The sequence below is a fragment of the Oncorhynchus mykiss genome, chromosome 31, assembly GCF_013265735.2.
Source record: "Oncorhynchus mykiss isolate Arlee chromosome 31, USDA_OmykA_1.1, whole genome shotgun sequence".
Lineage (NCBI taxonomy): Eukaryota > Metazoa > Chordata > Actinopteri > Salmoniformes > Salmonidae > Oncorhynchus > Oncorhynchus mykiss.
This window is the reverse complement of record NC_050571.1, coordinates 29,015,045-29,087,133: the sequence shown is the minus strand read 5'-3', so window position 1 is coordinate 29,087,133 and position 72,089 is coordinate 29,015,045. Positions and strand designations below refer to the sequence as shown.

General features: G+C 42.0%; 2 protein-coding genes across 2 annotated transcripts; one reads left to right on the top strand and one right to left on the bottom strand.

The window, feature by feature from the left end:
• Positions 1-18,599: 18,599 nt before the first annotated feature.
• On the bottom strand, positions 18,600-23,370 carry LOC110504946 (zinc finger protein ZIC 4). The gene is made up of 2 exons (XM_021583846.2): positions 22,173-23,370; positions 18,600-19,931 (listed from the first exon to the last, which is right to left on the bottom strand). Exons 1-2 carry the CDS (start codon positions 23,128-23,130, stop codon positions 19,294-19,296), a joined length of 1,596 nt encoding a protein of 531 aa, XP_021439521.2. The 5' UTR covers positions 23,131-23,370; the 3' UTR covers positions 18,600-19,293.
• A 9,693-nt stretch (positions 23,371-33,063) lies between these two features.
• Positions 33,064-38,031, top strand: LOC110504947 (zinc finger protein ZIC 3). The gene is made up of 3 exons (XM_021583847.2): positions 33,064-34,335; positions 35,203-35,366; positions 35,746-38,031. Exons 1-3 carry the CDS (start codon positions 33,345-33,347, stop codon positions 35,929-35,931), a joined length of 1,341 nt encoding a protein of 446 aa, XP_021439522.2. The 5' UTR covers positions 33,064-33,344; the 3' UTR covers positions 35,932-38,031.
• Positions 38,032-72,089: the final 34,058 nt, after the last annotated feature.

Below are 72,089 nucleotides of genomic sequence, written 5' to 3'. Positions count from 1 at the left end.
CGGATCCAGAAGGAGGGTATACGTCACCGGTTCTAGAAGGAGGGGATACCTCACCGGTTCTAGAAGGAGGGGATACCTCATTGATTTTAGAAGGGTTCTAGAAGGGTATACCTCACCGGTTCTAGAAGGGTATACCTCACCGGTTCTAGAAGTGATACCTCACCGCTTCTAGAAGGGTATACCTCACCGGTTCTAGACGGGTATAACTCACCGGTTCTAGGAGTGTATACATCACCAGTTCTAGAATGAGGGTATCCCTCACTGGTTCTAGAAGGAGGGTATACCTCACCGGTCCTAGGAGGGTATACTTCCCCGGTCCTAGGAGGGTATACTTTACCGGTTCTAGAAGGATATACCTCACCAGTTCTAGAAGGGTATACCTCACCGGTTCTATAAGGGGGGTATACTTCACCAGTTCTAGATGGAGGGTATACCTCACTGGTTCTAGAAGGAGGGTATACCTCACCGGTTCTGGAAGGAGGGTATACCTCACCGGTTCTGGAAGGAGGGTATACCTCAACGGTTCTGGAAGGGTGTACCTCACCAGTTCTAGAAGGAGGGTATACCTCAGTTGTTCTAGAAGGAGCGTACCTCACCGGTTCTAGGAGGAGAGTATACCATAACAGTTCCAGAAGGCGTGTATACCTCACTGGTTCTAGAAGGATATACCTCACCGGTTCTAGAAGGAGGGTATACCTCGCTGGTTCTAGAAGGTTTTACCTCACGGGTTCTAGGAGTGTATACATCACCAGTTCTAGAAGGAGGGTATACCTCACCGGTTCTAGAAGGAGGGTATACCTCACCGGTTCTAGAATGAGGGTATACCTCACCAGTTCTAGAAGTGTGTATACCTCATCGGTTCTAGAAGCGTATACCTCACCGCTTCTAGAAGTAGGGAATACCTCACCGGTTATAGGAGGGTATAACTCACCATTTCGAGAAGGGTATACCTCACCAGTTCTAGAAGAGTATACCTAACCGGTTATAGAAGTGTATACCCCACTGGTTCTTGGAGTGTATACATCATTGGTCCTAGAAGCAGGATATACCTCACTAGTTCTGTAAGCAGGATATACCTCATTGGTTCTAGAAGAAAGGTGTACCTCACCGGTCCTAGAAGGAGGGTATACCTCACCGGTCCTAGAAGGAGGGTATACTTCACCGGTTCTTGAAGAATATACCTCACCAGTCCTAGAAAGAGTGTATACCTCACCGGTTCTAAAAGAGGTGTATACCTCACCGGTTCTATATGAGAGTATACCTCAACGGTTCTATAAGAAGAGTATGCCTCACTGGTTCTGTAAGCAGGATATACCTCACTGGTTCTAGAAGAAAGGTGTACCTCACTGGTCCTAGAAGGAGGGTATACTTCACCGGTTCTTGAAGAATATACCTTACCAGTCCTAGAAAGAGTGTATACCTCACCGGTTCTAAAAGAGGTGTATACCTCACCGGTTCTATATGGAGGGTATACCTCAACGGTTCTATATGAGAGTATACCGCAACGGTTCTATAAGAAGAGTATGCCTCACTGGTTCCGGAAGGAGGGTATACCTCACCGGTTCCGAAAGGAGGGTATACCTCACCGGTTCCGGAACGAGGGTATACCCCACTGGTTCCGGAACGAGGGTATACCCACTGGTTCCGGAAGGAGGGTATACCTCACCGGTTCCGGAAGGGTGTACCTCACCAGTTCTAGAAGTGTAATACATCATAGGTTCTAGAAGCGTATACCTCACCGGTCCTAGAAGCAGGGTATACCTCACTGGTTCTGTAAGCAGGATATACCTCACTGGTTCTAGATGAAAGGTGTACCTCACCGTTCCTAGAAGGAGGGTATACCTCACCGGTCCTAGAAGGAGGGTATACTTCACCTGTTCTTGAAGAATATACCTCACCAGTCTTAGAAAGAGTGTATACCTCACCGGTTCTATATGGAGGATATACCTCAACGGTTCTATATGAGGGTATACCTCAACGGTTCTATAAGAAGAGTATACCTCATTGGTTCTGGAAGGAGGGTATACCTCAACGGTTCCGGAAGGAGGGTATACCTCACCGGTTCCTGGAAGGGAGTACCTTACCGTTTTTAGAAAGGTATACCTTACCGGTTATAGACAGAGGGTATACCTCTACGGTTCTATAAGGAGGGTTTACCTCAACAGTTCTATAAGGAGGGTATACCTCAGTGGTTCAAGAAGGGTATACTTTACCGGTTCTAGAAAGGTATACCTCACTGGTTCTAGGAGAGTATACCTCACCGGTTCTAGAAGGGTATACCTTACCGGTTCAAGAAGGAGGGTATACCTCACTGGTTCTAGAAGGTTTTACCTCACGGGTTCTAGGAGTGTATACATCACCAGTTCTAGAAGGAGGGTATACCTCACCGGTTCTAGAAGGAGGGTATACCTCACCGGTTCTAGAAGGAGGGTATACCTCACCGGTTCTAGATGGAGGGTATAACTCACCGGTTCTAGAAGGATGGTATACCTCACTGGTTCTAGAATGGTATACCTCAACTGTTTTAGAAGGGTATACCTCACTGGTTCTAGAAGGCTATACCTCACCGGTTCTAGAAAGGTATACCTCACTGGTTCTAGGAGTGTATACTTCACCGGTTCAAAAGGGTATACCTCACCGGTTCTAGAAGGATGGTATACCTATCGGTTCTAGGAGTGTATACATCACCGGTTCTAGAAGGGTATACCTCACCGGTTATAGAAGGGTGTACCTCACCGGTTCTAGAAGGATGGTATACCTCACCGGTTCTAGAAGGAAGGTAATACCTCACCGGTTTTATGAGGGTATACCTCACCGGTTCTAGAAGGAAGGTAATACCTCACCGGTTTTATGAGGGTATACCTCTCCGGTTCTAGAAGGAAGGTAATACCTCACCGGTTTTATGAGGGTATACCTCACCGGTTCTAGAAGGAAGGTAATACCTCACCGGTTTTATGAGGGTATACCTCACTGGTTCTAGAAGGAGGGTAATACCTCACCGGTTTTATGAGGGTATACCTCACTGGTTCTAGAAGGAGGGTATACCTCAAATGCAACTAATAATAGTGCATCTATTGTTCCATCTTGACTTGGAATTACATATGATGTACTTTAAATATAAGATGAAATATATGAGTCAATGGGAACTCTGTGGAAAAAAAGGAGAACAAAAACCGTATGGAGAAGTAAAACAAAGCGCTAAATATGCTGACTACAGATCTAAGGAATGCAGCAGCTATTACGTAAATGATTTGGGAAGAGTAACGGCACCGAAGATGAATTAACTGAGTTTGTTTTTAAACTGACTGAAAGGAAGTATGTCCTCTCTCAAGCATGCCGGCCTAATTATTTCCAACCCTTACTTGTCAAAATAGGCTTCGTAAACAAAAGTGCCAGTGACTTGAATTGTTCAAAAGAAATCCTCAAAAAGGAAGTGGAATTATCAAAAAACGCTGTTTCATAACTCAATGGGTACTAAATCTTCAGTGTTCACACAGGCGTGATAGAGAATGTAAAACAATCAAAACACGATCGCCTGTTTCAATAATACACAGTTTAATACACAGTTTATACAGAGAGACTCATGCTTTTATTTCAAGCTGGCCTGACTACTGTTATGTTCTCCTGTCTAGTCTACCCAACAAAGCCATTGGTCAACTGCACAACATAAAGCATGCTGCAGCACAGGTACTGACTAAGACCAAACTGAGAGCACACATTACACCAGTTTTTAAATCAATCCACGATTGCGCACCCCAATACATGTTCGACACACATTTTAGTTATGTACCCAGTAGGTCCCTGAGGTCCTCTGACACTGGCCTTTTAACTATCCCAAAGCCTAGGACCAAGAGGCATGGAGAGACAGCCTTTAGTTACTATGCCCCCAGACCCTAGAATAGTCTGCTAGAGAACCTGAGGGGAGCCAAAACTGTGGGCATGTTTAACAGGGATCTTGAAAAACATACCTTTTTAGCTGTGCTTTTCATTAGGGTGATTTTTAGTCTTTCCGTTTTTATTGTTCTTGTGTTTTATCCTCTGATGTTTGTTGTGTAGTAAATATTTCAGTTTTTTTAATAGTTTTTTTTTATTTATGTTTTTTTCCTGTGAAGTGCATTGCGTTACATCCATGTCTGAAATGTGCTATATAAATAAAGTTTGATTTGATGTCAGTGGCTTCACTTTGCCTCTGGCATCATGCTCGTATGTGTGTATTAACAATGACCCACGCTGTTACACATATGTATTACTGTGTTTGCCAATTCACTGATTGATATAACTTCTCTTCAGAGAAGATGTGCAGATCATGTTGCGATGTGTCTTTAAACTAACCATAAGTACAGAAGATACAGAGCGGAGATAGCCGCGGGAAAATTATTTAAATTGATTTATTTCACCTTTATTTAACCAGGAAGGCTAGTTAAGAACGCGACCTGGCCAAGATAAAGCAAAGCAGTTCGACACATACAACACAGAGTTACACATGGAATAAACAAACGTACAGTCAATAATACAGTAGAAAAAGTCTATATACAGCGTGTGCCAATTAATAAGATAAGGGAGGTAAGGCAATAAATATGCCATGGTGGCGAAGTAATTACAATATACCAATTAAACACTGGAGTGATAGATGTGCAGAAGATGGATGTGCAAGTAGAGATACTGGGGTGCAAAGGAGCAAGATAAATAAATACAGTATGGGGACGAGGTAGTTGGATGGGCTATTTACAGATGGGCTATGTACAGGTGCAGTGATCTGTGAGCTGCTCTGACAGCTGGTGCTTAAAGCTAGTGAGGGAGATATGAGTCTCCAGCTTCAGTGATTTTTGAAGTTCGTTCCAGTCATTGGCAGCAGAGAACTGGAAGGAAAGGTGGCGATATGAGATATACCTGCTGGAGCGCGTGCTACGGGTGGGTGCTGCTATGGTGACCAGTGAGCTGAGATAAGGCGGGGCTTTACCTAGCAAAGACTTGTAGATGACCTGGAGCCAGTGGGTTTGGCAACGAGTATGAAGCGAGGGCCAGCCAACGAGAGCGTACAGGTCGCAGTGGTGGGTAGTATATGGTGCTTTGGTAACAAAAAGGATGGCAGTGTGATAGACTGCATCCAATTTGCATCCAATTTGTTGAGTTGGAGGCTATTTTGTAAATGACATAACCGAAGTCGAGGATCGGTAGGATGGTCAGTTTTACGAGGGTATGTTTGGCAACATGAGTGAAGGATGCTTTGTTGCGAAATAGGAAGCTGATGTTTGGGGAGCTGAGCCACAGAAGGTTATATGGGTCTGCTAATACAGGGCTAGTAAAGGCCCAGTGCACTACTTTAGTGATTTTTAAAGGTTTTATTATTTATATACTTTTTAAATCCAGATTTAAAAGTAGCACCACTACTTCCCACGGCTATGGAGGACAATGGTAGGATAGATTCTGTTCTGTCTGTTCTGCGGTAGGAGGTTTCTATAGAAACAATTATATTTTTGTCTTCCTCATTTGCATTATTCGTTGTGCCACAGATTTATTTTTAATGAACACGTCACAATTTACATTTACATTAGATTCGGATCTCTCACAACTTCCGTTATGTATCTTTTTCACGAAAATACAATATATACCAAACAACCCCAACCTCAAGGTTATCGTCAAGATTACCAACCACTAAACCTCCCTTCGTGTGACTTGTTAGCTAACCACAATGGGATGCGGCAGTGACTTGATACTGTATCTGTCAAACCAATGGGGATTTTGTACTTCGTCACCGTAAATAAGTTATCTTTTTTGGGGGGAACAAATGAATATTTTGAAACCCCTCCCAGTTACGCAGGCCAATTGCGTAATTCTGTCACTTACATAACAGGGAGAATAACATCTGTCATTCACAATGTCAGTAATGCAGGTTGATGGTAATGTCACAGATATGGGTGTGGAGCTGGGGATGAGTGCTAATTACCACAGCTATATCCCCCTCTAATAACGGGCTAGAGGAGCTCTATGAAATACACTCTGTTCTTCCACGGGGGAATGGATTTTTGATCCTCCACCCAATCAATATCATCTAAAACACAGTATTCCCTAGGAGTCAAGATTGAAAAAGACCAAGGCATATATTATGATTTTCTAAGTCATTGGAATGAAGGATATGGGAAAACTTTTCAGCTTTAAAAGTTGTTCATGTTCATGGAAAGTAGAATAGGGAGGAGAGATCTGTATCATACTGCCTGACTGCATGGAATTGTGATCGACCCAGAAATAGGGACACGTTACCCATAAGGACTCGTGTCACCTCATGGGAAAATGACTCGGTTTTTTGAACTGGAATGTGCTAGAGAGAACCAGCAGACACTGGAGATCTCATTACCATATCATAGCACATGTCCGATAAAAGGTTACACTACCTTATTGATCGCCCAAAAGATGAAGGGACAGTCCACTCCTTTCCCTCTCTCTCTTCTAAATCCACTAGCTACCTGGCTTCCTCAAAGGAAGACTTTTTACTGCTTACCCTCTCCCATGCCCCCTCATACTCCCTGCCCTGTGGCTACAGATATCCTAAGGCTATCTCCCAAACTTCAGAAGTGCCAAAATGGCACGAGACGACATTGCTAGTTCCGGCCCTCAGCCATTTGCTCTATGCGCGCATCATGATTTAGTGTATTATTTTTGGTGAGGAGTGGACAGATAAAACAACCAAAGGGCCTCTGAGGTTGTTCTAAAACGTCTCAACTGTGCATCCTTGGCTTCCCCTTTGAACCTCTCCGTAGGGTCAACACCAGACCAAATCCCATTCGTCCTCTCCATTAATGCAACAACCTGAAACCAACATATCATCACAGTTCCAGAAGCTTGCTCTAACTGTAATTGAAATGGCCCAACGGGAATTCCTTGGTTCTGGTTGCCCCTTCATGCCCTATTCCCCACCCTCCATCTATCACTGTATCCCTGGTGCTCTTGTAACGAGGAGGGGTTAACAGCGAGGTCGCCGCGCCCATGCGTACTTACTGCCTCCTGAACAGTGGCCCCTCAGTTCCTTTGCATGTGTACATATGACGCCAGCAGAAAACCGGCATACAGCGTCATGTCAAGTACATATTCATTTAGCTGCCAGGTGCCAAGGAGTGTTAGCTCGAGAGCATCAACAGAGATGTGCTCAGCAAATGGATGTACTTCAATGGGGATGTGATCAGAAACGCCATCCTTCCTTCAGATGTCGAGTTCACAGGTTTGATTACACAGCCCCCTCGCGACACATCCTGCTACAGATAAAATTAAACACCCGCGATTACAAACAGCTTTGAAATACCCTGGACCACGATCAATGTCATCCCTTATTTAAGCTCATCCTCAAAAGATGGAGATTTGAGGATTCATACACAAAGTATTCAAACGCTATATCGCACAGCAGCCACAAATTGTTACTAATGAAATGTGATGGTGTTAAGAGACAGCAAAGACAACAGCCGCTTAAGGTCTCCTGGTGCTGTGTTTGTCAAATCTAAGGGATTCTTCTCTTTGGGCGTTTTGATCAAAGCCTCTTTAACATTCTTTCACAAGTGCTCAACATGCATTCAGTGTAACGTAAATCATTAAGCAATGACATTAAAAAATAACATCTAAGTTCTCATAGATAATAACCAGCCATGATGAAGCGCATATACACGGAAATAGGCAAAGATTTCTGCTCCAATGTGCTGTTTTAAGCATATTCATCTGCCTCTTCACATGCATGAAAGCTGCCAGTTGCCCTTGCCAAGAAGTGGGGGACATTAAGGCAAGCGTCCTAGTTGATCTCTGATGACAAGGATCTGGATGAGAGATCATAGGCAAGGGGGCGAAAGCTGTGGTCATCCCCCTGAAAGGATGGCATTTCTCCTCGTGGGTCTTGGGCTTGCTAGATGTTGCCCCATCTTCAAACAGCACTAAAGAAAACCTTAGAGATGTGGATTTTGAAAGATACACAAAGGATTCAGTATGCTTCCCTTCGGAACACACATGCATCCTGTCATGAGAAAACCATTGTCAGCCGTATGGGCAAACTCCTGAGCTGATTGGCTCGAAAGAGACCTTTAAAGCCTTCATTGCTGCCCAGAGACTGGCTTATCAAAAAACTGTCCGAAATATCTCTTATGTAAGGCATGGATAATGAATGAAAGAAAAAAAACAGCTTTTTTTAGAACCATCCACAGGGGTTCATTGAAATGCATCAAAAGACAAAAACGCATCAGATACCGAGATGGGCGTGGTCTTTAGCTTCTCCCAGATCCATCTCTCCCATTTTTTTCCCAACGATAGCCTTTTTTGGGTAAAAGTCTTCTACAAAAAATCTGTGAGCGCTGTATGTTGGGGGGCTTGGGCTTTAGTTGACAGTGGAGCCCCAATTGCGAAGTGTGAATAGAGGGCTGTTTTAATAAGCCTGGTACCGGCTGAGCTACACAGGGGGGCTGGCACCAGAAAACTGCACTGCAGATGAAGATGAGAGAGAAATCCAAGGGATCAGTCTGGCCACATCAGAAGATCAGCGCTCATGGGGATTTCTGATTTCTGATTCTGCATTTCGCTGCGAGAAATATTACGCTTTTACACACTCGGTTGTCATCATTGCATTGTCTTACATAAGAGTCCTGCCACTGCTGGTGTGGTTCGTTTGAACGCTTGTTAATTGTCAAGTTGTCAACGGAACATAGAGGACATGAAACAGATTACCTTGTGAATGTTCTTTGAAAACACGTCCCACAACTCAATGGTACTCTCCACGAGTAACATCTTCCTCTGACACCCGTGTTTCATCCCTCTGATTGCCTACTGCACCACCTGACCTTTTAGAATCCATGTTGGGTTCGTCTTCACCATCACTCTCATCACACACTGTTAGCATCAGAGTTGCGTCTGTGCCAAGCCCCTCTGAGCCCCACGTGCTCCATTTGGAGAGAGATGAACACAACATTGAAATAAAGAAGACGGAGGCGCAGCTGCATCCAGTTTATCATGTAAAGGGCTGCAGTTTCCCGTGGCGAGAGGTAAGGACCAGAGAGAACCTCAAATGGGGGCATAGATAAGTGAAACTTCATATATGGTGGGGGGATATAGTGGAGGACACTATAGCTACCACAGGACCACACTGGCGAGTATGAAGAGATTAGGGGGCCAGTGTGAAGAAGTCATGGAGGGTAGCCAAGAGCAGAGGGAGAGAGACAGATGAGAGAGAAAGGAGAGGAGACGGCGAAAAAGGAGGGGGAGGGCAGGGATGGATGAAAAGAAACCGAGTTAGGGAGCAACAACACTACCGGCTTGACCTGGAGAAGATGGATCCAATTAAAATCACACTTGGTCGGCCTTATCACCGCCCCCTCGCCATGCTGACGCAGTGCCACACTAGTCGGCCTAGCATGGTTTCTATACCATAGCAGTGGGGAAGGGAGTGGGCACATGTGGGAGCCACACGTCCCATGCAGGTTACATAAAATGTCTTAAATGGCGGTTGACGATGACACATCTCGGCCAAAGATCCGGTGTGACAATGCGGCCCACCCTCTGGCACACTGGTGGGAATCTGGCCCTGTATATGAAAACAGAGATCGGCACAGCGGATAGGCTGAGTGTGGCGGTGATTCAACGGATTCCAAGGTGAAACCGACATATTCACAGGAATTTGAACGTTACATGGTTTCTATACCATAGCAGTGGGGAGGGGAGTGGGCACATGTGGGGGCCACACATGTGGGGGCCACACGTCCCATGCAGGTTACATAAAATGTCCTAAATGGCGGTTGGCGATGACACATCTCGGCCAAAGATCCGGTGTGACAATGCGGCCCACCCTCTGGCACACTGGTGGGAATCTGGCCCTGTATATGAAAACAGAGATCGGCACAGCGGATAGGCTGAGTGTGACGGTGATTCAACGGATTCCAAGGTGAAACCGACATATTCACAGGAATTTGAACGTTACATTAGCAGCGGAAAAAAGGGCGGCTGATTCTTGTTGCTAGGCAGAGAAGCAAAATAAAGATGGAGGACACTGAACGGCAGACTGGGAAGATAGGGTCCTATCATGCAGTACCAGTGATTAACAGGGGGAGCGGCAGGGGCAGGGGTGTGGTAGGGCTGAGTGGTTATGGAATATTGCCATTGCTTTGTCAGGGAAAATAATATAGAGCTGGATCTGTGGGAGCTTTCTGCACAGATGAATTGTTGGTATTAGGGAAAAGACATCTAATTTCAGGTTATTCAGCTCTGGCCTTCCTGTGTACACATCATCACTGCGCTTGCATAACACATCAAATGGAGAAATAGATTTCCCCATGCAAACAGAGACATTTTCTAGGGCAGTTATATGCACAATGGAATGACTGTTTTCCCCAAAATGTTTTCTGAGAGCAGATTTACTGACTTGGGAGGAAGATAAAAAATAAATCATAGTCATGACATAATGGATGTCAGATAACCTTCACAAGGATAATAGCTGAGGTTTGGATAGGATCATTTTTATGGAGGAAGGAAATATGAAATAGCCTCACTAACCTGCAACACGTCTCAGACAGACCCTAATCTGAGAACTAATATTGGCAGTATCCAATCAGACAAAGTCCTTAGACAAACATTCAATTTTTTGTGATATTTGATTGCATGGGCAACAAAAGTAAATTGAACTCAAAATTCTGATGTTGAAATATTGGATAAATTGTAAATTGTTGATGACTTTCTGCAACTTCCATCATGTTGATATGTATGTTGAAATATTGAGTTTATTAAAAAAATTGCCTGGCGGGATGTCTCTTCAATCAGACAATCTCAATAACATGAATACATACTAAAATAGTGTGTTTATTTATGACTAATGCCCAGTAATATTGTTTTATTGTTATTTCATCATACCAATGTTATTATGTTGCATCAATGTTGCTGTTTGATTTAATTGATTGAACAAAGTCATCGACATACACTGTTTAATTACATACACCGTTCAATTACATACACCGTTCAATTACATACACCGTTCAATTACATACACCGTTTAATTACATACACCGTTCAATTACATACACCGTTTAATTACATACACCGTTCAATTACATACACCGTTCAATTACATACACCGTTCAATTACATACACCGTTCAATTACATACACCGTTTAATTACATACACCGTTCAATTACATACACCGTTCAATTACATACACCGTTCAATTACATACACCGTTCAATTACATACACCGTTTAATTACATACACCATTCAATTACATACACCGTTCAATTACATACACCGTTCAATTACATACACCGTTCAATTACATACACCGTTCAATTACATACACCGTTCAATTACATACACCGTTTAATTACATACACCGTTCAATTACATACACCATTCAATTTCACCCAGGTCTTAAAGGTCCAATGCAGCCATTTTTATCTCAATATCAAATCATTTCTGGGTAACAATTCAGTACTTTACTGTGATTGTTTTCAATTAAAATTGTTTAAAAAAAGGAACAAAAATTGCTTCTCAGCAAAGGGCAATTTCTCAAGCAAAAATGTTGCTGGGACTGTAAAGGAGTGGTCTGAGTGGGGAGGGGAAAACTGAAAACTAGCTGTTGTTGGCAAAGAAGTTTGGAACTCTTTCTATTTAAGTGATAATGCCCGAGATGCCGGTGTTTGGAGGACATATTGGCACAGTGTTGTTGCAAACCGTGCCAATATATCCTCCAAACAACGGCTTTGAGCGCATTATCACTTTTATACAACGGGTTACCAACATATTCAAATAATGATTGACATATTTTAATTTAAAAAAATATTTTGATGAATTTATTCATACTATTTCATCCTTCCACAAGATATAGTCCCGACACATATTTAAGGTTACTACCCAAACCGGCTGGTCGTTTGTTCTATCGGGTCCAGAGACTGTTGTGCTGATAAAGAAGCAGTAAAACTGGCCTTCTTTAGACTAGTTGAGTATCTGGAGCATCAGCATTTATGGGTTCGATTACAGGCTCAAAATGGCCAAAAACAAAGAACTTTCTTCTGAAACTCGTCAGTCTTTTCTTGTTCTGAGAAATGAAGGCTATTCCATGTGAGAAATTGCCCTAACCAGAATATAATGAGGAGTGGGAGGCCCCGGTGCATAAATGAGCACGAGGACAAGTACATTACAGTGTCTAGTTTGAGAAACAGACACCTCACAAGTCCTCAACTAGCAGCTTCATTAAATAGTACCCGCAAAACACCCGTCTCAACGTAAATAGTGAAGAGGCGACTCCGGGATGCTGACCTTCTGATTGTATGCGTCTTTGTGTGTGGAGTAAAGGTGGTCCAGAGTTATTTTTCCTCTGGTTGCACATTTAATATGCTGATAGAAATTTGGTCAAACGGATTTAAGTTTCCCTGCATTAAAGTCCCCGGCCACTAGGAGTGCCGCCTCTGGGTGAGTGTTTTCTTGTTTGCTTATGACGGAATACAGCTCATTCAATGCTGTCTTAGTGCCAGCCTCTGACTGTGGTGGTATGTAAACAGATACAAAGAATACAGATGAAAACTCTCTCGGTAGGTAGTGTGGTCTACAGCTTATCATGAGATACTCTACCTCAGGCGAGCAATAGCTCGAGACTTCCTTGGATATCTTGCACCAGCTGTTGTTTACAAAAATACATAGACCGCTGCCCCTTGTCTTACCAGATGCCGCTGTTCTATCCTGCCGGTACATCGTATGTTGATGTTGTCGTCGTTCAGCCATGACTCCGTGAAGCATAAGATGCTACAGTTTTTAATGTCCCGTTGGTAGTTTAATTTCCTGCGTAACTCATCGATTTTACTGTCCAAAGATTGCACCTTTGCTAGCAGAATGGAGGGAAGTGGGGGTTTATTCGATCGCCTACAAATTCTCAGAAGGCAACCCGACCTTCGGCCCCTCTTTCTCCACCTCCTCTTCACGCAGATCACGGGGATCGGGGCCTGTTCTCGAGGAAGCAGTGTATCCTTCGCGTCGGGCTCGGCAGAGTTGTGAAAGGAAAAATATAATTCTGCTAGTCTGTGGTGAGTAATCGCAGTCCTGATGCCTAGAAGTTATTTTCGGTCATAAGAGACGGTAACATTATGTACAAAATAAGTTTTGAAAAAAGTTACAAGCAACAAATAAACAAACATAAAATACACAATCGGCTGGGGGCACGTAAAACGTCTGCCATCTTCTCCGGCGCCATCTTACTTATTTACACAGGAAATCACGTTTTTTACTGCACTGAGCCTTTAAACAATATGGTTTCAAGGTTTGGTTGACATCAAATTAAATTCACGTTGACAACTCAATCAAACATTAATCAAGCTGGACGTTGATCTGACGTCTTTGCATGGTGGCTGATGACTCATGAAGCAAACACACACACTAGCTGTTGATAAAGTTCATCTAAATTAAGGGAACTAGATCTAACGATCTTATGAGGTTCTGGAAGGAATAGGTAATGAGGTTCTGGAAGGAATAGGTGATGAGGTTCTGGAAGGAATAGGTGTGTCTCTCCCTTCTTTCTAATCCTCATCTTGTTTTTTGATTGCACCTCATCTCACATTGGTTGAGTGCCTTCTACTCCTCTCCAATCTGAGGTTCAGACAATTTTATCATCTCTTATTTAATATTACAGTTAATTTATGAGAGGTTTCTGAAAGAGGGCAACACAAAACATCAACAAGTTCTTGCAAATTATAGGATCCGCAATCAAATGTCTACTCTCTCAAAAAGCAAATTAATAAGGGAATCCTTGTGGTGTGACTGGCGGATGACTTCTCAGACAGATGGCTTGGGTCTCTGACCCGCTCGTTATTTATTTCCCTGGGCCGACATAGAGGGCAAACACCCAACCGTGGTCTAACTCAGTGGGATTTGCAAAATACACCATCAAAACATCCTGCCTTCTCTAAAGAGGCGTCCTCATGAATATTGTGTACGACATACACTAATACGACACACTTCAGTTTACATGAAAGCCCTAACATGCTTATCACCTTTTGCAGCATCCGGAAAAGTGCTACCTCGTGAGGAAATTGACTATGTGTGCTGAGCTGCTGTTGTTGGCGATGGGTGCTGCAGTCAAAGCAGGCAGGGAAAAAACAGTTTAGGAGGTGGAGAACTCAAATACATGATAGGACACACAGCTTGTGCAGCCGTGTCTATTGATATCAAGAGGCTGCAGGTGATGGGCCTCAATATTTTTTTGGTTACCTTTATTTAACTAGGCAAGTCAGTTAAGAAAAAAAGTATTATTTACAATGACGGCCTACCCCGGACGACACTGGGCCAAATGTGCGCCCCCTTATGGGACTCCCAATCATGGCCGGTTGTGATACAGCCTGGAATCAATCCAGGGTCTGTAGTGACACCGCTTGTACTGAGATGCAGTGCCTTAGACCCGCTGTGCCACTCAGGAGCCTGCATATAACTAAGAACAAGAACACAAAGCAGTCAGTCAGTCAGTCATTCTGAGCTGTAACCATGACATTGCTGTAGGCCATGACATCATCATTTCAAAAACATTCTGGGAGAAAGAAAATCAACAATGAACTTGTTTCAGTTTAACTTGGGAAAAAAACATGTTCCACGACATTGGTTCTCTTTCATCAGCCGAACATTACTTTAGAATAAATCTGTGAAGATATTTGTTGTGACAATAATGACAACCCTTCTGACCTATCAAACTTTCAGAATGACACAAGTATATTGTAGCCCAGCTTTGCACATCAGAGGTAGAGTATAGCATGTACGGGGAACACAAAATGGTTTGAAAACACTATTTTAGCCTCGTTCTATTTTTCCAAAATCGTATAAGGCCCTGTCAGACACTGTCCCGACTTACCACACTCCGACATATCTATGTTGCTGACTAAACTAAATCACTGCTGTCCCCTTAATACCACAGAGTGGATTCCTACAAACTGAACAGTTGTGAAGTAAAAGTATGGAATGGCAGACTCATAGTGTGGTACACCAAAATGGTCTCCTCAACCATAAACTGTCTACACAAGTTTATTTTACTGCAGTAAAACACATCCATACTTTCTTAGAAAAAAGGGTTCCAAAGGGTTCTTTGGCCGTCCTCATAGGAAAACCCTTTTTGGTTCCAGATAGAACCCTTTCGGGTTCCATGTAGGATCTAAATGGAACCAAAAAAAGGTTATTCAAAGGGTTATCCTATGTGGACAGCCGAAAGAACCCTTTTAGGTTCTTGATAGCACCTTTTTTCACATATGATCATGTTAAAGCAGCAATGAGGTCATCAGTGTGGAGTGACTTTCATCGGGTGGCATGGCTACTGTATACTGACCCCCTTTCTCCAGTCAGACAAGTGGACATGGACACTTATTGCAGGCATCCTTTTCAGCCTGTCACAAATATGTGCCTAGTTAGCTGTGCTGAATTCTGTGGCCACTGCTTTTCCAGCATCTCTCCCTTTTAACTAGACTGTAATGATTTGTGCCTGAGGCTCCATCTTTGACCGTGGGAATTGGATGTGTAAACTATGAATGAGTTATATTATAGTAATAACTGTCCAGGGATGAAATCTGCGGTTTTAACAGTACTAGACTATGAATCATTAGAGGCACTGAGTTCAGACATAGCAGAGCGGGTGGCAGGTAGCCTAGTGGTTAGAGCATTGGGCCAGTAATTAATTAAAAGGTTGCTGGATCGAATCCCCGAGCTGACAATATAAAAATCTGTTGTTCTGCCCTTGAATGAGTTCCCCTGTTCCCTAGTAGGCCATCATTGTAAATAAGAATTTGTTCTTAACTGACTTGCCCAGTTCAATAAAAAGACAGACAGGCATGATGTATGGAATAGATGGCAGTAGGCTGCTGTACTAGGATCTGTCTGTGTTACTGTAATATATCTGTCACTGTTATATCTGTACTAGGATCTCTGTTACTGTAATATCTGTACTAGGATCTGTCTGTCTTACTGTAATATCTGTGCTATGATCTCTGTGTTACTGTAATACCTGTACTATCATCTGACAGTGTTACTGTAATATCTGTACTATCATCTGTCAGTGTTACTGTAATATCTGTGCTATGATCTGTCTGTGTTACTGTAATATCTGTGCTAGGATCTGTCTGTGTTCCTGTAATATCTGTGCTAGGATCTGTCTGTGTTACTATAATATATGTGCTATGATCTGTCTGTGTTACTGTAATATCTGTGCTAGGATCTGTCTGTGTTACTGTAATATATGTGCTATGATCTCTCTGTGTTACTGTAATATCTGTACTATCATCTGTCAGTGTTACTGTAATATATGTCCTAGGATGTCTATGTTACTGTAATATCTGTACCAGGATCTGTCTGTTTTACTGTCATATCAGTAGGATCTGTCTGTTACTGTAATATATGGAATAGGATCTATCTGTATTACTGTAATACAGATAATGTAGTAGTTGTACTCAGATCTGTATGTGTAATATCTATGTCTGTGTTACTGTAATATCTGTGCTAGGATCTGTTTATGTTACTGTAAAACATGTAGTAGGCGCTGTCTGTGTTACTGTAATATCTGTGCTAGGATCTGTTTATGTTACTGTAAAACATGTAGTAGGAGCTGTCTGTTTTACAGTAATATCTCTGTGTTACTGTAATATCTGCACTAGGAGCTGTCTGTTTTACTGTAATATCTGTACTAGGATCTGTCTGTGTTACTGTAATATCTGTACTATAATCTGTATGTTTTATTTTAATATCTGTACTAGAATTAGGGATATCTAGGGCTCGCTTGCTCTATAATATCAAATAAATCATTGTTCACAAACGGATTTAACACTGACGCAATTACACTGTCGGATCAAACATCTGAACGGCTTTCTCCAAGTCTGGAATTCAGACAAAAATGCATAGCAAACACCCACAATGAAACAACGGTTTAGGCCTGTGCAGTCCGCTTACAATTGGATATCAACTGCTAACAGTGATGAAAACCATGGGCAGAAACATATAGCACAATAAACGTTGTTTTATAAGTCAATTGCAAATAGTAGAAGGTAATGTTATAAACATGTATTTTCACTGTGTTATTCTCCTGCAGGGCACTTTTGATTAAATGTCACTTTAGTTCCAAAGGTCCTGTAAGTAAACAGGGCTTTCGAGCAGGGCCATTCATTTTGTTGTACAAATCACTACATTTCAAAAGATCAGCGAACTGGTCAAATAATCAAACATTTCACAGTTTGACACAGATAGGCAATAGCATTAAATAATAAAAATGTAAGGAAGATATTTGTCAGACTCAACCTGACAGCATGATAGGTCAGTTAGGAAATGTAAGTATTAGTACAATAGAGTTAATCACCAAGTAAGCAACCTTCATCGAGGCCCACAACCTTGAAAATAGGTACTTTGAATAGTGTGCTCTTGCATGCACCGAGGTGGAGAGTGTGACCCACATTTGAGAAAAACTATATTGTGATAAATGGAATTGAGAAATGGGCCAGACAATCGCACAGCTATGACTGTGGCAAATACGCACGCCCTAATGTAGACCAGGTACCGCTATGATTTCTAGGATATCAACTGCCTACACTGCAATCAATAATGGCTTTCCCCTGCGCCATCACTGTGCGTCACCATGGGCCAAGACAGCACCCAACTTGTCATCAATACCACTGTTTGTTTGCCCCAAATAGCACAGAAACCGAAATTTGCTAAAACATTCAATGATGTAGCCTATTGACCTCGATTTCCGCTTGATTTCGGTAAGCTGCTCCATATCAAATGAAACCCGTCAACTGTCAAGAGCGCAAGGATTTGGTGTGAATCTTGATTCATGTCTTAATAAGTGTGCACTCCTAATAACATTTTACAAATGAAATTGAGAGTATATGGGCCTATGTATAACACGTCGGCCACCACGCGGTCGGCTATTTTAGGTGAACCAAGATGTTCAGAATTCAGTGCAGGCTTATACAGAATTCAATGTATTGCATGAAATGATCATTCAATTCCAAGAAACATATGTATGAAGTGCTAAGTACATTTCAAGTAATTTGAACCAATGCACGGATATAGTAACACTGAAATAAACAAAGCGCGTTGAGTCTGTGAGGAGTCACTGTGGTACTATAGCACATTTTCTCTGACAATGCATTGGGCTTAATCACAGAGCCTGATCAAAGAGAATATACTTAAATTAAATAGTGAATGCATAATTCATGTTACAGCATGTACAGTAGAATTGTAATTAAACATGTACATTCTTATCGAGAATACCGTCGATTGTGTTCTCAACTGATGCCGGAAAAAAAAACAATTTTACACAAAAATTAATAAAATATCAATATACGAAGAACGAATGTTAGTGTATGCTGAGGAGGGAGGGTGTAGGCGGAGAGGCGGATCATGCTTCATACACTATATTCTACACTCCACTCTTCTTGGAACAGAGCAAAGCAGCTGAAAAGCTTTATAGGCCTAACGCACCTTCCTTTCATCTGATGTTAAATCATGATATTTAACATATGAGTGTTATAATGACTATAATGATATGTTCAATTATGATACAAATCATAGGATGTCCTAATTGGTTCACTTGTTATTTAGCCTCTTTAATTAAACTTGACGAGAAATAATAGGTTTTCAATCATATTTTATTTCCAAGTTCTGCTTTACATTAAACACGACATAAGTAATGCACGTTTCTATGCTTTCCCACAATACAATACAGTAACATTCCACGAAGACCCAGTCCTTTATATATACTGGTATAGCCTTCCAAGCAACAATACAAGTATAGTTCCTTTTATATCACGTTTGCTACATTCAGATATGCATATAGACCTATATATATCGACGCATAGACATCCCCGTTGAATCCATTTCGTTCCCTTGTCCTATAGCAAGCATCTATGATAGCGATCATTCAAATAATAAGCAGATATACTGTAGACAGCATTTGTATTCATGATGTTCTATTCTAATACTCCAACAGAAGGGGGAGGAGTGTTCACTGGAGCCTACACGTGTGTCACAATAGGCCCGTTTCTTACAACTGACATAACTCAAGGCCCACCACACATAGGCCTATATAGTTTGTGCGTCACAGAACAGATAAAGCTTACCATCACGCATTTTGCAACGCTGTATATATAGTTGAGCAAGTTTTCAAAACTACGACACATAATAACTTCGACGTGGCACATTTACAACATCGAAGAAGAAAAAACACACGCAATAATAGGCCTATATAATTCAAGAATAACAGATGTCATAACAGAAATAATCCCAAATTGTGTAGGTCAACGTCACTCAGGCGACATAACTGAGTCAAATGGATGATATGTCGTTGTTACACTGCTTTGGTGAGAAAGCGTCCACGCCACTGTGGCACGTATACCACCCATTGACAATACTTTTCTGAAAGGGTGAGGCAGTGGGGAATGTCCTGGAGCTCTGGGCGAAACTGTGGCCTGCCTGGCTGCATGGGTATTGGGTGGGCTCTGGTCTGTAACTGCTCCTCTGGATCAACAATGGATCCAAGAGGCCCTGCGACCTATGTGAGGTGTAGTCCAAACTGTTGTCGAATGTGTGATGGAAACGTGACCTCAGAGTGGACTCGTTTTGAAGCTCAGGGGATAAGGACTCTTGGGAAGTGGGGGGCTGAGGTTGTGTCACCGTGGTGGACGAGGCGGTCTCGGATTGATCTGTTACTTCGGGTGACCTGGCCTCTGCAAGGTGTTCCCCGTCCCCATCGCGCCCATCGCTGCTTTTCGCGCTGTAGACCTTGCAATGGAGCTTCATGTGCTTCCGGAGGCAACTTGGGTGGGTGTAACACTTCTCACACCCTCTGACCTTGCACATGTAGGGTTTATCACTGGAGTGCACGTGAGAATGCTTCTTTCTGTCACTGCTGTTAGCAAACCTCCGATTGCAGCCCTCGAACTCACATTTAAAAGGTTTTTCACCTAAACGTGCAAAGAGAGAAATGACCGCGTGTTACGATATGGTGCCTGATTTGTTCTAAACCTCTAGGATAAGCTTGTGAACTCATCTAAACTTACATTTCTATTGTTATACATTTGCACATAAACAAGTGACGATCGAAATGATGATAACTGTGAGTTTATGACCAAGTGGTGTGTAAGGCCTATAGGCCTAATTCCAAAACGTTCTTAAAATATTAGATAGTCATGTCGATTTGAGTTTTGGGTTAATTTCTCCTGTGTAATGTGCAATAACAATTCATGTGAATGCCTACATTAAACTTGATCACGCTTTAAGACAGTTGTGTTGTCTTTACACTTAACCTTAGGCTTAATATTAACGTTAACACAACCCCTACACCATAACTTTGATTCTAGGCCTAAACCCTGAATAAAGGGTAGCATTGCACAAAGCATAATGAACATTTCATGAATACTGTAGCTTAATATAGGCCTACACGGAACATGCCCCAAAAACGACTCTAAACTGAGACTTCCGTCAAAAATTGTATCGAAGATATGACGAAGATAATCATGAACATAATCAACATGGCAAGAAGTGGAACAGATCATTCCCATAGAAGTTTACCATACCCATGAAACTCCATTCATATCGTCAATGATTTACCCCAAGGCCGCAGTAAAACAGGCCCATAATCTATCAAGGCATATGTCAAACCGTCGATCTCCCCAAATCCGACCCTTGTTATTAACATGCTAAAACTATGTTTGAACAATTCTGTCCTGTATCCAGTAAACAAGGTAGAAGATCAAAGTTCATATTTCTACAGATAAATGAGTGTGGGTAGGCCTACTCTTGAAATTGGGATTAGGCCTAAATCGCAAAATATGTTGAAATGGGGTGTTTTATCGTCTCAATAAATCCCAACAAACCATCATTTATTTCTCAAATAATAAAAAAAAAAAAAATACATACCAACATTAATATTTCAGTACATGCATCTGTATTTTCTGTTAAAACGATACTGTTCACTCAATCCAATATACATGTTGTCACGTAGGCCTACATGCAAAGTTTGCTATAATGTGGCGTTGGCATGTATAATATTTAAGGGTTCTTACCAAAAATGTTTGTCACTGAAGGTTTTTCTCTTTGTGTTGATTTAGATGACTCTGGCTACCAACGATATCATTATTAATAAATGTTTGTCTACACTACATTTCTCTTTAAGGAAACATTCGACTCATCTATATTTTTTATAAAGGACAACATAAACTGTGTTCAATTATCTACGAGCTAAATTTCCACTGCACTTTAACATTCAAATCCTGTTGATCTCTGTGAAATTTAGCAGAGATCAGACTACAAAGGCATTGTGTTGACTATCCCTCATAACCTACTTGGCTGCTGTGTTCTACTACCACACGTCCGGCGTTGTTCCTGCGCCTGCGCAGAGAGGAGGCCTCCCTACTGGGGCTGCAACTGAGCGAAGAGTAAAAGCTACGTCACAACTCTCCGGTGTCCCGGCATTTATTTATTTATTTATTTAAGTGAATGAATGGGCAAAGCACTCAAACAAATGGGCCTGAAAACTACTTGTCTGTAGCAGTAGTACTACAGGTCTTCTGTCCTACTATTTGCAGTTGCTCATGCTTCTCTCCTGTACAACTACCCCCACAACAATAACGACGGGCTATAAAGTCATAACCATATTATAGAAACAACACAGGCAACAACAGCACCACGAACATCATAAATAATGACGACAATATGACGATATTAATAACAAATAATCGGATTATTGAAAATAATCATAATAATAACAATAATATAATACAAATTCTAATAATAAAAGAGTATGCACATTTTAAGAATCAAAAATCTTGCATGGCAGACAGTGACTACAATTCAAAACAATCAAACGTAAGTTCAAACAATTGTTTTTGCTAATATTTTTGTGCACTATAAAATGTTACCTAAATGTCATTATACATACGAGATAAGATTGAGTTTTGTGACACATTCTAATTTGTGTATATAATGACATAATTTAGTAAATTATAAATATCAAACTTTTAAAATGTGGTTTAAATGAGATTATCAACCATTTCTCATAGAGTAAATTTAGCCCCCCAAAATTAACAAGATTTTGGCCAATTTGATCGTTGATTAGATTTTTTTCTGCCAACTTTTCTGCTGAATAATTTCCATTATTGTTATTATTATTATCATTGCTATTATTTACACTAATAGTTACATACCTGTGTGTGTCCTCTTGTGAATCTTGAGGTTCTCTGATCTTGCAAAAACTTTTTCACAACCGTGGAAAGGGCAGGGAAATGGCTTTTCCCCTGTGTGGACTCTGACGTGGTTCACCAGCTTGTACTTGGCTTTGAAAGGCTTTCTGTCCCTCGGACAATTCTCCCAGTAACACACGTATTCAGAGTGCTCTGGTCCTCCGACGTGTTCCACTGTCACATGGGTGACAAGTTCATACATAGTCCCGAAAGTTCGGGTGCAGTACTGCTTCCCAGACCCCTCTTGGCTGTCAGTCCACTTACACACCAGTTCGTGCTTCAGGTTCTGTCTGGAGCACCTAAGGAAAGCGTCACCTCCACGATGAATTGCCATGTTCAGCGGTTTGTAGAGACCCAGGAACTGAGAAACGAGTTGTTGGCTGTTTCCCCTGGGGCCGTTGATGCTCTGACCGTAAGGGTGCGTCCGGGTGAGGAGGTCCCCAGGTAGACCCAACATCACTTGACCGGAGAGATCTCGGGTCGCTTCGGAAGAACCATGGGCCTGCTCGTGATATGCGGTGAAAAAAGCATGGCTTCTGCTATCTCTATAGCTAGGCAGGTCACGGTACCTTCCAATCCCGCCATGTTGGTTACTTCTTGATGCCAGTTGATCAGTGACGGGTGGCATTCCGGTTCCAGAAAGATTGGCTCCAATGATAATACCCCTAGGGCTGTGCTCTAAACGGTGGCTGGGGTATCCAGAGTCTCCAAAATGGGGAACCGAATGGTCAACATATGCACTGGACCTCGTCTCAGGGTAGTCTCGCAAATTGTGCGAGGGGCAGAGTTTTAAGGAACTGCCAGTGGGGTGCCCCATGTGCTCCCCTGCCAAAGGTGGCAGCACCACGCTGGGTTCAGTATTGCTCTCCCCGGGGTTGACGCAAGAAAGAGGACAGCCACTAAACCTCGACAGGCTTGTCATGTTTTGCTGTGAGTTTGTCTGTGAGTTTGCAAAATCAACCAATTCTGTGCTCAAGATTTACATAGAAATCTTGTTTTCAGAAATCTTGTTTCCATTTTCTATGCTGCTTATCATCTGCATGTGAAATGTTTGGCCGTGAACTTCCCAGTAGTAGGAACCAGACTCAAGTTCGTTAAAGTTAGTGTGAGTCCCATGCCGTTCACTTTGCCCTCTTGATTTGTGGCAATAACAGTGGTAGTAAAAATGCTTCGAAACAGGCCATGGTGCAATATAAAAGCACAGCAGGAAAACCTGCCTTTAAAAAAGGGCCTTTGGGATTGGTTGGAATGTGGCATGATTGACAGGCCCTGGGTTTGTTTTAAAAGGGACACGCAGGCGTTCACTGCACGACTCCGTTTTCAAATATCTCAGAGAAAATGCTTTGAAATGTGCCGCGGTATACACTGCCAAATATTGGGGTCTCTTTGACTGTAAGCGACACAATACAAGCGCCTATTCGTAAATGTCTATTTACTGGACATTTTTGTGTGGAAGTCCACAAAATGAAGATACTGAAATGCAATGTTAAAGTATCAAACGTCAGCGCTTTTAATTTCATTTCAATGTTTATTTTACTTGAAGGAATAGGTTCCAAAATGACATTCTAGGTGAAGATTGCGGTTTTTTTTCTGACAGGGGGCAAACGAAAACAAAGGAGAGTAGCCCTATACCCCAAAAAGACCTAAAACAATCACAATATCAATATATTTGGCGTACTAAAAACAACTATATTTTGCGAAACAAAAAAAAGTAAGTAACTTTAAAACAAGTTACAGAATTGCTGATAAAAAAAATAAGTTGATATGACAGAAGATAATGTTCTGTTGCAAGTCAATGGACCATAATATGTCCGGATAGCCAGACTATACAATATGAAACCATCAATCTGTATGCACTCCGTTGCATGATCTTGCTGAATGGTGGAATACAAGGTTCTGGCCTCAAGGCAAAAGGGCAATAACCCAATCAAAACAAGTAGACAATTTGCATATGGGATTTCTACTAACTAATTTGTAAAGAAAAAACGTATAATTTATTTATTGATATTCGAACAGGTCGTTGATTTTCCAATGGCTTTCCATAAACGTGTTGCATAAACCGTATCATTGCCAGCCTACTTTTAATTTCGCTGACAACTCTAAACCGATTGGATTTTCTCTCACGTCATGCAACATCACCTGATTTAACGAGCATGTTTTGCAAAGTCAACCTACTTCATATCCTGACACACTGTAACTGCAGTCATTCATATAGGCTACCGTAGCGCCTTTAATTGGATCCACTCTGTCCTGTTTTATGCATGTAGGCTATGACCATGGGGAGAAACTGTGACATATTATTTGTGTAGGTGTTCAACCAGCAGAATATTTCACTTGTAGACAATGAACAGCGAAAATATGACTATTGTGAAAAGTAAACTGTATCTCCAAGGGCTGCAGTGAAAAGTGGAACTCGGGCCATGCAACAACTCGTCTGTCTGGCAAACACATTTCCTGCCAAATTATTAGAGTTGTATTTAGCGGGTTTTAGTTATAAATTATGAAAGCCCCCCCCCCCCCCCCCCCCCCAAGGTTCCCAAATGAATGCATATTCGTTTGGTTATAGAAGGCCTATATTTTAATTTAAGCCACTTGTGATTAATTTGGATGCAGAGGTGCACATCGAATGTAGATTTAATTAGTCAACTATTATCTATCTATCAAGACTGTGTTGTCCTCTAACTTTCAGTCCAGGTTCAACTATATTGTTCTGATGTCACAAGTCACTAGGCCCAGACAAAACGAGCGAGGCCCACTTGACATAAAGTGCCTTAATGTGGACAAACATCATTGGCCAAACTTTGTAATTATTGTAATGGTTGCTCATGTTGGTCGGCCTTTAATTAACCTGGCGCATTTCCATCGGCCATATACATTGGGCTATGCTCAAAACATCACGTTTCAGTCACTAGCATAGTATAGCCTATAAAATAGCCCACAACGGTGTTTCAAGGTTTTAGGGGATATCCTCCTTCGAAATAAATTGTAAAACAAAAAGTAGATCAATAAAGTTGGTGAAAACTCACCTTTGTGATCAATTATGCACATTGCCATTTGTCTCCGCATGCACCTTTCATTGAGGCCCACTATCTTTCAGAGCTGTTGTCTATTTACATTTGAGTCATTTATCAGAAACTCTTATCCAAAGCGACTTACAGGAGAAATTATGGTTAGGTGCCCTGCTTAAAGGCACATTGACAGATTTTTCACGGATGCGGCTCAGGAATTCAAACCAACGAACTTTCGGTTACTGGCCCAAAGCTCTTAAACCGCCTAGGCTACCGGCCACCCCTTTTATTGATTTGTTGACCAATGACATTGCATATGGCATGAATTCCTTATAGTCCTAATAACAGCTACTACATGCAACATACCCAAAGACAACCCAACATCTTTAGGTTGTGTCCTCTAACATTTCAGTGAAATTGATGTGGTGGCCTACATTGTAAAAACAATTATTGAGATTCAGTCAAAATGATTCATTTTATCTAGCCAAGTCAACTACATTAGCGAAATTTGTTAAACTTGATTTAATAAGTTTTGAAAAAAAAGTTAAGTTAGCAAAAAACGATGTACTTACTCAACATAGAAATTCACAACCATGAAGTCAAAACAACTGAAGCAACATAACAGTTGAGTTGACAAAAAATGTCAAGTTAAGATGACTTCAACACATTTTGGAGGGGCAGAGCTCATTAGAGCTCATTACCCACCATGCTTTGCAACCATACATTTTTACATAGACATTTTGGTCATTTACCAGACCCTTTTACCCAGAGCAACTTCAGTTAGTGCATTCAATGAAGGTAGATAAACAACCACATGTAAAAAGTAACAAGTACAACATTTCTGTAACTGTTACTGAGAAGCTCATTGTAGTTAAAGTGTTCTGTTGGTTGGTTGATATTACTGAGTGCACTGCCAGTTTTGAAACTGGCGAAAAAGATCACACATGAGCAAGAGCCAGATGGGAGCATAATGTTCCCTACTGAAATGTCTATTATATGATTGCTAGGGTTAGTGTTGTTTAGTCAATGTATATATATAGTCTACTTAACTGGATAGCAAGTTAGATTCATTGAAAATATGAAGTCATTTCAGAATGTAGGCTAGTTATCGCTAATAAAACTTAAATGAAGTCAACTATAAATGGTAGGTTATACTGACAAACTGTAAAGTTGACATTACTTAATTGTATTAGTCAAAGTCAATTTGGTGTTAGTTAGGATAACTCTACATTTAAAGTTGATATAACTAAAGTTAGTTTTGATTGCTAACTCAAGACTTAGGCCTACAGTTTACAGCTAAGATGTGACTACCAACACACTAGACAAGGGTCACTGATAGTATTGATTGCATTCATTACATGATACGTGTAAGACGATCACAATCAAATTTCACACTTCACATTCAAAATACACAGCCATAGAATAGCAGAAACTGATATCAACGGTCGCTTATGAGGCCTGAGTTGTAGCCTATAGCCACAGCAGAATCAAGAAGCACTCGGCTCCAAATGCTGTAAATGTTTTTTCACGTAGAATTATATATTATGAGGTCAATATTATGACAGTAGTTGAATGTCAGGGCAATAACCTAATCCACGGGCATGGATTTTACCTAGACTTACCTCTATTTAGCTTTCTCAATGTGTCCATGATGATCGAATACTGTTTAAAATGGAACCCATCGCCATGTTACAAAGGGCCATCTACAAATTGCCTGGCTGTGCACATTGTTCAAGACTTGTTATTACCTAGTCCTATAAGATAATCAACAGGAATCATACCCAAATAAGTGAAAAACTACTCTGCTCAGGCCTTTTATTACACTGTAGTAGAGAAAAATGCACAGGAGTCATGGGCAGCTTCATGTATTTCATAGATGCACCCATAAAACCAACCAAGTTGGAAAATAAACAAATGGAAAAGACAATTAGGGATATCAGTTCATAGATCATAATTTTTGTGATTTAGACTATTTTGACTCTCCAGATAAAATTATAGTGTATCTGTATGTGTATCCGTGTATGTGTATCCATGTGTGTGTGTGTGTGTGTGTGTGTGTGTGTGTGTGTGTGTGTGTGTAACCGTGTGTTTATATGTGTGAGTGTATCTGTGTGTGTGTGTGTGTGTGTGTGTGTGTGTGTGTGTGTGTGTGTGTGTGTGTGTGTGTGCGTGTGTGTGTGTGTGTGTGTGTGTGTGTGTGTGTGTGTGTGTAACCGTGTGTATCTGTGTGTTTGTGTGTCCGTGTGTGTCTAAGACTATTCCATGGCGCTGAACTCTTGTCTTGACTTTATGAAAAATAGGTGAATTAAGAGGTTTGGGGTGAGACCATTTGCAGACAGATTGTAGCGATGAGTTAATTAGCCATGCTGATGTGAATAAAAAGGGTCAATGGTGCAAGTCTTGAACTTGTAGTAGAGTCACTTGTTCCAACCCACCGAACTGACCACAAACACCAAAGTGTACACTGTCATGTACTATCATATTGGAAATGTGTCTTTCCTATATTAAAGGCCCAGTGCAGTCAAAAGCGTGATTTTTCTGTGTTTTATACATTTTTTCACACTATGAGGTTGAAATAATACTGTGAAATTGCCCCTTTAGTGTAAGAGCTGTTCAAAAATAACTGCTTGAAATTTCTACCTATATTGGTGGGTTTTGGCCTGCCTGGTGACAGCACCGGGTGGTAAATTAGTTAATAGACCAATAAGAAAGAGAGTTGCAAACATCTCTGCTAATAACAGCTAGTTTTCAGTTTCCCCCTCCCCTCTCCCAGACAGTCAGTAGCAAAAATTACTCTTTGTTAAGAAGCTATTTTTTTCTTCTTTTTGATCATTTTAATTGAAAAAAATCACATTAGGTACTTAATTGTTACCCAGAAATAATTTGATATTGAGATAAAAACGGCTGGATTGGACCTTTAACATCTGAGTAGAACATGTAATTAGCAGTGGACAGGTTATGAACCTTGAATGACAGTTCATGAACCCTGAAAGACAATGACCGATTGATACACAAAGGTATATATTTGAGAGAAAGGTGTAATCTCTGTATCTTCAAGATAGTTTTCTTCCAAAAGCGATCTGAAAAATTAGTCCCAGAAAATGGCAGACAACAGCCAAAGCACTGCATCCCACATGATGGCTAATACAGGGAGAGATCTGGCAGATTTGTTCTGTATTCCTCCTCCATACATGACCTTTATGACCATGGCTGCCTCTGAGTAGCAGAAGGGGTTCTTGTGTCAATATCATTTGACCACTATTTATCCATGTTATAATCTGTCCCAGATGGGATGATAAATAACGAACTTGCCCACAAGTTTCTAAGAACTTTGCCTCTCTAACTATGACAAACTACAGACCGAATCCAAAAACAGACTGACTTTACTTTAATGTAAGTTGTTATAAATATGAGTACATGAACATGTAAGCACCTTTATAACAGTCCCATTGGATATTTTTTAACCTTCATTTAACTAGGCAAGTCAGTAACTAACAAATTATTATTTACAATGACGGCCTACCGGGGAACAAGGTGTTAAACTGCCTTGTCCGCTCGGGGATTCGGTCTCGCTACCTTTCGGTAATTGGCCCAACGCTCTAACCACGAGGCTACCTGCCGGCATTGTGTGTTGTCCACTCTACTCTAAGAGAAGCTCTCTCTCTCTTGGTTTTTCGCTCTGCCGATTTAGAGGTGAAAACATAGGCCTTTCCCAGAAGCTGAGAAAGTGTATTTCATACATATTTTCCAATAATGCCCTATGTCAAAACCACATATTACCATTTTCAGATTCACACCAAAATGCATGCCTAAAACAAGATTGGTCAAAACATGAGTGAACCTAAAATCATTTTAGAAATATTGCAATCGTTACAGAAAAACAACACATCCACACCATGAACCCCACCATCTATTAATTGACCCGTGTTGTTTCTAACACCAAATACGCATTTCACTTGAACTTCTTAATGTAAATAACGACAGACTAACTCAATTACTGTTGACCCTGCAAGAAATCATATTTTTCCGCGATTCAATTCAGCAATAACAATTCCTTATAGTTTACACATTTAAATGTTTGTATATAAATCAAATTCAAACGGAATCATAATCGAATATATATATTCCCTTTTGATTTGTTTACATTGATGGTGAATGATAGACAATATTTTTGTTTGGTAACCATTGGGTTAACTGTTGAAGAGGAAAGTTTACTCAATGAACTTGTCGAGGGCTACTGCACGCGCGGCTTCAGCTCAGGCACCACTACGTCAGAGAGAGAGAGGCCCAGCCATGCTAATATTGGACAACCATCTCACAAAGACATCTACATTAACCTAGAATTCGAATAGATCTCTCAAATATTTAAAATGTGAGCTATCAAATACAATGAATTGGTTTACCATGTCCAGTATGGTTTTCGTTGACAGTTTGTGCCCTTAAGACAACATTGATATAAATTGCATAGGTTATATTGTCTGGAGGATCTTTGCATCGCAAGACAATTATGAATTGAACATTATCAAGGCACTGATTGTGCAGTATATTTACCCAATTTTCTCAACTCAGAGAGCGATTTGTATAAGAAATAGTCTTGCAAGATATTAGACTACCAGAATAGTGTTTCTGCGGAAGCTCATGCGCATGCTCAGGGCAAAATATTATGAGCTCGCAACCGTTACCGAATAGGATTTTCTCGCTGAAGCTACTTGAGCTAAAAAAAAAGAATCACCTTGGTAAATATAACTCTTAAATAAGGCAGAAAATGAATAAATAAGTTAATTACTCATTCAAATTGGGACATAACACTGTGGGCGGTTGATTAGTGAAAAAATATGATGTAGGCTGCAATCATGGAGAGATCTTAGCATATCAATTTGTCTGCAAGCAATCAAACGCAAGCAAAATGTGTCCATGCATGACAATTTTAACATTTAACATATAAATGTTTAGCTTCACCAATGCAAACGAGGGGATGAGAATAAATACTGTGTATTGTGACATCAATTATTACTTTATATATTTAAAACATTTTTAAAAAATCTATTTAAGTGTCAAAGGCCTAATAATAAGATGCTATCATGTTTCATTCAAATACACTGGAAATACAGAACCACAGTGTTGAGAAACAAAATATATTGAGGGCAAAAGACTTAGGCCTAACATTTCAATATCAGGACCTAATCTGTTCAAATTTCAACAGAAACAAGTTTTGTTATTGAAAAAAAATACTCCTCCTAATTTAATTTGTACAGAGGCAAATGTACTAGGCTACGTTTACAGTCTTATTCAACAATCCTCGAAATGTTTGAGTAGATAGCAACAACAACAAAAAGGGTGTAATCTTGTTCACGCATCTGTGAGGCCTACACTTTGCGTGTCGGAAGTAGATTATGATTATTTTTTATATCCTGGTATTAAGTCCAGTCATCCCTATCTATGTGTGTGATCTTCAGTTTGTTACATCAACATGGCAAAATGGGATAACTTAACTTTGTTTCTTCTTGTTTATAGCACAACTAGTTGGTTCACGAAATGGGTTGTTGGAAACTCAATAGGCTATAGTAATTTCCAATAGAAGACTAATTAAATATAAAAAGGACTAACGTTTTATGTGGTTCTCTGCAAAGTTGTAGATAATGCTCGTATCTGGATCAATGTATTTGTCTGAAATTCAATAATATTAGGCCTATAGGTTGTTTTCTGCATCACATTGTGTTTGGCTCTCCGCGAGCAACAGTTGCTTTCGATTATTTGGTGAAGACAGTAACCTGTAACAACACACCAGGCATTTTCTGATGCCAAAGGTCGGTGAACCACTCTCGCCATAGACGACACTCCAATACTCTCCTAATACTGCGGAGAACTTGGTGGCTAATCTAATTGAGCGTTCCGTTGTAGAGACAACAGTGCACGTGCTTCTCATCGTTAATCATTTTATAGTAACACCATCACTGTGAACATACCATATATAATAACCTCACCGGGTCCTTTCGTTTCAACAAACCAATAAAATATCGAAGAGGAAAAGTTAAGAAAACTTAACTGCCTGTCACTTGTGAAAGTTCACAAAGGTCGCCATAAATCTCAAGCTCTAAGACTGCAAGGCTATTCACAGTTAACTCATGTTCCCCCTCTCTCTCTCAGTGTGTGTGTGTGTGTGTGTGTGTGTGTGTGAGAGAGAGAGAGAGAGAGGGCGAGAGAGGGGGAGAGAGAGAGCGAGCGGGAGACAGAGAGGGGGACGACGACGAATGAGTGAAGAGAGACTAAAAGAGGGTTTGTGTGAGTGTGTGTAAGAGAGAGAGAGAGTGAGTGAGAGAGTGGGGAGGGAGCGAGAGAGAGAGAGAGCCCGCGCGGGAGGGAGAAAAATGAGGGAGCGGGAATCATAGTTTTCGGTTAAAAAAAATACGTTGTTGAGTTTAGGAACGCAGCTGAGATCTATCTGCTCTAAAATAAGCACACACGTTTAATTTTTATGAAAAAAATATGACTACTAGGAGTTAAACAAGGTACCACAAGAAACAACTAAAGTTAGGAATATCATAAACAAGTGTCCTGAGCTGACTTTTAAAGAAAGCCTTTAAGCACAGATTTTACACACCTCCACAGAACCCTACTTACAATTACTCCACGGTGCTTTCCTTCAAAAGAAAAGTAACCTTGAGAATTTAAATATTGCATAAATATGAAAACTCACCTTGCAATTTAAAATATAAAACAAATTATCGAAGAGGAATATGTTGTGGGAATGATTGCGGAGTGGATAAGGCCGCAAGCAGAATGGAGGACTGATTTGAAGATTTTCCTCTTTTTCTGTTTTCCGATGTCTAAAATAAAGAATGTGAACTCCTTCCTGGGACAGATTGAGGGGTAAGGGATGTGAAAGACTCGGGAGTTATAAAGCGCCGCTTGAAGCACTCAACGCGTCTCTGAACTTGATCAGATTTTATGTGTCCTGCAGCGAGTCAGCGGCAACCCTGTGAAACTCGCTCAATGGCACGCATTTTTGGCTAAGCAAAAAATCTCAGGATATTACAATTACTGCCATCTTTCTTTCTGTCTTTTATTCTTGCGACTTACACCCTATAGAGCTTTGCAAAAAAAGGCCCCCTCCCTTCTCATGCGGCTTCAAGAAAGCCACATTTCGGATCTCTGCCAACTGCATTCATGTTCTCAGCTAATAAGAGTCAAAATGCTAAAATAAGATAGATAGATAGATAGATAGATAGATAGATAGATAGATAGATGTTGTAAACGGGAATGATTTACTGTTATCACACGTGTGTTTTGAAATACACAATGTATAACCAAACGTTACAAACGTATGCCCCCACCAAAAGACACCAAGTAAAATGTTATCTTTTTGCCCAATGCAGAGACGATTAATTGTGATTGTTGGTTAAACAACATGCTCTGTATGACTGAATTATTAGACATGTAAGCCATAGGCTGAAGTTAAGATAATGATTATTTTTCCTAGAGTTCTATCAGATAAACACATTTTCAGTAACTTTGTTAGGACAACCTAAAACAAACATTTGCAATGACTATTGTCCTCTGGTTATTTACAGCTTATAATAGAGATTATTCAACTTTTGAAACGGGAGATAAACCAGGTTCATGGTATTGAAGCGACAGAACGCTTGCCCGGTTACCTTACCTGCAAAATACTGCCTGCACTAACCAATCAAATTAAACCACTGAGACGAACTGCCATTTTCAATACCAAATCGTGCCAATCAACAGACATCTAGCCAATTAACTTCCTTCTTTGGCGTCACGTGCCAAAGGGGGAGCTGAGCTCTCATTGGGCGTCATAGTACTGCCTCCCGAGTTCATTTATGTGCAGGGAGTGAGTGATTGACTTTATCAGTCCAAGGACATCATTCGTCTGGAAAGGGGGGGAAGTTTGATCATCTTTTTCACGGATCCCAGTTACGGGAGTTTCTCTCTGCTGTGTAAGCGAAGGATTGTTTTTTCGTTGTTTTGCCTTTCTACTTTTAAATTCTTATTTGCCGTTTCAACGCACTGAAATCGGGTTCCCGTTATTCGAGGTTAGAGTGAGCTCCACTAACCTGGAGTTTCAGTTGAATTTTATTTTATTTCGTTATAAGTTCGCTTGAGCCCAATGACTATGCTCCTTGACAGCGGTCCGCAGTTCCCATCGCTAGGAGTGGGAGGTTTCGGAACACCGCGACACCATGAGATAGGGAACAGAGACCCAGGTTTGGGACTCAACCCCTTCGCTGATTCATCCCACTCCACAGCTTTCAAACTCAGCCCTGTGGCTCACGATATAGCCTCCAGCCAGACTTCAGCTTTTACCCCGCAAGCCAGTGGATACGCAGCTGCCCTGGGACACCATCATGGCGGACAGGTGGGTTCGTACGGCGGTGGACCGTTCAATTCAACCCGGGACTTTCTATTCAGAAACCGTGGCGTTGGAGAGTCCGCTGCATCGAGTGCCCAGCATGGGATCTTTGCCGCTTCTGCGGGGAGCCTGCATGGACCCCCTGGAATCTCCGATAACCCAGGACATCTGTTGTTTTCAGGGCTTCATGACCAGGGCGTGAGCCATACTTCACCAAGCGGACATGTAGTCAACAGTCAAATGCATCTTGGTTTACGCGGGGACATTTTTGGAAGACCCGACCCATACCGTCCGGTCGCCAGCCCTCGGACAGACCCCTACGGCGCTCAGCTCCACAACTACAACCACCCAATGGGGATGAATATGGGGATGAATGTGCCGACACACCACGGTCCTGGGGCCTTCTTTAGATACATGAGGCAACCCATAAAGCAAGAAATGTCGTGTAAATGGATAGATGAGAACCAGATGAACCGACCCAAAAAGACTTGTGAAAGGACTTTCAGCACAATGCACGAGATGGTGACGCACGTCTCCATGGAACACGTTGGCGGCCCCGAGCAAAGTAACCACATTTGCTTTTGGGAGGATTGCCCGAGAGAGGGGAAATCATTTAAGGCCAAGTACAAACTCGTGAACCACATTCGAGTGCACACTGGAGAGAAACCCTTCCCCTGTCCATTCCCTGGTTGTGGAAAAATATTCGCCAGGTCTGAAAATTTGAAAATTCACAAAAGAACACACACAGGTAATTCACTTTTCTCATGTTTTCTGACAAAAACCACACGTTTACGTTGACTATCCATAGACCGCTATTTTATTTTTGCAGTAGGCATATTGCATGGGAAAGAGAATAGGCATATTGTGGAGAGATTGTTGCATTTTATAACTTAATGCTCGAGAGAAGGCCGCAATTGGTTTGTAGTTTATACTGGGATATATAATAAATACATTGGAACGAAAATACCCATAATATTATTTTATGCACTGAAGATTGCATTTGTTGAAGGATCGGATAGTCTAATTTAAGCCTATCTCAAGATATATTAAATGTGCATATTTTGACGTTGGCATGTGTGGACATATTTCTCGATTAGAGAAGCTATTCTGCACGCTCTCGAGGTGTTGATCGAGTTGTGTGTGTATTAAGGGAGAGGCGGACACATACTTTCTCAAAACGAGTGTGAGTGAAGAAGCCTAAACTACACTACGATGGACTCCCTCGGTGCATGGTTTTGTGTGAGTCTGAACAATTGGCCCGGTTACTCTCTCTCTTGTTTTACTAGGCTGGGCTATAGGCTACTACTCCATCCTACACATCAGTGCAGCAGTTGGGTATTAGCATTGTAGCCTAGGTAAACACACTACGACAAAGCATACAACCGTTGCCTAATATCAAAGTACATACTACATCAAACCCCTACAATAGCATTCGCTGATCCATGTTTGTGCACGTTTATCTGTATCCTAAAAATGTAGGCCTGTATTGAACACATGCTATTGCTATTCACAGGGCAAACGTCATCAACGGTGAACATATGCATATGTCGTGGTGGGAGGCTAATCAATCTACTTTGTATAGGGGTTAACGAATTGTGTTTATTCCATCTTGCAGGTGAGAAGCCGTTCAAGTGCGAATTTGACGGCTGCGACAGACGCTTCGCCAACAGCAGTGACAGGAAAAAGCACATGCACGTGCATACTTCTGACAAGCCATACATCTGCAAAGTGTGCGACAAGTCCTACACGCACCCCAGCTCTCTCAGGAAACACATGAAGGTAATTACCGTGTCAATTACACCTTAAACACATTCATCCATTGACCCAGACTGGCTAATCAAAGCATCAGCCCCGAAACAGAATCACACTCAGCTGAAAGTTTTCACTGCGTTTTCAATAGGTTGGAGTGTAGCATAATGTTCATTTCCCAAATATTACTACTTACTTGGAGGCTAAGTTTAAGAAGCAAATTACGCTGCAAACCTTCAATGTAATTGCAATTTGATAGATCAAAGGGTCAATTGTAAATTTACTTATGTTGAGTGTTTATCAGTGTGTAACATTTTCAACGTTCTTCTTCAAGCTATAGGCCTATAGATATATCAATATAATAGCAACTCCTCATGTATTTTTTAAATTATTATTAATATTATTACAGGTACACGAGTCTCAATGTTCTGAGTCCTCTCCAGCAGCAAGTTCTGGATATGAGTCGTCCACACCACCAGTTCTGGTGTCAGCGAACACTGAAGACCCAACAAAAACACCACCGTCAGCCGTTCAAAACACATCTGGGCACAGCGATGCAGGACTGCCACCCAACTTTAATGAATGGTACGTTTGAAGTCAGAAGCAAGCTCTCAATGTGGACAAAGAGGTTTTAAGGAAACCTTAAAAAGTACTCACACCAAGGTGTACACAAAATGGGATTGGAACAACACGAGGAGATGAGAGCAAGCCAGCAGCAGCAGGCCTCGTCCTTTCTCAGGATTCGAAATGTGACTTTTATTCCGAGTTCGAAGAGAACAAATAAATCATAAATAATGAAATAATACTTTCTAAGAATAAAAAAACATGTTTTTCCCCCTTTTTTAGTTTACAGATTTCTTATTTTACAGATAATTATTTTATTTTTCATTGTATGTATTTTCTCAAATTTTTATTTAAAAAAATAATGGAGAAGGAAGAATATTTCACGGTGTTTTATATAATGGTGACACACTACTGTCGCCTTTCAATTGATTGTTAAAAATTCAGACAGTCTTAAGAAACGTGCCAAAGTCTTTGTCTTGAACTTGAACAAAAAATAAATAATAAATAAATATATACTCGTGAATGTATTTCCTTGTTTGATGGGGTCGAATTGTCAATGTCTGTTTTCAGGTGGAGAAATGTGGTATTAGGTTACGATTGTTACCGTTAAATATAACGTTGCCTTTGTTAATAACGTTGTAAATACATATTCATGATGCCATATTTATCAATTTGTAATTTAATTATGGATATAAGTTCTAAAACTTAAAATGATATTTATGAAAATGTTTTCTAACAAGACTGTACAGTTTTGGGTCATAACCAGCTAGCATTAAACAACTATGATCAACTATAAAGCTCCAATATTGCGATTGTATCTTTTTTTAACCAATACATGTGTCTTATTTGGATCTAAGATATCGTCTATATAAATGTTATGGATTTGTCTATATGATGCTGATTTTTCCATCACTTATTGTTTAACTTGTGAGACCATTGACATGTAAATCATCAATTCTGTAAATCTGAATTGTAATCAATTGAGTTGGCAAACTATATAAAACGGTTCTGTCGTATCTTTTTGGTCAAATTATCTTTTTTTGTGTATTTGACTTTTATAGAATCAGAGAGTAGAGTTCATATGTAGCATGATTTCTGATTCGAAAGATCCATCAGCCATTGACAGATAGTAGTTCACTAGTTCATTCACGAATTCCACACCAAGGTGACAATATTTGGAGTATTTCAAATTCGGGTCAAATACCCAAACATATGAGCCAGTATGGCATTCCTTTATAGTTCCAACAATGTCTTTGTGCAAGTATGTTTAAATGTGTGCATCGGCAACAATGAAACTGTCACAACACAGTATCTTCAAAATAAAAGTTTTTTTGTCTGTCAGCTTGCATTGTTTTAAATGTAATTATTCTGTGAAACTAAGCGTGTTATTTGTTATAAGTACTGTGGTGTTGCATATAGAGCAGTTTGATTATACGTTTGCTTGTTTTGTGTGAATAACCTGTCGAGAAAACCTTTTTGTGTGAATTAAGTCTAAGGAACACTAATAGTTATAGGCTATGTGGGGTGAGGAAAATATGTTCAGTGGCACAAAGAGTTACAGCATTGCATTGTAACCTATTTTCAAGAATTTAATCTTATGCATACCACAAAATATATTGTGCATATGAGAACGATTTCAGACCACCAGCACTACTTTTAAAACAAAATGTAAAAACAGTACCTCGTAAGTGACAGTGATATATAAAATACGTTTATTTAAATAATTTAAGGAATATATGTTTTATATACTATTTTCTATACATTAATTTAAAATAAATACTTTTTTCTTATTTCCACAACCCTTATGCCCCATGCCCTGAAGTCGGAGCACATTTCTGACTTAGAAACGCAGCTAGAATGTGATGTTGTAACACTTTCTGGGAGAAATGGGTCACACTCCAAGTTATTCCTGAAAAGCAAATGTTTTACTGATGAACTGTGTCACTGTGCCACAATCGAGGCAAACGATGATACAACAGCGAGCCTATTCCTTATTTAGCGGGAAGAGACAAAGGTTCATTGTACAATTTAAAGTAGGCTATCGTTTGTTGGTTTGTTTGTTTTACCAACTATTTATGAAGAAATGTGAACAAACATTTTGAATGAAATAAAAATAAATAATTAAAACTAACGAACTGTGACGTTTATCATTTTTTGTCATTGTTGTATTAGCTTATACTCTCTGCTAAGATCATATAGAAATTACATTTGTCTGTGCGAGTCGGCACTTCACTTGAACTTGACACTGAGGAAGGCGCCATTTTAGCATCTTGTTTCTGGGAAGATGGACTGGAAAAGTTATCGACTGTAAGCTACTTGGTGCTTTCTAGAAGGAGGTGCGATTGGGCGAAACATACGCCATGTGTGAATGAAAGTGCCACTTAAATGGGATCACAACGTGAGAACTATCAAACTAACAACTACTAAAAAGTAAGCCAAGAGAGTGAGGCAAATGAGGACATGAATTAGCAGCAAAGTATCGTCATACAGCCTATTAGGCTACTCAGGCTGCCAAAAGTAACCACTGAGCATCACGGCAGTCGTTCCACGCATGCGTGCTGAGAGCTGCTGCCAATGTATGGGCCACTACAGCGGGAAATAGTTTTGAGAAACGTTGTTGTAGCATATCATCGAGTAGTCTCATGAAATATTAATTGTATGTAGGCTACTCTACAAATATAAAATAATATCAAACTATCAAGCACAAAGTTAATTAAAATAAGTCATAATGCTAAACAATTGACATGCATTAGCCTAGCAAAAATCCTAGAAAAAATATGTTTCCCAACTGTTCGGCTAATCCTCAGCAATCATGGGGGAGACAGAAGCCTATCAAGTTTGAATTATGATTTAACTTTACTCAGTGATGATTATAGGCTATGATTGTACATTAATGTTGTATAGCTATAAGACTTCGTATTTACTACACAATATCTTTAGACCTACCCCCAAAGACTCTATACCCCCACTTCCAACCCTGCCCTACCCCCATCTTCAAATATAAACAGATTTAAGAATGTATTCAAATTCCGTTTTCCATCCTCTTGCACAAGCGCGCTCTTGTATTTCACCAGGACATTTTTTCTTCTTACCCATGCAGTTCAAGTTCTTTCTAGCGGACCCCATGACGTCAAAAAAATGGGATAGGCTTTCCCTACGAGTGGCTCTGTGAAACAACGCTCACGAAAGCAAAGCCACGCATTGATGATGGCATATCGGAAGAAAATACTAAATAATACCTTATTCAGACGAATACAACCTAATACAAGCTGATAACTCCTAGCATAATCGTGTTTTGAGATGATGAGAAAACTGGGTGTAGGCCTATATTCACAAGAAAAACATGAAAGGCTCCTTTTTGGGGACTCAATGGGATTAGAAAGCGCTGGTAGTCACATGGTATGAGATGGGTAGCGGTTGTCTGACAGTGGTGTTTGTGAATACAGTAGTAGGCTCTATGTATGTGAATAGCATTAACATGAAGTGTTCATTCATCTTGACATATGGACGGGGATATATTTGGAACCATGGAACAGCTTTGACACCACACACATTCATCTATCCACGATTCTAGCGCTCAGAGTCACATATGTGCTCTCATCATATCTGGAGTAGCCTATAGTCATCTATATTCAAACCTATATCATCATCTATAATCAAATCTCTTCCCAACTGGCAAAGTCCGCATACATTTTTACGGGTTTAGTACGTTTACATGCACACTACTAATTCGATATTACATTGATTATGGCACAAGGCCGAGTATGGCAATGGTCGTGTAAACACATTACTTTGTTTATCTTAATCGGCGTGAAGTCAAAATCGAAATAAGCATACGCGGATTAAAACACCAGGTTTTCTGAGCAATCTTTCAAATTATTAGAACATGTAAACACCTTAATCGGCGTTTCAGTGGTGTAACTGTTCTACGCATGTGCTAGCACCAGCGGAGCGAGCCTCCCTCTTCAGCGTGAGTGAAGTGAGTTCGAAACAACTGAATGCATGCGTTTTAGAAGTCGTTTTCACATACAAACTTTATATGTGCAAACTCAACATGAAATATGCTTCCCAAAAAAATATATGGTGGCTGTGGTAGAACGTTTATTTTGATTGGCGTTTTTCTGCATTTATCAGAGTGCCATCAGGTCGCCTGATTTCAGATGTGTCCATGTAAACAGGATTATTAGGGAAGTTCTTCTTCTTGCGAAGCATGTAAACGTTTTCATTGAACTATTATATTAACCTGACTAACCATAATGGCATTATTGTGTGCATGAAACCATTGTTTGACAAAACGACCCCCCCCCCCCCCCCCCCCCCACCACCACCTTCCTCCCCCCGGCACGTGAGTCCATAAGAGGACTGACAGATATAAGCAGGTTCCGAACGCTTTTTGTCACGCAACCGAGTTTGTGATCTTGATAAAGTCTCTAGATAAATGATCTCGCGCAAGGCGTGCTGCAAAATTAGAGTGCATCAGAATTATTGGGTCTGGCACGCAATGCATGCAATTCCCTAAATTCTTGAGATTCACGTTCTCCTTTCTAAATATTTGAAACCAAGCACGGCTGTGCAGGGCTGTGTAACAATATGAATTAGGATTTTTAAAATCATAATGGTGTTGGGGTCTCTGAGAGATGCTATAACACGGTTCAAGTGGTCAAAACAATAGACCTGCTATGTAGGCTAGTTGGGTCAAATCTTAAACTGGTATTTTTCTTCAATCAATTAAAATCTAAAATTACGCAAGGCACTCAAATCCAACATAGGCTTATGTTTTCTTCTGACAAAATTACATTTAACTAAAATAATCATGTAATTGGCCACTAAATAGTAAATGATTTATTAGGCTAACTAAGCTCTTATTGAGTGATCCTGTTGAACATGAATAAAAACAACAATACAACAACATGTTGTGTTAAAACTTTGAAAAGTCTTCCGTTTATAATTTTACAAAACAAAAAATGTTCTCATAATGTTTCTTAAACTTCTCAAGTCAGTGGAAACATTCATTGTATCTTGACAGATACAAGCAGGTTCCGAACGCACATGCGTAATTAGCTCGTTATAACCTCCGTCGGGTTTAGTACTAGTTTTAAATGCTACACATTGCAACAATCAAGGTAACACTTAATAATATCCTTAGCATTTGCATACAGACTAACAATCATCAGCGAATTACCTAACTATGCACGACCATCATTATGACCTGTTTATCAATTACTGATGCTTATTTTCCCTGAAGATCGAAGCCTGTTGAATATGCATAAGTATTCACTGAGCAAGGTAATCCAGGATGTGTGCCGTTAACTATTTTTTTCGGAGGTGTGACATGGCTATTGTGATGGTAACGCGGAGGCACAATGGCATTGTTATTAACGTCAATGTTTCGTTGACTATTTAGAAATACTTACATTTGCATTTGATTGAAGTTATGGGAAAACATTTCAATTGCAATGTTAAGTCAGTGCTTTTAGTAATGGGAAACTATTTGCATGTTACAGAACATTCATTACATCTATACAGGTATTCTTGAAAGCAAACTGTCACTTGAAACGATTCAGAACAGCATACACACCAACAGTAGGTCTGTACTTTCACACGCACATACAACCACATTTACCATAGGCCTACGTCAATGCTTGACGTTTATGCAGATAAGATTTTAGCTTGACCAGCTCCATATAAAACAGATACACAAAATAAAGGAAAAACTCATTTAACTTTCTGTTGACCCTCTCATTGATGGTGTCATCATACCGTCATTAAATTCAATATTTCAATTACGCCCCAAAATAATATTTCCATTGCAAAATAGGCGCAAAACGTATGATTATCAATTAGGTTGTCCAACTGTAGACAGTCTTAATTCCCGAACATCTGGGAGGGTGTCAGAGTCTTGATGACTTCCCCTTCCGCGCAGGCCTGGGAGTCACCGCTAACAGGTCCCCGGAGTGGAAGTTGAAGCGCTCTACTCGGCAAAGCAGATGTTCAGCTATGTATATGGTGAAGTGCGTTTGTCTTTTGACAGATATATTTTCAACACTTTTGAGAGGTGCTAAGTGAGCAACTGACAATTTTTATACGTGCTATGCCATCGCCGAAAACCACTCCAAACCGAATTACCCCGGTGCCCCGTTACTCATCATCTGAAGAAGTCTCCGGTGGGAGAGAGGCCAATATTCTGCCTGATCTCTCATATGATTTCGAATAGACTGGTAATTACATTTAATTATTGAATATGGTTATGCACACCACACGTTTTTTTCTCCCTCAGCCTATACAATCAATAAGCCTAACAACAAGCTAAAGATAGCCTGCAGGCCTAATCATTATGCCCTGTTGAAAATGCCATACCCGCTTCTCCATCACTCTCCCATATTTTTACGGATATGTCAGATCTTGCCAGTTGTCTTAAACGAATCTCGTGATTTTGATTGAGCTTAGCTCAGGTTGTAAAGCAGGTCTGATCTTTGCAAAAAAAAATGATAGTTGTCAGCTGTTGTCTAAACCCGCATGGGACAAAGTTGTGTTTCAACAAAGTTTGCACCTGAAAGCCGCACGTCTTTTGTTTTTAGGCAGCAAGGATACCCCACTGTGGCAGTGTCCCGCCTAGGGGAATGGGTAACAGCAGATCTCTGCCCTCCCGCCTACCTCGGCTTTTAAAAATGAATATCTAGGACAATGCTTGTTAATGTCTTTCATTTGAAACGGTGAATTGGAAGTGGGGGTTCCAAAGTCTCCATTAAGACCTGGAAATACAGCCAACGGCCCAACGCAACTTTCACGCGAGTTAGAGGATGTTTGAATGGGAAGATTACAGTCAACGATTTGGGCAATGGAAATGTAGGACATAGCTGTCAACATGCCTACTGGCGCGCGCCCACCACCTTTCCAGTTACGCAATGTGGAGCACCACACGTTCAACGCAATTTCCCGCGGGGTTTTAAGATTATGAACATGATGAGGCGGCACAATTCGCTCTTCACGAACTGACTAATGAGTTAACTCAATTTCAATTAAAAAAATAATGAACATATGAATGTGCGAAAATAATTATATCCAAACTATGACACAGAATATCAAGGAATGTGAGAAATAACCACCGATCTAATACACTTTACATTTTTGTCATGGAGCTGTCAATCAGAGCAAAACTGCTTCAAGACAGCTGGAACTATGGTTGGATAATAGTTTCGTGCAATATGCCCAATAGTTTTTGCGCATTCCATGCAGTTGTATCTCTGTCCGGTTAGTCCAGTAGATGCATATGTCTGCTCTGCTAGATAGCCTTTCCCCACTGTTCAATTCCTATCACATAACATAACAGACTGTAAAACAGACTGGTTTGGATCAGACATTCTTTATCGTTCTTTCAACATGCAATACTGGCGTCTTCTATGAAAACAAGCATTTTAAGAACTTTAAACCTCTACAATATGTCTGACACATTGTAGCCTAAGTCAAAGAATTCAGCAGACTTTGCTTATGTATCGAGTCTAGAAATCCAAAACATAAGAATCATGCCTGACTTTGGTAAAATGATCACCTATGCAGTTTTCAGTTTCCCTGTTAATATGTATAAAATGATAAAATACAAAAATATTTGTCCATAACACATGATTTCACAGTGAAAACAGTGATCTCCATTTCACTCACACAAATCAGTTATCCAAATACTGTGGCCTACTTCACACTTGGATCCTTAATTTAATTATTTCCATAAAATCAAATGAATTGTATGACCACCAAGACTCTAATCAGGGGAAATTAGTATAATGTGAACTTTTATGACCCATGATCCACATGGATCACCCCCCCCCCCCCCACACACACACCTTTATAATTCTATAAAGCCAAATGACAGAATGCTATTGGATAGCCAACAAAGATTCCACTTGAACTTTAAATGTCCAGGAAACCATAGGTAACACACCATGTATACACTGAGGCATGACCATGAGCAAATACATGAAGGCCACAGAGAGACAGGTGTTGCCAAAGGGGATGGAACAGAGATGAGAACCGATCTGACTGAGAGGGGAAAGGTCAACAGACAAACTGCTCCATCACCTCTTCTCTTCCAGGGCCATGGGTGGTGACGGGTGGTGACAGTGGGCCTGAGAGAGCATGACAAAGCAGCAACATCATATGATCACAGTTGGGGCTAAAGTCTTGCCGTGGGCATCGTACCCCTAGCACCAGTAAATGAGAGTGTCAGAAGACCTCAATGAGTCAAACAGTACCTCACAGCTCAACACATCCCAGGGAATCAGAACACGGGGTGAGAGAGGAGGCCTCAGGGAGCGTCATCACAGCTCTGGTGCAGCGCCTGTATATACGGAGTAGGAGGATGGATAACCTTACACAAGTGTTGATGCCTGCAATACAGACGCAGGTTGACATTTATTGTCATGAATCTTGCCCTGGAGGCAGAACTGAGCGATTTCCACTAGATGGACCAGCTGCAAAGTCAAAATTGTCTATATCTTAAAAATTAATTAAAACAAGCATAAGCTTTTCAGTCTTAATTTAAGGTTAGGGTTAAGCATTAGGATTAGCAGTGTGGTTAAGGTTAGGGTTAGGTTTAAAATCAGATTTTGTGACTTTATGGCTGTGCCAGCTAGTGACGAATCTGCAGAGCTGCCTCCAGGGCAAGATTCATGACAATAAATTCCAACCTGCAGTACAGATGTCAGGGCTAAAACACTAGAATATTCAACAAATTTATATGGTAGTAAGATATTCTGCTCCCTTGGACTGCAGCTGATATAACACTGCCTTCCACATCTCCAAATTTGATTATCCCACTGCGCCTTACAGCCCAAACAACAAGGCCAGGGTTATATTTTCCCTGTAAATAAATAACACCTATTATTTAATTGTCTGTCGGTTTAGTATCTTAGTGAATTATCACTGTTCCCATGTTCTTCCAGACTTCACGTCCCCTCGCTACAACCGAGCACAGAGTATTCAAAATTCATTTTCACCTGAGAACCTCCACAACGCTATGATGGAAAAACATTTGTGCTATTGTCATTAATGTCTACTGGACACTATTGTTATTATATGTTATGGTCTTAGTTGCCACTACAGCAGCACAACGAGAAGGAAAGGTGTGGTACTAGGCCTGGAGGGGGGACAGGTAATAGGGCCTGTTGAGAGGGGGCAGTGGGGGTTGGGGGGCCAGGTAATAGGGCCTGGAGGGGGGACAGGTAATAGGGCCTGTTGAGAGGGGGGACAGGTAATAGGGCCTGTTGAGAGGGGGCAGTGGGGGTTGGGGGGCCAGGTGCTGGTGGCAAATGCCAGACTATTGCTAAAGCGACCTCATGCCAGGATAATGCAAGGGCCATAGGTGTCCCCGAGTCAATCCGAACCCTCATGCTGATAGTCTTTCAATGCCTCTCCAGTAATTACTTTTCCCTGTTTCAATTCTCCTCTGGCCAAGCCCTGGGAGAGACAAAAGAGGACATATTTTGTTTTCAGCTTTGCAAAAGTGCACAACCATTACATGGCATGTTTTAACATTTCTTATTTATTGGAAAGTGCAAAATGTGGTTCTCACTTGGATTATTGGTCACAAACATTGAGAGTGTTTTTGTTGTTGTGCAACTAAAAAAAGGGTGAACCTGAAAAATATCATAAACATAATTGTGATAATTTAAACAACAACATTATGAAGTTCATGTTTTATTCAGATACTACTTTACTCAATAGGTGTGACTGAAAGTGCATTTTTTTTTAACTAAAAATGGCTTCCTGATTGGCAACATTTCTAATTTCCTACATAGTATATACTGGCCTATTCACCGATTCTGAGATAAGGGGCACCTTTGAAATATGTACATCATATTCTCTCAGTTAAAAAGCAATATTTCCAAATATTTTCATATATGTCTTAAAGAAATTCTATCCATACCTAGGTAAAACCACCTATGACATACTTATTTTGGGAGCTTCTCTCTCCAAATGTTCCACTTCTTGCCTTGAAAGTACCTCATAACAATAAAAGAGCATTTGACAGTCTGAAATGGTTCAAATTAGTTTTGGTTTTCCCTTTGTGATTTTATAATTTACATATGGTGTGTTATGTTATCCTAATAACCATGAGTTTGAAATATATTCTCATTAAAAGAAGGCCATGTATGATTTATGTTATTATTATTGTCTTATTAATTAGCGCTATATCAATCAAGGCTGGATAGGCCTATAATGAATCAAATACATTGGTTTTTACCGCTATTCCCGAACAAAATAAGTAGGCAAAAAAAAAAAAAACACACACAATTACAAAAACGAATTGGTTGTATATGTTCTCAATAATGCGCAAGAAAAGCCGCAGGAAAGTTTCTTGTCAAACTATAGACGTACGGTACGTGTCAATGTTTCAGATGATAGCTCCCCAATGCAACCGAACAATACTCACAAAAAGAAACAGTGCAGCCAGTGCTTTGCGTTATTAACGATTCACTTGGCATGTCCTTGAAAGGCTCCGGCGAAATGAATGTCTAGGAAACCTCAATCGTGCACTACGGGTGAAATTCTGCCAATTTCCCGTTAAAAACGATTCATGTGCCGCCTGGTAATGTGCAGCTGTGGGCGAATTGAATACAAGTCCAGTCATTTCAAGTTGATAAGCTTCAAGGAATTGCGCACTTAGTTTTACATGGGAGAAAACCCGTTACTACATATTATACAAATATCACACACAACTCTTCCTTCACGTGTTGTTTAACTAGTCATAACGTTGGGTATGTGGGCTATTCAGCGTTTCAACAGGCCCAAAGAAGCGGAATGAGACAACATCATTGCGCAATTCCCGATCCAATGAAGGATTGCTGTTAATTAATTTATCTTAAAAATGAACAGAATGTATCGTAATCATTTGACCCTAGTATGTATAACACACAGAACAGTGCTGCAGTTTAGAATGAGAAATGTAGTGCCATCTGCACAGTTTGTATCCATTCTTGCCTGATATCAATAATGTATCACCTCTCCTGTCTGCCTATTACATCTAATATGTCGTCGTTCATGCATTAGCAATGATACGTTGACAGAGATGAAGGGGGACGCAAACTGCTGCTGGTGTAAAAGTGATATTGTAAGACCTTACTTTGTCTTACGTGGATCTACTGGACTAAACAGTAAGGGCCATGTTCACACATCTCCAGGAAATGTGGCTTCACATACATAGTTCCATGGTTATGGTTACGGATCAAAACGGATCTCTACAACATCCAAATGGTTTATCACACACATGTGATGCTTTGTTTGTACAATACTTAAGGAATGACCTTCTTCAAATGTACACCAGCTAACAGAACAAAAGCCTACTATACACCATGCATTGTGATTCAACTGTAGTCTACATGGCAAACAGCTCCCTAAACATTACCTCAAATATAATACGTCTATGTGAGTCTGTCCAAATTTCTGATAGTGTGCCTGTCGAATACTACATTTAATTTACCTTGTCTTGAGATTTGTTTTGTGTGCATTACCTAAATAAGGTGAAATCTGGGGCATGCAGACACTAGTAGACTGGTTGTCAGAGTCAGTGAAGTGTGAAATTGCAACACCAGACAGCCGGCATAAAAGCTCCGAAGGGGGCTAATGTCCCTGCTACATTCACAGAACATTTTTCTAATGGCTAAAAAGACGGAGGAAAAAAACGACAGATTTATGCTCTAGTCAGTTTAGTCATTGTTTTCCCCCATTTTATGTCTGTCTTTCTCAGGGTTGTGCTTTCTATATGTCCATTTTGTTATTTCATTAAGATCGACTAACGAGATGACGACTCTGCTCTCTATGTTAAGGGGAAATACTATAAGGAGTGTGGGGGGGGGGGGGGTGATTGGGTATCAGGGTTGATCATTCGGGCCCCTTTACAACCCCCCCCCCATTAGCCACCAGCAGCCTGAAATGTCGCAGGAGGAAGAGACAGAACAATTACAATTAATAACAGTGAGCAGCTCTGTTTCCGCTTCACCCCACCCAGCTGACACACCCAATCACACACTACACACACACACACACACACACACACACACACACACACACACACACACACACACACACACACACACACACACACACACACACACACACACACACACACACCACACACACACACACACACACACACACACACGCAGACACCCAATCACACACTGTACACACACGCACGCAGACACCCAATCACACACTGCACACGCACGCAGACACCCAATCACACACTACACACACACACGCAGACACCCAATCACACACTGCACACACACGCACGCAGACACTCAATCACACACTACACACACACGCACGCAGACACCCAATCACACACTACACACACACGCACGCAGACACCCAATCACACACTACACACATGCATGTGGCTTGTACAGATGGGGGTTAAAGGAACCATGTTTTCATTCTGAGAGAAAAATCAACAGAAGCGTTTGGTTTGTTAGCCTTGACCGTTCCCATGTTCATTCTGAGTGGTATCACTTCTTTCAGCTCATTCTAGTATCAATACACACCAAAGAGCCACCAAATCTCACCGACTCTCCCCTTAACATTCCCTCTGGTGCAAAATGTAACCTTTCTCAGAGCTGAGGTCACTGTTCTGGTGGTCTGGAGTCCCCAATCACTGGACCAGCTCGTCCTACCAACACAAATCCCTAACAGCTTGGACTCTATTGTCTCTATAGTCCATTTCAAACACCTTCTATTGTTCAGAGAAAGTTTTTTTTTGGGGGGGGGGTCTGTTCAATACTTGAAACATGTTGATCATACCGTGATTGATTGACATGTTTCACGGCCCAATCAGAATCATTCACCTTTTTAGGAAAGAGTTGAATATCGGCCAAGAATAACTTGATGTGGAGCTGAAGAACCCAACTGTGACATGGACTAGATTAATCCAAAACACCTGGTCATAGAGTAGAGAGAATGTAACCTCTGGTGCAGAAACACATCCAATGTTTTCATAAACTATCCAGAATCATAGAGAATGTTTGCTGGTCTAAAGATGATGCAAGACAAAGACAAATACGATATGTGTCCAAACTACGCCCGAAACTAAAGTCGCAGAGTGCTTTAACCCAACGAGAGGACTTCTATTGGCTTCTCTGAAAGTTAAAAAGCAGATAAAACAATCTCGATAGGGAGACATTTCCAAGTTAATACAACATTGCTAATCACGAGACATTCAGGTTATATATTGTTTTGATGAAGGCTCCCATTGGCGGCAGCTGCAGACAGACTTTTGGCTAAGTATAGGAGGATAGTAGACAGACAGCCCAAGCGGTTTAGCCTTGTTTAAAATTATTAATCCACTTCTAATTCCAGCTGGCCCCCTGAGAGAGGGACCCCTATCCAAAAAATCAGCCCATTCATTGTGAGGTCTGGCAGAAGGGGGAAACTGGGCGTGTTTGTTTCTGCTCCAATCAGTTTCTAGTGGTCCAGAGATTTAAAAAAAAAAGCCCAAGCCACGTCTCGATGGGGGAAGTAACAGAATCAGACATTTTCTAAAGTCAATGAATACCAACTCAATCTGGAGCCATGAGTAAGTGCATGAGACAGAAGCAACAAGTGTTTCTGCATCCCAGAAAGAGTTGCAGTCTTTAGTTCAATTTAAACGGTTAATGTCGGGCACACATGGGCACCCTTAATCTAGCAGATTAGAAGTGATTGGAAGTGATATCTCGACTGATTGTGCTAGACAAAACATTGTAAGGGCAAAGTTTGATTGAAGCTGCAGACTGATACAAGCGTCTTTTACAAGCTTCATGCATCTGGCAATGATAGACACCTCTTCCTGTGAACAGAGCAGTCAGTCAGTTCCCCATGCCTCCAACCCAACAACCCAACAATCCAACAACCCAGCAATCCAACAATCCAACAATCCAACAACCCAGCAATCCAACAATCCAACAATCCAACAACCCAACAATTCAGCAATCCAACAACCCAGCAATCCAACAATCCAACAATCCAACAACCCAACAATTCAGCAATCCAACAACCCAACAACCCAGCAATCCAACAACCCAACAGCCCAACAACCCAGCAATCCAAAAACGTAACAGCCCAGCAATCCAACAACCCAACACAGCCACAATCCAACCACAGGCAGCTACAAACGACAATCAGCCTTTAAAAGGTCTACCACTGGGCTCCCGAGTGGCACAGTGGTCTAAGGCACTGCAGTGCTAGCTGTGCCACTAGAAATTCTGGGTTTGAGTCCAGGCTCTGGCGCAGCCGGCCGTGACCGGGAGACCAATGGGCCCAGCATCGTCCGGGTTAGGGGAGGGTTTGGCTGGGGATGTCCTTGTCCCATCGTTCATTAGCGACTCCGTGGTGGGCCGGGCGCAGTGCACGCTGACACAGTCACCAGGTACACAGTGTTTCCTCCGACACATTGGTGCAGCTGGCTTCTGGGTTAACTGGGTATTATGTCAAGAAGTAGTGCGGCTTGGTTGGGTTGGGTTGGGTTGTGTTTACGGAGGACGCATGGCTCTTGACCTTCGCCTCTCCCGAGTCCATACGGCAGTTGCAGCAATGAGACAAGACTGTAACTACCAACTGGACACCACGAAATTGGGGAGAAAATGGGGTTAAAAAAAAGAAAGAAAAAAAGGGCTACCACAGCTAACTGCCAACCACACTATGTACCCCCCAGTCTGAGGGAACTATGGCTAACCTCTGAGGGGATCCCACACTGTCACTTCCAATGTAAACATGACACCATACATACAGTGCATTCAGAAGGTATTCAGGCCCCTTGACTTTTTCAACATTTTGTTACCTTACAGCCTTACTCTAAAATTGATTTTTTAAAAATCCCTTATCGATCTACACACAATACCCTATAATGACAAAGTGAAAACAGGTTTGCAGAAATTTTTGCTAATTTATTACAAATAAAAAACAGAAAAAACTTTTTACATAAGTATTCAGACCCTTTGCTATGAGACTCCAAATCAAGCTCAGGTGCATCCTGTTTTCATTGATCATCCTTGAAATGTTGCTACGACTTGGTTGGAGTCCACCTGTGGTAAATTCAATTGATTGGACATGATTTGGAAAGTCACACATCTGTCTATCTGAGGTCCCACAGTTGACAGTGCATGTCAGAGCAAAAACTAAGCCATGAGGTTGAAGGAATGGTCTGTAGAGCCCTCGAGATCGAGGCACAGATCTGGGGAAGGGTACCAAAAAAATGTCTGCAGCATTGAAGGTCACCAAGAACACAGTGGCCTCCATCATTCTTAAATGGAATAAGTTTGGAGCCACCAAGACTCTTCCTAGAGTTGTCCGCCTGGCCAAACTGAGCAAGCGGGAGAGAAAGACCTCGGTCAGGGAGGTGACCAAGAATCAGATGGTCACTCTGACAGAGCTCCAGAGTTCCTCTGTGGAGATGGGAGAACCTTCCTAAAGGACAACCATCTCTGCAGCACTCCACTAATCAGACCTTTATGGTAGAGTGACCAGACGGAAGCCACTCCTCAGTAAAAGGCACATGACAGCCCGCTTGGAGTTTGCCAAAAGGCACCTAAAGAACTCTCAGACCATGAGAAACAAGGTTCTCTCGTGTGATGAAACCAAGATTGAACTCTTTGGCCTTAATTTCAAGCGTCACGTCTGGAGGAAACCTGGCACCATCCTTACGGGGAAGCATGATGGTGGCAGCATCATGCTGTGGCAATGTTTTTCAGCGGCAGGGACTGGGAAACTAGTAATGAACGAGGAAGAGATGAACGGAGCAAAGTACAGAGAGATCCTAAATGAAAACCTGCTCCTGAGCGCTCAGGACCTCAGACTGGGGTGAAGGTTCACCTTCCAACAGGACAACGACCCTAAGCACACAGCCAAGACAACGCAGGGGTGGCTTCGGGACAAGTCTCTGAATGTCCTTGAGTGGCCCAGCCAAATCCCGGACTTGAACCCGATCGAACATCTCTGGAGAAACCTCAAAATAGCTGTGCAGCGACACTCCCCATCCAACCTGACAGAGCTTGAGAGGATCTGCAGAGAAGAATGTGAGAAAGCCCCCAAATACAGGTGTGTCAAGAATGGTGACGAGTTGGAGGGTGGGGGTTCATGTGACATGGATGAGTTTAGAGGGGAACAAGGTGGATCCTGTACCATAACAACCCCTCCCCCAAATGTCTGCTTCTCATTATGGCTGTCTTTGTCACCATGAAGGCCTTTCATATCTCCATATCCACCGCTTGGTCATTTACCATACAGTCAGCCTTCAGACATCAGTCACGTCCCACACAGACACACACATGTGCACAAATACACACACACACTACACGCACACACACAAATCCACCCACACTGGCTATTCTGACAGAAAATTGGACCCAATTAAAAGTAATCGAAGGCGGAGAAGTAAAAAGCATTTTAATATCCCATGCTTTTAATTCTTTTCATTTCGGCTTTCATCAGTTTTCCCCTCTCTTGCTCTTTCCCACTCTCTCGCCATGCCTCTATCTTTCATAATGATTTTTGAGTGCTGCTAGATTGACAGAAGAAATAGATTGTTGTGGAGATACTGATTATTTAATGAATTATTTATTATTTTAAAAGTTGCTGGGTGGTGATGTTCCCTCACTGTTACAGTTGATGGAAAATTACAGGCTGGTGCGACAGTGAGTGACATCTGAACAGAAGTGTCGGGGCAGGGGGTGGGCCATGCCCACTGAACCATCCAAATGTGCCCATGCCCTTAATGCCACGGCAACAGCGCCTACCCAACCAGGCCTCTGCTTCTATTTCCTAACACTTCCCCTGAACAAAAGTGTCATATTAATCATGGGCGCCAGTTTCTCTCCACCTCTCACTCTGTTATTGTTGCCATCCTAATAGTCAAGTCTCACACTAAAAACGACAATCAATTCACCTCAGCATGAGCCCAGAAACATCCACTACTGTGAACATAGCCCCCTAAAAACCCTCCTGAATTTAGCAAGCCTTCATCAAAATGATCTGTCCTCTCCCTAAAACCGATAAGTAGGCCACCGAGAGTGGTCTGGGGAGGCCTGTGTCATTATTGATTTGACATGTTAATGAATAATTCATTTTCAGTGGCTGGCATCAGCTGTGGCCACTGTTTATTAGTGCTGAGGTGGGACAGAGAGAGAGAGAGTTAGAGAAAAGGGAGAAAGAAAGAAAGAGAGAGAGCTAGAAAGAGGAAGATAGAGAGAGAAATAGAAAGGAAGCGAGAGAGAAAGACAGAGAGAGTGAGCGAGAAAGAGCAAGATAGATAGACAGAGAGAAAGAGAAAGACAGAGAGAGAAATAGAGAAAGAGGAAGATAGAGAGACAGAGAAAGAGCTAGAGAGAGAGAAAGAAAGAGAGAGAGAGGGAGAGAGAGAAGATAGAGAGACAGAGAAAATGAGAAATAAAGAGAGAGAGAAATAAAGAGAGAGAGAGAGAGAGAGAGAGAGAAAGAGAAATGAGAAAAAGGAAGATAGATAGACAGAGAGAAAGAGCAAGATAGAGAGAGAGAGAGATGAAGATAGAGAGAAAGAGCAAGACAGAAAGAAAGAAAGAAAGAGAGAGCGAGAGAGAAAGAGACAGAGAAAGAGCAAGATAGAGAAAAAGAAAGAAAGAGAGAGAGAAAGACAGTGAGAGAGAGCGAGCGAGAAAGAGCAAGATCGACAGAGAGAAAGACAGAAAGACTGACCCATATGTCAACTCACTCCACTTTCCAGTCCTCTCCAACTCACTCTATTGGGTACAGATCTATGATCAGTTTACCTTTTCCAAATTCTAACATGCATCGTAGGGGATAAAAACTCACTGACCTAGGATCAGTGACTAAGCGCAACTTAATCCTACCTCCTTCAACCCAGGATTATTGTGGTCAGAACAATAACCCAGGGACCACTCCGCTCCACCACTCTGGGCCAAGCTTCTTTATGTAACATTTATGATCTCCAGTAATAACATAAAATGTTGCAGTGCAATCCCAGATTTCATATGATTTCTTCTGCCCGAGTGCTAGGTGATTTATAGTTGTTTCCAGCCTCCCTGGCGCTCTTGGCTGGGAGTACACAAGCCCAGCTTTATACCTGGGCGTAAATCACACACAACCACACTCGCTGACACAGGACCCAGCAGCTGCCTGTTTTCATACTGTACGCCTTTAACTTCAGAAGACTTTCTAACTTTGATAAAACTATCAAACCATTGTTGAAAAGCTAGTAAAAACAGGAAACATTTGATGGTTGCTTTCATGTATAAGTGTGTATTATATGCATGTGTGAAATGGAAATTTTGCAAATCCCAACTCCCCCTGAGACATCCTCGGAGGGTCAGCCGTTATCTGCGGTGACCCGGAGCAATTAGGGTTAAGTGCCTTGCTAAAGGGCACATCAAGAGATGTTCTACCTTGTCGGCTCAGGGATTCGAACCAGAAACCTTTGGGTTACTGGCCCAGGCTACCTGCCACCCCCTTTAGTTTCCTGGTATGGCCTCTGGTCCGCCCTGAGTTGAGAAGGAGAGGGACTGAGTTTAGCAACACTACAGGTAAATCTCTAGACCTCTCACAAACACTATAGGCATGCAGCGCAACGTCCTGTGGTGGCCTCATGTCCCCGTCCGAGGCTGGTGACAGGATTTACTGACATGACTCAGTGAGAATATCCCACCCCATAACCTTCTAACACACACACACAGAGGCTTTGTTGTAACATCCTGACCTTTTCACTAGTCAGTTGACATTCTGTGTGCTTTGACATAGAGTTTGTGTGCTCAGTGAGGAGGCTCCACTGACTTCAGGCCTGCCGTCACATGACTTCATAGTTATTTATTTGATCTTAAACAGAAGGAACTTTGTACGGATGACTAAGATATTTTTAGTGAGCTGTCTGACATTGGATACACGTCAAACATACGCAACACACACCGGACATAAACACAAGTACACACACACACACACACACACACACACACACACACACACACACACACACACACACACACACACACAGAGGTCAGGGCACCATTAAGAGCCTGTCAGGGAGGACTAAAGGAAGATGAGTTATGTGCTTGAGTTGTCTGTGACCTGTGACACTAGTCCATGTGATATCACTGACTGGAAAAAGCCTATGGGACTGTTAATTCCTGTCCATTCCACTGTAAACCTGGATAACACCATTGTAAAGCTGGATAACACTGTTGTAAACCTGGATAACACCATTGTAAACCTGGATAACACCATTGTAAACCTGGATAACACTGTTGTAAACCTGGATAACACTGTTGTAAACCTGGATAACACCGTTTTAAACCTGGATAACACCGTTGTAAAGCTGGATAACACACTTTTAAACCTGGATAACACCATTGGAAACCTGGATAACACCATTGTAAACCTGGATAACACCATTGTAAACCTGGATAACACTGTTGTAAAGCTGGATAACACCCTTTTAAACCTGGATAACACCATTGTAAACCTGGATACCACCGTTGTAAACCTGGATAACACCCTTTTAAACCTGGATAACACCATTGTAAACCTGGATAACACCCTTTTAAACCTGGATAACACCATTGTAAACCTGGATACCACCGTTGTAAACCTGGATAACACCCTTTTAAACTTGGATAACACCATTGTAAACCTGGATAACACCCTTTTAAGCCTGGATAACACCATTGTAAACCTGGATAACACCCTTTTAAACCTGGATAACACCATTGTAAACCTGGATAACACCCTTTTAAACCTGGATAACACCATTGTAAACCTGGATACCACCGTTGTAAACCTGGATAACACCCTTTTAAACCTGGATAACACCCTTTTAAACCTGGATAACACCCTTTTAAACCTGGATAACACCCTTTTAAACCTGGATAACACCATTGTAAACCTGGATACCACCGTTGTAAACCTGGATAACACCATTGTAAATCTAGATAACAATGTTGTAAACCTAGTTAACACCATTTTAAAGCTAGATAACACCACTTTAAACCTGGATAACACCCTTTTAAACCTGGATAATACTGTTGTAAACTTGGATAACGCCATTGTAAATCTAGATAACAATGTTGTAAACCTAGTTAACTTGAAAATAAAATAAAAGAGAGCCGCACACTCTAGGAGCTCAGATGAAAAAATGTAATTTCCAACGTTTCGACAGCCAAGCTGTCTTCATCAGGGTATATTCACAAACACTGCGGGATGACTCGTTTATATAGTGTTATAGTCACCCCGCAGTGTTTGTGAGTATACCCTGATGAAGACAGCTTGGCTGTCGAAACGTTGGAAATTACATTTTTGCATCTGAGCTCCTAGAGTGTGCGGCTCCTTTATTTTCAAGTCTTCTACTCCGCTAGCCAGCACCTCGCCTTAATAGGTGTGCGTTTCTTTTTCTTCTAGACTAAACCTAGTTAACACCATTTTAAAGCTGGATAACACCATTGTAAACCTGGATAACACCCCTTTAAACCTGAATAACACCGTTGTAAACCTGGATAACACCGTTTTAAATCTGGACAACACCGCTGTAAACCTGTATAACACTGTTTTAAACCTAGATAAAACCATTGTAAACCTGGATAACACTGTTTTAAACCTGGATAACACCATCTTAAACCTGGATAACACCCTTTAAACCTGGATAACACCCTTTAAACCTGGATAACACTTTTTAAACCTGAATAACACTGTTATAAACCTGGATAAGACAGTGGTACCAATCACAGCAGTCCTTTCAGCTGTACAATGTCTAATTCAATCTCCCCTGCCCCTCTCCTTTCCTCCCCCTCCCCTCTCTCGATTTCTGGCCTTTTTCTTCCTTTCTCTGTCTTTCTATCTCTCTCTCTCACTCCCTCCCTCTCTCACCTTGCTACTGTAGTTATAGGTGGTTAGCTGCTACGAGAGCCCAGACTAACGGCCTTTGTTAGCGACACCCCTTTGTGCCTGTGTTTCTGTCTCTCTCTCCCCTTTCTCTTTCTCTCTCTCTCTCTCTCCCCTTTCTCTCTCTCGCTCCCCTTTCTCTCTGTCTCTCTCGCTCTCTCTCTCCGTCTCTCTCTCTCTCTCTGTCTCTCTCTCCCCTTTCTCTCCCTCTCTCTGTCTCTCTCTCTCTCTCTCTCTCTGTCTCTCTCTCTCTGTCTCTCTCTCTCTCTGTCTTTCTCTCTCTATCTCCCTGTCTCTCTCTCTCTGTCTTTCTCTCTCTCTCTCTCTCTCTCTCTCTCTCTCTCTCTCTCTCTCCATCTCTCTTTCTCTCAGGGGCCACAAGGAACTCTAAGTTTCCATTCATGCTTCTCATTATCGGGGCATGTTGGGGTTTTTATGGGGCCTTGTAAACCCCTGAATTACAGCACTTTAAAATGGATCCTGACACTATTATGTGACCGTGCTTATGGAAAAGCCTTTCATTGCTGGACCGAGGACTTAAAATGGTGGACGACAAAAGAGCATGACTTGTTAATTATTTTTAACAGCCGGATAAAATGATTATGAACTAGGTAGGATACACAAATGACCAGTACCAGAAATGTTACATAATAAAATGACTTCCCCTTTGGGAAAATAACATGCTGTCTTAGACGAACAATGAAACATGTGCATAACAGACAACATCCTATGTATAATTGTTTTTGTATGGGAGAAGTTTTCCATCTTTCTTTATTAAACAAATGAAAAACAAATTAAGTTGAATTATGGTTGAGGCATCACTTCCTTTAAGATGAGGATAATAATGTAGAACACAATCCTTTCAATGAAAGTACTTCAAATTCAACAACACTAGGTATTCAACAATGAATATAATGGTAATGGAAATATAAATTGTAATTAGGGTTGCACATTTTGGGGAATATTCAGAGGTGGAAACGTTCTGTGGGAATTTAAGGGAATATATGGGAATTAAAGGGAATATATGGGAATTAACGGAATAATATGCAAATGAATATTAATACCTTTTAAATGTGGATGTTTTTTGCATTGGATATATATCATATGGAGACAGAAACGTAAACATTTTACCTTATCATAACTAGACATAATTGCAAATGATTAAATCCTTACAATAGACATTTTAAAAACAATTTAGTTGCGAATTGAACTTTAATTAAATGAGTTGACTCTTCACATGGGATGATTTCACTGAATAACAAAAGAAAGGAAATATTGAATGATTCCCAATGATCCAGCGCATCTCCTAAAACGCTTTCAACATAAATCTGTAAAGCTTTGGTGATGTTCCTCTCAGGCTTCCATGTCTTCTCCCTGGACCTCCTCAATGTCCACCTCTTGAACATCAGACTATGAGGCCTCATCTTCACTGTCACTTTCCAACCTTGTTGAGGATGGCCTGTTGTCAGGCTCAAAAAGCCTCAAATGTGCCCGGATGGCCACCAATTTTTAAACCCTTGTATTGGTCAGCCTGTTGCGTGCTTTGGTGTGTGTGTTCCCAAACAAGGAACAGTTGCGCTCTGAGGCGGCTGGTATTGGTGGGATTTGGAGGATGATGGAGGCAACAGGGGAAAGAGCCTCAGATCCACAAAGTCCCTTCCACCAGGTGGCTGATGAGATAAGTTGGCATGACTGCCATATTGCATCTCCATCCCAAAGCCCTTGCTTGGAAGTGTACTTTGCCAGACTACCAAGAACCTTGCCCTCATCCAGGCCCAGGTGGCGAGACACGGTAGTGATGACACCATAGGCCTTGTTGATCTCTACACCAGACAGGATGCTCTTGCCGACATACCATCCAACATGTACACTGCGACGTGTATGGGCTTCAGGCAGAAGTCTTCACACTTTTTGATGTATTTCAGAACTGCAGTTTCCTCTGCTTGGAGAAACCGTGATGTGGGCAGGGCAGTACGGATTTCTTCTCTTACACCTGTAAGCAGAGTCTTAACATCAGACAGGATGGCATTGTCCCCCTCAATCCGTGCAATGGCTACTGCTATAGGTTTCAGGAGTTTCAGGCTGCTTACCACTCTCTCCCAAAATACATTATCCAGGAGGATCCTCTTGATGGGGCTGTCCATATCGGCCGACTGTGATATGGCCATTTCTTTGAGAGACTCCTTCCCCCCCAGGAGACTGTCAAACATGATGACAACACCACCCCAACGGGTGTTGCTGGGCAGCTTCAATGTGGTGCTCTTATTCTTCTCACTTTGCTTGGTGAGGTAGATTGCTGCTATAACTTGATGACCCTTCACATACCTAACCTTTTCCTTGGCTCTCTTGTAGAGTGTATCCATTATTTTCAGTGACATGATGTCCTTGAGGAGCAGATTCAATGCATGAGCAGCACAGCCAATGGGTGTCATGTGAGGGTAGGACTCCTCCAGTTTAGACAAAGCAGCCTTCATGTTCACAGTATTGTCTGTCACCAGTGCAAATACCTTCTGTGGTCCAAGGTCATTGATGACTGCCTTCAGCTCATCTGCAATGTAGAGACCGGTGTGTCTGTTGTTCCTTGTGTCTGTGCTCTTGTAAAATACTGGTTGAGGGGTGGACATGATGTAGTTAATTATTCCTTGCCCACAAACATTCGACCACCCATCAGAGATGATTGCAATACAGTCTGCTTTCTCTATGATTTGCTTGACCTTCACTTGAACTCTGTTGAACTCTGCAATTAGTAGATTAAAGCATGTCTGGTTGGAGGGGTGTATGCTGGGCGAAGAACATTCAGAAATCTCTTCCAATACACATTGCATGTGAGCATCAGAGGTGAACAGGTTGCATACACAGCTCGAGCAAGACGTTAATCAGCATTTCTCTGACTACATTCCTCCACTGAGTCAAAAGAAACTTCTGATTCCAGGAGGACCATGAGCTGTTGCTATCGATAAGGTGTCTGAAGAAGTAGAGGGACTTTTGTCAGAGGTTGCTTGTTGTGAGCGCTGAGGGAACTTTATGCATTTTGCCAGATGATCCTGCATCTTTGTTGCATTCTTCACATATGATTTGGCACAGTATTTGCAAATGTACACAGTTTGTCCTTCTACATTAGCGGCAGTGAAATGTCTCCACACATCAGAAGGTGCCCGTGGCATTTTCCTGTAAAGATTAGAAAATATTCTGGAGATTTACTGGATTTTCCAAACCTTCGTAACCCTAACTGTAATAGTAGAAATTATATTTTTATTGTGATATATAACATTATTTATCAAGAACAAAAATGAAAAGTAATTAGGAAGTATTGCTGCGCAGAGAAAAGTCATTTCTAAATTATTATAAAGGCAAAAAGTAGAGATATTTAATGATTTTCTCATTACGCAGACACAAACAGATGAATTGTATTTCCAATGTTCACTGGTATATAAACATGGAAATACAGTAGATATAATTACAATTTAGTTCATTTATATGCGTGTGTTCGTGCATCCATGCAGCTGTATGAGTAGACCTATGTGTGTTGGTACATATGCATGTATATATTCTCTGAAGGTCATACTGGGCTGAGTAGAGGCAGGAGCAGGCTGTTGGTCGTCGGAGCAGAGCGGTGGGTCACAATAAAAGGTGTCAGCCAGTCAAAACAGTGCCAGTTATTCCAGCCTGGGCCCAAGTGGCGGTGAAGAGGCTCTTTTCAGGCGCCCTTAATGTGGTAAAGAGATCTCCTTCACAATTGGGACACTCCAAGAGGCCATCCCCGGCAAACAGGCAAAAACAAACACCTCCCACCACCATCACCCCTCCAGCCTCCACCCAGCCCACTAATTCAGACCTCGTGTCCCAGTGTGCACCACTGGAGGCCCAGCCACCAGCAGACAGAACCAGGTGATCCCAAATGAAACACTCCTCACAACTTCACAACACTCTCAACTGCTATGAGAGATGTTCTACTCAAAATAACGATTACTGCCAGCACTGCGAAGCCACATGATCACCTTGGCAGTGTCTGGAAATGTCACCTACATGGTTCTGAAAGTTAGCAGAGTGGTGTGGTTCACATAAGATATTAAATGCATTGCGATCTGCTCCAAAACGTCACCCCCCTGAATTCCTACAGATCTTCCCAGTGTCAACATTTATTTTCCCCACTAATGCAACTTTCTGTGTGCACTGTTGTTATTACAACTGCACTATTATGCCCGGTATATTCCTGGCTATGTTCTAAAATCAACATCTAACTTATCCATCCTCCTTTCACTCTAACCTCTCTGTCTACAGGGCACAACATAACTGTATAATTTAGAAGAGTATTTTCTCCTTCTCTCTTTGAAAAGGCCTAGTCTTCCTGTTCCACACGGTGAGCTGGTTCACTGGATTTCATTGGGGTGCCTTCTGTGGGTCCACATGGGGCCATGGTTATATTGTGGAGGAGAGAGGCCTTTGAATCCATCTTACCAGGCAGAGGCTGGGGCTGGGGAGGAGAGGAGAGGAGACAGCCTGAGCAGTAGCAGCCCAGCTGGCCTAGTGACAATTTGGCTGACAATGGCAGGAGAATTAGCACTCACGTTTACAAGCACCACCTCAAATTACTTCTCTCTCTTTCTCTGCCACACTCACAAAAGAGAAAGAAAGCAAGATGAAAGTGGACTTTATAAGACGCTGCAGAGGCCAGACATTGTCGGTAATAAGTAAAGGTTGCCGGGATCCAAATCCATAATCATGATCATAAAAGAAAACTGTTTACAACACAAATTAAACAATTATACTAGCTAGCTAACTCTCTCTCTCTCCGGCAGATCCTGGACTGGAATGGGACTCATGGGGCTTGACTGAATTCAAAGACAACACCTTCATCTTCTTCTACCTCCTCTATTTTCTCCCTGCTCCTCCATCTCCTTCTTCTTGTCTGTTGAAACATGTGGTCAGCTGTTGTGCTTCCATGTGGTCAGATGATCAAAGCTTGGGAGCGTTGGTAATTGTCCCCCGCTGAAGCGCTGCCCTGGCTGGGATCAGGCTCTCTCAGCAGGTGGGGGGGACAGCCATGAGAACGGAGGGAGCGGGTGGAGGAACGTGAGAGGCCCTGCCTGGTAGAAATAAAGACTTCCTAAGGGCTGCTCTCTGACAACAGATCCCCAAAGGCATAGTGAAAAATGAAGCCTAGCTTCCCACATTAGCAGGGGTTGGAGCAGGAGAAAGGGGCTGCCGATAGGGGGGGGGGGGGGGGTTGAAGGGGAGAGATGGAAGAATAAGAGAATGGGATTATAATATTGGCTCAGAGAGGGGTGAGTGATGATTGTACGCCACATTTTGCATCGGGGCTTAGAAGTCGGTCTGTGTCAAACGCCAGGGTTTTCCCCAAACGTGTTTTATGGAATATGAATGCTGTGTTACTTCTCCTCATCACCCCACGCCCCAATTCTGCTTGCTCGCAAACACACGCACACACACACACAACCAAATAAAGTCGGCAGTTGTTCTAACACAATACACACACACACACTCACATGCAGATTGAAGCGGCGAGACGCATACCATGGCGGTCTTCGTGTTTACCTGAAGACCAGGGGGAGCTGTGAAAGCTCACAAGTCGGGCTACTTCACATGTATGTGGGAGCCCGCAAAACACTTTTCACTGCTGTCCGTCATTTTGATTGCCCAGCACGGCTCCCCCACCACGCCCCCACCCCTCGGCCAGATGGCTCTTTTTAACTGTCTGCGGGCTCTAGCACCTCCATACTAAATCCCTGGGCTCTGGGCTGGGCTGGTGGGTAGAGGAGCTGGAGGGAGGGTGGGGAGGAGAGGGGGGATCTCTGTGGACAAATGGTTTCGGAGGTAGCAGAGCAAATAAAACGGATTAAGGGGAGTCTTTTCACAGACACTTCAAAACTACTTTGGAGCTCGTCCGCCGACCGCAGCCTCCCCCCACATATCCAACCCAGCCCCTGATAAGAGCAAAAAAATCTGCCAATCACAGCAAGCTAGGGAGAATCTAAACTGTGTTCACCAAGGAGAGCTAAGACATATATATATATAAAAACAAACTAACACAGGGCACAAAATGTTTTTTTGGAACCCAGAGTAAGCGATAAGAAAAGGCCGGACTACTCTTCAAACCTCATGACATAACCTTTTAGAAATGTAACAGGTCCATTATGACTAACAGACAAGTAAGGCGATCTCAAAACCAACCTAATATTTCACTGCGGACGGAAGTTAATCAATACATTTCATTTCGGATTTTTAAAAGCTTTAAATGTCTCTGTGTCCTCTATTGAATGCTTCTGTTCAAGTGTAAGTGGACAGACTTAAGTCCACGCAGCGTACTGTAAATAGGCCCGGGTATTTGTGACTCATAAAAAAACGCACACTGCACTGGATTGCCAAGCCAATCACTGAACACGGCTGATGTTGATTCCATGCGCTGTCCTTTCAAGTCTTGGTTATTGTTCTGAAGAATCGACAAATTGCACAATATCCACGACCTGCTTTCCATGAACCACTAGGACATGGCTGGCAAAAGAGGTGAAAGCACATACTGTCCAATATGAATGGGACTCAGTTGTCACCTCTTGACTAATTCCAGCCAAAGGTTCCTTTTTGACTCCCCGCTGCGTCATGTCATTATGTTGCCTAGCAACGTGCCATGATTTATTTTTAGCGACACAAAAATTAAGATTCCCATTTTGTTAACACAAAAACACTTATGACTGTCTGGCATATATTAATTTGTATAAATTATGAGTCTAATCAAAAAGACAATTGAAAGAGGAAGTATTTGCATAAACTCTGTGACATTTCTGTATCTATTGCTCAATCTTACTGAGTTGACTGTGACACCACAGCAACCATTGTCTTTGATGAAACACCTGTCATATTTTAGAGGCAGCGTTTTAAAAGATGGAAAACAACATTCCGCAATATAAATAATGATTTACTTCTATCAGAAATAAAGACCCTGTAAATAAGGCCCTCGCTTGGCACACGTTATTGTTCATCCTAGTACCTGACAGCCTGCTTCAAGCATTTCCCTCTCATCCCGTTCATGGACATGGCCCAGAGGCCTGGTGTCACTTTGCACCCAGGGCAGTGAGCAGGTGAACCTACTCCTGATGACATGTCCCCATGCATGCAGGGACCTCTGCAGGGACCCGAGGGACCCCGAGATCACTCAATTAGTGCAGGAGAATGATCCTGCCCAGCCAGGACTGAACCCTGACACAGTACCTGCCAAACACTGTCAGGCTGCACTGCCACCAACCAGCCCGCCGTCTGTGTGGGCGGGTGGGTGAGTGGGTGGGTGAAGGAGTGGGCGGGGGTTGGAGAGTGTTGGAGTGGGGGGTTGGGGGGGGGTATGTTCCTGCCTGCCTTTTTCTTTCTGCCTCTCTACCTGCCAGGCTCTCTATTATTCGTTTTGTCTTCTGTCTATCCGTCTGTCTACCCATCTGTGTGCATTCTGCCATCCTAACTGATTGTCTGTCTCTCCTGTCGCTCTGTGGATCATTGTGTTCTTAGCTCCCCAATGACTGTGCTTCAATGCATTGTTACGGATCACTGTGCTATTCATGCGGAAATAAATATTTCCTACAGTGTTCATGCTTTAGTGCTGATGGTGTACAACTTAAAGAAAGAGAGTCAGTCAGTGGAGATAGCAGGAGTTTAATTAGCATGTTCTCCTTGATAGGTCCCCAACCCCAGCCAACAGATATAGGCCAATAGTAGGAAGAAGCACTGCAGTCTGCCTTTGATTCTGGAGAGAGATAGTAAACACACAGACACAAACTAGACACACACGCTCAAGTGTGCATGTACACATAGACATACACATTTGCATGCGCACACACTCACACTCACACACACACACACACACACACACACACACACACACACACACACACACACACACACACGCACACACGCACACACACACACGGCAAAGAAAACAACTACTGTCCTCAGAGTAGTGAAGAGCAGCGAAAGTAAGTGTGTGTTGTCTCAGATCCCATGATGAGGGAGGGCTTCTAGGTGAGCTTCACTCTGACGGAGGGGGCTTGGGGGGCTCGATAAACTCCTTCTCTCTTTGTTGTTCTAGGAACGTATTCCCATTGCTGCCTCTTGAAGATCATGGTAACCTGCTGTCAGCCAGAGAGACGGGGGCCCTGTGCCATTAGACTTAGATGTGTTCTTGAATCAAGAATATGTCTAAAACAAGAACAACAACAACAATATCAGTCACTTCCTGGGAGGCACACGATCAAGGAGTAGCAGCTGCCTGTTGCTAGGGAAAGATGATTTATCTCACTATTAGTCTATTTCCTGTCTCTCTATTGCTCTTTTTTTAGAGACTTCCTCAAAACTACTCAATTCAGCCTTGGGATGCAGTCCCAAACAAATCAATACAGTACTGTCTATATCTGTCCTCCAGGCTAGGAAAAGTCTGTTGAGTAGTAGACACACACACACACACACACACACACACACACACAAAGGAATATCAGTTTCCTCAAGACAATGTACTGGATATCATAACAGCAATCAACTCTCTTACTCCCGATCCTATTAAGGATCCATTTGACCTCTAAAACTTTGCAGAGGCTCAGTGACACGGAAGTCAGTGGAACACAACAGCTGGCACTACAATTTACATGAGAACACAGCAACTGCTGCAGCTGCCATCACTAGGCATCTGCCGGGTAAATATTGCTATGAAAATAAACATTCCTGCGAGGCCACATACACTACCTATCTCAGTCCATTCCTCAGGGGTAATGACATGCACTATCATATAAATCCAGGTATGCTAACGCCTCGCAGTTCAATTCCAAGTTTGTTATTGTAGAGGTCCAACTTTCCAACTGGACCAATCACCAGTTTGCACTTCACTAATGGTGCCCTTTTGGTGCCCATTAATTGCCCAATGATGATTTTTACGCTCTTTAAACACACGTTGCCTTGTGTCCCGGTGGCTGACATCAGACTGGGAAAGGCCTTAACCCCAGCCCCTAGACAAGGAGGAGGAGAGTAGAAAAAAGATCACCCTAACCACTGATCCCATGTCAGATGTTGTACCATCCTCTAATGCAGGGATCATCAACTAGATTCAGTCACGGGCCGATTTATTTCTTGAGCGGATGGTCGGGGGGCCGGAACACAACCACTAATAATTTGTAGACTGCAAAGTGACCACAAGAAGCCCAAACAGATTTAATGTTGGACTAAAACATAATCATTTCAAACCTTGCTTACATTTGTATACGATCACCACTCTCTATTAGGCGTGGGAATACTTTGGAACAGACTTCTTAAATCACTTGGAGCTGATTTCTTGGTGTTTTTACAGTCTTTTATGTCCAACAATGGAAATAATAATACAATAAAATAATAATCATTTTGCTCAGAAAACTCAAATAAAACCACCCGCGGGCCAAATTCGGCACGCAAGCCTCCAGTTGTTGAACCCTGCGCTAATAGTTACTGATATGATCGGAGGTAGTGTAATCTGATCCTAGATCTATAGTAAAGAGCCTTCTAGTTTGAGCTAGGGGAAGGAGGAGTGGGCCTTGGTTCTGGGGGGAGAGAGGGCCGTACCACACCTGTGTGTGTTGACTCTACACGTCTAGATATTTGATTAGCTGTAATCCAATTGAGGGAGACGGCTTCCTGTTAAGCGAGGTGCAAAGGGCCTAAATAAACAGTTTACAGGACAAACACCAGCCAGTCCACAGCCCACTACGGCCCATTCCACCAACAACAACAACATTGTCAAAGTGTGTGTCCTCTGCTAGAGCTTGACCCTTATGTCTGGTAGGTCATTTGCCTCGGTTGCAGCTGCAGTGCACTTTAGGAGCGATATGAAGGAGTTTGGTCTCACTAAAAGCATCAGAGTAGGAGAGGGAAGGAAAGGGAGGGAGAGAGAAAGCCCAGGTTGGGAGCAAAAGCTAATTTTGACACAAAAGCTTCTTATCGTATCTAACTTCTTTCCTATTTTAGCCCAGAGGTGCTCTTAAGGTGTTTTTAGAAATCACATTCTCAAGGAAGATCAAGAAAGTGTGACTAACATGTGTTTTCAACTGCAAAACCACACAAATCGGTTGTTATTAGGTTATTACGATAGAGATCTGGTGGACTTTCATCAAAGCCTTTTCCTTTGCAAACACCAGCGAGCCCCAGATCAAATCAAATCAAATCAAATCCTTTGTTGTGCCGCTTTATGTCATGTTACAAACAAAGGGGGGAAATACTGGTCATTCTGTTTGGAGAACAACTGGTCGGCTCTCTGTAACAGTTGGTTCCTACAGAAGGCATGGGTTTAATGGGAATAAATAAAGCTGAATGGCCTAAATACACTGATGAGAAAAGGGCTGATAACCATGGCAACAGCCTCTTTTTCTAAATAGTTTATTGAGGCCCGAAGCACAGGAGGAACCAAAATGGTTTGGTATGTCAGCCTCCCACTAATATAAATCGACTATACCAACACCTCCACAACAAGGTCCATGGGATGCTCTGGAACAGATGTGTTTGTCGACTCTGTGGAGTTTAGACTCCCTGCCTCCCTAAAGCTGTGCCAGGCCTGTTACAAAACATAAACAGCTGGGTCTCCTGCCTCCCCATGTGCCCACCGACCAAATTACTGGCACTCACTGGAGGAGTACCAGGGATACACCAAGTCTGTGTGTGTCCGTGTAAGGAGGACAAGCACACGTTTCTAGTGTCTCAGACCATGCGTGTGGGTATAAGAAAGGCACAATGAAGGACGAGTCACAAAACCATACTGTTCTCATCAGCGCAAATGTCAAAAGTCATGTCCTCCTTCCCTGTCACTCACTTACAGAAACAAAAGACCGTCAGCACTCTTTCTGAGGGTTTGCAGCAGACATGATGAATTCCAATTTAATTGCCTACAATCTCATATTAATGGGGGTGGGAAAGCACAGGCACAAGAACAAAAACATAGACAAATGTCAAATGGAGAGATGAGACAGACATGGGGTTAGGAATAAAGACATTTAAAAAAATGAGTCGAAATGAAATCTAAGTTCTGTATGTTGACCTCCGTAACCGTGGCCTCGCATGCTTCATTTCTGTCTTAACGCTTCGCTCAACTACAAGGTTTGTTCAAATTTCTCATTTTGATTTTCTACCTTGCTATTTGTTCGTTTCTAATTCTCTCCTCCTTATCTTTGGCCTACCGTGTTTCTAGCTCATTCAAAACGTCCAACTTTCTGAGACGGAACTCTGTTATGTTCCTTCCTTGTTTGATCGTGGAACAGTGGCGCGGGACTTCGGCTATTGGTCCAGGTCATACGACATTCGAGAGAGGAAAAACCAAAACACATTTTCTGACATTTTATGCTGCTTTGCTGGAACTCTTGTCTCTGTCTACATCGCTCTCTTGCGTTCTGTAAATATAACATATCTATTGAAATAGCGCTGCCTGACTCCTCTTCACTGCGCTGTGCCAGTCAATTCGAAATAGGTTAGGTATCATCTCTCACATCACAATGTTGTCACCATCAACCATCATCCTCAATAGACAATACTATTGAAATATCGCCCAACCCTAATGACAACCATGCAGCATTTAATACCATACCGCATCTAGCGTGTTCTGTAGCCAATCATAGCTGACCCCTCAATCATAGCTAAACGGGTCTCCAAACCCAATGAATCACCTTGAAAGTTTCTCTACAAGCCCAAAGGTCAACTCAGATCAAAGTGATAAACACATATAATTGCTGTGCTTTCTCCGTGGCTCAACATTGTTATTGTCCCTGTCATCTGTAAACACATGTGGTGTTGCCACTAATCCTCTATCAGCGCCGACAATCAACTTGAAACAGACACAGCTAAGGGTTAAGGAAGTAGTCATTGTTTTAATAGAGAGAGAGAGAGCTGCTACAGTGTACCCTGTAGAGGAGCTCCAATGGAGACGCAGCGATGGGCGGCTGAGCCAGTCCAGATGCCTGCCGATGGACCAACTTGCCTGAGAGACGCCCGAGCTGTCTGGGGCTTCCGACAGTGCTCTTCATCACCGCACTCACCACACGCACACACTCCCTCCACATGCCATCTGTGAACACACAAACACACACCACACCAGCAACACCCACTAACCAACCAGCAGCGGCACAAAAGCGGGGAGACACGTTAGCATCATGGCTAAGACCGCAGCTCTGCTGACTGCTGACAGGCGTTAAAGAGAGATAGAGAGCGGGAGGGAGAGAGTAAGGAGGGAGGGAGGGAGACAGAGTTGCTGAGCCAGATGGTCATCCTAAGCTAAGCTAAGCGCTAAAGATTGAGCTGCCAGAAGACAGCCGTCTTGGGCCGCTCTGGTGCTGTCGTGTGTGGGACTGCTGCTGTGTGTGTGTGTGTGTGTGGTGTGCCTATTTGCTTGCCTCTGTGTCTGTGTGTGTGTCATAGTGTGTGTCGTGTTTGGGGTAGTGTGTGTGATCCGTGGCGTGGTGCGTGTGGCATGTAGGGTTAGCCCTCTCTGGCAGTGCGCGGCCCTGCACTTGCATCAATTACAGCGGATGACGGTGACAGCTGTAATTGCAGTGCTGTAAGTGTGATTAACCAACGGCTCTGCCATGGAGATCAGCAAGCCACCCATTTAATCTTCAGCACCCCTCTGACCATAGCCGTGGGAAGAAGGGGTGCTGAGGGTGCTGTCCAAAATGTGTCTTCACAAAAGTAGTGCACTGGGCCTTTACTAGTCCTGTACTAGCTGACTGATATATAGTTCTCTGTAGCGCGGGCTACATCGTTAGGGCAGAGAGCATGCTTTACAAAAGATAAATGTTTTTATTGTCAGCAGATAGATGCAGTGAAATGTGCTGTTCTAATGAAGATCTACAACAATAAGTAAATGGCAGTATTAGACTGAAAGATATAAGGTCATTCTGTGAGGCTCTCCATGTTTATTAGTGGCTCATTCAACATACAGTATTTGTTGCTACTTCACTCAATCCCGTTTTAACAGTTTCCCTTCCTAACTGTTTTACCTTCCCTGAGATCAACCAGAAATGTTTTCTTGGCCAAATATTATCATAAAAAGGTCATACGTGGTTTCTCGTTTCTGCATCATCAAATTTTGTGGAGGAGTAGGGGGGCGCTTCGGTGCAGCGGACAGCAGTGTTCTGGAGCTGCACAGAGCTTTGCTCCGGCACTTTTCACACTGGTGCTCGTTTAGTAAAGTTAGATCAAAGCTGAATCAATGTCTTGGAAGATGAATGATTCATTAGTATTCTACATAACGGCACCAAATACAGTATAATAGTACAGTATAACGTTACTGTTACACCAAATACAGTACAATAGTACAGTATAACGTTACTGTTACACCAAAAACACCACCTCATTTCTCATTTCTTATGAGATCTTAGGACGTTCAGCTGAATAGTCAAAAAGAAAATCAAATGTGGCCAAAACGCAACAGCGCCCATCGCTAGGCAGGGGGTGAGGATGGGAGGGTGCAGCCAAATGTTTTTATTCATGTATGCTACACTGTCCCGCAAAATCATCCTGCTGTCCCACATCTGGGAATTTCAAATGTGGTCACCCCCTCCCCACACACACTCTACCTCAGCAGGGAAAAGAGGCCAGGAGGAAGGCTGAAGTGAGAGGGGGGTGGAGGGGGGTAAATCGCCACTAAACAAATACAGTGGGGCAAAAAAAGTATTTAGTCAGCCACCAATTGTGCAAGTTCTCCCACTTAAAAAGATGAGAGAGGCCTGTAATTGTCATCATATGTACACTTCATACTATGACAGACAAAATTAGATTTTTTTTCCAGAAAATCACATTGTAGGATTTTTAATGAATTTATTTGCAAATTATGGTGGAAAATAAGTATTTGGTCAATAACAAAAGTTTATCTCAATACTTTGTTATATACCCTTTGTTGGCAATGACAGAGGTCAAACGTTTTCTGTAAGTCTTCACAAGTTTTCACACACTGTTGCTGGTATTTTGGCCCATTCCTCCATGCAGATCTCCTCTAGAGCAGTGATGTTTTGGGGCTGTTGCTGGGCAACACAGACTTTCAACTCCCTCCAAAGATTTTCTATGGGGTTGAGATCTGGAGACTGGCTAGGCCACTCCAGGACCTTGAAATGCTTCTTACGAAGCCACTCCTTCGTTGCCCGGGCGGTGTGTTTGGGATCATTGTCATGCTGAAAGACCCAGCCACGTTTCATCTTCAATGCCCTTGCTGATGGAAAGTCTCACGATACATGGCCCCATTCATTCTTTCCTTTACACGGATCAGTCGTCCTGGTCCCTTTGCAGAAAAACAGCCCCAAAGCATGATGTTTCCACCCCCATGCTTCACAGTAGGTATGGTGTTATTTGGATGCAACTCAGCATTCTTTGTCCTCCAAACACGAAGAGTTGAGTTTTTACCAAAAAGTTAAATTTTGGCTTCATCTGACCATATGACATTCTCCCAATCTTCTTCTGCATCATCCAAATGCTCTCTAGCAAACTTCAGACGGGCCTGGACATGTACTGGCTTAAGCAGGGGGACACGTCTGGCACTGCAGGATTTGAGTCCCTGGCGGCGTAGTGTGTTACTGATGGTAGGCTTTGTTACTTTGGTCCCAACTCTCTGCAGGTCATTCACTAGGTCCCCCCGTGTGGTTCTGTGATTTTTGCTCACCGTTCATGTGATCATTTTGACCCCACGGGGTGAGATCTTGCATGGAGCCCCAGATCGAGGGAGATTATCAGTGGTCTAGTATGTCTTCCATTTCCTAATAATTGCTCCCACAGTTGATTTCTTCAAACCAAGCTGCTTACCTATTACAGATTCAGTCTTCACAGCCTGGTGCAGGTCTACAATTTTGTTTCTGGTGTCCTTTGACAGCTCTTTGGTCTTGGCCATAGTGGAGTTTGGAGTGTGACTGTTTGAGGTTGTGGACAGGTGTCTTTTATGCTGATAACAAGTTCAAACAGGTGCCATTAATACAGGTAACGAGTGGAGGACAGAGGAGCCTCTTAAAGAAGAAGTTACAGGTCTGTGAGAGCCAGAAATCTTGCTTGTTTATAGGTGACCAAATACTTATTTTCCACCATAATTTGCAAATAAATTCCTTAAAAATCCTACAATGTGATTTTCTGGATTTCTTTTCTCAATTTGTCTGTCATGGTTGAAGTGTACCTATGGTGAAAATTACAGGCCTCTCTCATCTTTTTAAGTGGGAGAACTTGCACAATTGGTGGCTGACTAAATACTTTTTTGCCCCACTGTAAATAGGTGTGCATATACATAGAGACACTGTAACAGTATTCGTCGTCTGAAGA

What these genes read in the sequence shown, in the direction of transcription:
- LOC110504947 (XM_021583847.2), top strand. Translation starts at nt 33,345, where the DNA reads ATGACTATGCTCCTTGACAGCGGTCCGCAGTTCCCATCGCTAGGAGTG. An exon ending in TCACAAAAGAACACACACAG is followed by an intron (nt 34,336 to 35,202) that starts GTAATTCACTTT and finishes TCCATCTTGCAG; the next exon opens with GTGAGAAGCCGTTCAAGTGC. An exon ending in CTCTCAGGAAACACATGAAG is followed by an intron (nt 35,367 to 35,745) that starts GTAATTACCGTG and finishes ATATTATTACAG; the next exon opens with GTACACGAGTCTCAATGTTC.
- LOC110504946 (XM_021583846.2), bottom strand. Translation starts at nt 23,130, where the DNA reads ATGACAAGCCTGTCGAGGTTTAGTGGCTGTCCTCTTTCTTGCGTCAAC. An exon ending in TCACAAGAGGACACACACAG is followed by an intron (nt 19,932 to 22,172) that starts GTATGTAACTAT and finishes TTGCACGTTTAG; the next exon opens with GTGAAAAACCTTTTAAATGT.